Genomic DNA, 67,982 nt, shown 5'->3' with positions numbered 1-67,982 from the left:
CAAATTCTTATTTACATTGACGGACGACACTGGGCCAATTGTGCGCTGCCCGATAGGACTCCCAATCAGGGCTCAAAATTACACAACCTGAAATTACATTTGAAGAGAGATGAGTCAACTTTTGCATTTAGCAGCACATTTTCTTGTAACCTTACATGAGGCATTGTTGTTACAGGTTACGTAGGGCAAATGACTCATCGTTCCCTAATAAGCTGTACAATTTGTTCAAAGTAAGCAAAGCACAATTTTTTTCATGTCAGCCACTGATATAGTGTTATGAGCAAATGACAAGAGCATACGAGAAAAGATACAAGAAAAGATACAAGAGCATACAATTTGGTATTTTATTAGGATCCCCATTAGCTGTTGCAGAAGAAGCAGCTACTCTTCCTGGGGTCGGCACAAAACATGAACACATGACAAAATACATAACACCAATAGGCAAGATCAGCCACACAAATACTGTATATTAAATGTATATATAATACAAGAAAATAACAGAATAGACTAACAACAGCAGAGAGAATGGGTAGTCTGTTGATGAAAAGGACACTGAAATAGACAAATCAAAAGTGTTGTATGTACTGTATGTATGTTGCCCTGGAGACCAAGTGAGCAGACATTCTAAGTAAGGACCCTGGTCCAATTTGGATTTATTATGGATCCCCATTAGCTCTTCCTGAGGTCCAGCAAATTAAGGCAGTTATACAATTTAAAAAACATGACAATACATTTACAACAGATTTCACAACACACTAAGTGTGTGCCCTCAGGCCCCTACTCCACTATCACATATCTACAACACAAAATACATGTGACGTGTGTGTACATTGCGTATGTTATGTGTGTGTATGCATGCGTCTGTGCCCATTTTGTGTTGCTTCACAGTCCCCGCTGTTCCATAAAGTGTATTTTTATCTGTTTTTTAAATCTACTGCTTGCATGAGTTACTTGATGTGAAATAGAGTTCCATGTAGTCATGGCTCTATGTATTAATGTGCGCCTCCCATAGTCTGTTCTGGACTTGGGGACTGTGAAGAGACCTCTGGTGGCATGTCTTGTGGGGTATGCATGGGTGTCCGAGCTGTGTGCCAGAGGTTCAAACAACCAGCTCAGTGCATTCAACATGTCAATACCTCTCAAGTACAAGTGTAGTACACTGTAAAGGGAATAGGATGCAATTTAACCTTTCTTTAGAAACCTCTTTTGTGAGGGACTTGGCAGCCCCCCGTGCCGTAGTAGTACTTTGCTTTTACAGTTGAAGTCGGAAGTTTACATACACTTAGGTTGGAGTCATTAGAACTCGTTTTTTCAACCACTCCACAAATTTCTTGTTAACAAACTATAGTTTTGGCAAGTCGGTTAGGACATCTACTTTGTGCATGACACAAGTCATTTTTCCAACAATTGTTTACAGACAGATTATTTCACTTATAATTCACTGTATCACAATTCCAGTGGGTCAGAAGTTTACATACACTAAGTTGACTGTGCCTTTAAACAGCTTGGAAAATTCCAGAAAATGATGTCATGGCTTTAGAAGCTTCTGATAGGCTAATTGACATCATTTGAGTCAATTGGAGGTGTACCTGTGGATGTATTTCAAGGCCTACCTTCAAACTCAGTGCCTCTTTGCTTGACATCATTGGAAAATCACCATGGGACCACGCAGCCATCATACCGCTCAGGAAGGAGACGCGTTCTGTCTCCTAGAGATGAACGTACTTTGGTGCGAAAAGTGCAAATCAATCCCAGAACAACAGTAAAGGACCTTGTGAAGATGCTGGAGGAAACAGGTACAAAAGTATCTATATCCACAGTAAAAACGAGTCCTATATCGACATAACCTGAAAGGCCGCTCAGCAAGGAAGAAGCCACTGCTCCAAAACCGCCATAAAAAAGCCAGACTACAGTTTGCAACTGCACATGGGGACAAAGATTATACTTTTTGAGAAATGTCCTTTGGTCTGATGAAACAAAAATAGAACTGTTGGTCATAATGACCATCGTTATGTTTGGAGGAAAAAGGGGGAGGGTTGCAAGCCGAGGGGGGTGGCAGCATCATGTTGTGGGGGTGCTTTGCTGCAGGAGGGACTGGTGCACTTCATAAAATTGATGGCATCATGAGGGAGGAAAATTATGTGGATATATTGAAACAACATCTCAAGACATCAGTCAGGAAGTTAAATCTTGGTCGCAAATGGGTCTTCCAAATGGACAATGAACCCCAAGCATACTTCCAAAGTCGTGGCAAAATGGCTTAAGAACAACAAAGTCAAGGTATTGGAGTGGCCATCACAAAGCCATGACCTCAATCCTATAGAAAATTTGTGGGCAGCACTGAAAAATGTGTGCGAGCAAGGAGGCCTACAAATCTGACTCCGTTACATCAGCTGTGTCAGGAGGAATGGGACAAAATTCACCCAACTTATTGTGGGAAGCTTGTGGAAGGCTACCTGAAACGTTAGACTTATTTATTTCAGTTAGCTGAAATAAATAATTCTCTCTACTATTATTCTGACATTTCACATTCTTAAAATAAAGTGGTGATCCTAACTGACGTAAGACAGGGAATTTTTACTAGGATTACATGTCAGGAATTGTGAAAACTGAGTTTAAATGTATTTGGCTAAGGTGTATGTAAACTTCTGACTTCAACTGTATATAGAGCCTTGCAGCAGAGAATTTCAAGTTTGGTTGAATGTACCAGTAATGTAAATCCATTTCAGTTTTTCCTACAACTTGTTTAGTAATTATGTGACCAATTTTACAGTATCAGTTGATTTTATTCAACCATGCACAGGTTATTGGGGAGGGAAGAAAATGTGTTCTGATCCATGCATTTCTATACAGCTGTAGAGCTGGACTGATCAGAGAGACATGGCAAGGTGTAGGCATATCTATATGGAGTTATATTAGTGCCAACATAAATTCAATCTGGATTTAACCTTTTTGAATCTGTTGGCACTCATTTCACTCCAAGTTCCTGAGGGTATGTCTGTGGGTGGAGGACAGATTTCACTAATCATCTATGGCTACTGTACGGTGAGACAAGGAATGTTCTCAGATTTGGTCCAATTTACCCAAATGTCCAATGGAAATGTCTGCTTTATCAATTTCTGCCGTGTTCCTTCAAATAGGACCATCTCTGAGGCTTTTAGGGCTCTGTTCAGTCTGGAAAGCTGAAGCGTTACAGATTACACGATAGAAATGTAAAGGTGATTTTCGATTGAGCCGACATATGCAGCATTTACCGTGAATGCAGTCTCAGCTAAAACAGGAACATTGCCTTTTAAATTTCAATCACAGCGTAAAGCTGAAGTTAATTTTCGATTGAGCCGACATACGCAGCGTTTACCGTGAATGCAGTCTCCGCTAAAGTGAGAACATTGCCTTTTACATTTAAATCACACTGTCAAGCTGAACTTCCGCAATGTGCATTGAATAGAGCCTGGAACATCCCCGTCCAATCAGGAGGAAGCTGTCAGCCTAGGTCATGTTCAGGTCAGAGCAGAACAGAGTGCTATAGCTCAGCTATAAGATTGCTTTTCCCCATTCACTCTCCAACCTTAAACCTCCACCCCGTCTCACATAGAAGACACGCTGTAATGTAATATATGGAGACAAACAACCCTCCAGAGAGCTAGATAGGCGGCAACATCATTAGAGTTCAGCAGAGGCAGATTGGCACACCAAAAAAAATACATGTAATAAGCAGCTCCGGGCTGACTGACAATATATTCATTGTGCTGAACATGTATTTATGCTACAGCACTTGAAACCATATATTCAGATGAGAGAACACGTATCTTCCCTATGACACATCCATGATGCATGAAGCGTGACATTTGAGTTTGTTTTCATTTGATCTGGTCAGTGAAAGAGAACATGATGTTATAAAGGCTTTTATACAACATGAATACATGAAGGGACCAATATAGTGATATAAATTGCAGTTGGGTTTCCATGGCAATTTTGGCTCGAATGAACATTTCACACAGGTATATTATTTCAATGAATGGCTATTGATTGAACTAAAGCCTATATAGAGGATTAAAGGTTATATGGCGGTCGGCTTGTACGCTGTGCTGAAGAGTCAATCAAACTCCATACATCATCACATGTGATAATATCGTGCATGCACTCATCGTGAGTTTAATTGCTATTCAAGTAGGCAGCACACTTGTTTATTGATGATAGTAATACCAAGAGACTGTGACTAGATTTATGAGGAAATGCTGTACTTATCTCATAATCTGACTATACATAATGAATGAGCCATTCATTAACATTCATCACAACCTACACAATAGTTCTGAAATATATATTTTATTTTCATACTAATTTGTCCCTGTTTTCTAGTGCTTCAATTGGCTTCAATAGCCATGCTACTTTATAAGCTCATCACAGCAGGCTGGGGGTGTGTCCAGAGTTTGGGTGAAACAACACACCACTGATGTATGAATTGGCCGTAGCAGTTAAATGACGTGTAGACTGAGTCAAAGTATTTGCCTTCTGTTGTTAGAGAAATCTCTGACCATTTAGCTGTGAAAAGGTATTTTAGCTTGATGTTCTGTGCCAATCAACTGAGCTTTCATGACATAGCTCGGACTTCAGGAAACAGCAGAGGGAGCACCCCCCTATCCACATCGACAGGACAGTAGTGGAGAGGGTAGAAAGTTTTATGTTCCTCGGCGTACAAACTGAATTGGTCCACCCACACAGACAGCGTGGTGAAGAAGGCGCAGCAGCGCCTCTTCAACCTCAGGAGGCTGAAGAAATCCGGCTTGTCACCAAAAGCACTCACAAACATTTACAGATGCACAATCGAGAGCATCCTGTCGGGCTGTATCACCGCCTGGTACGGCAACTGCTCCGCCCACAACCGTAAGGCTCTCCAGAGGGTAGTGAGGTCTGCACTACGCATCACCGGGGGCAAACTACCTGCCCTCCAGGACACCTGCACCACCAGATGTCACAGGAAGGCCATAAAGATCATCAAGGACAACAACCACCTGAGCCACTGCCTGTTCACCCCGCTATCATCCAGAAGGCGAGGTCAGTACAGGTGCATCAAAGCAGGGACCGAGAGACTGAAAAACAGCTTCTATCTCTCAAGGCCATCAGACTGTTAAACAGCCACCACTAACATTGAGTGGCTGCTGCCATACATGTAAAAAATGTATCACTAGCCACTTTAAACAATGCCACTTAATATAATGTTTACATACCCTACATTACGCATCTCATATGTATATACTGTACTCTATACCACCTACTACATCTTGCCATCTTTATGTAATACATGTATCACTAGCCACTTTAAACAATGCCACTTAATATGTTTACATACCCTACATTACTCCTCTCATATGTACAGTGGGGAGAACAAGTATTTGATACACTGCCGATTTTGCAGGTTTTCCTACTTACAAAGCATGTAGAGGTCTGTAATTTTTATCATAGGTACACTTCAACTGTGAGAGGCGGAATCTAAAACAAAAATCCAGAAAATCACATTGTATGATTTTTAAGTAATTAATTTGCATTTTATTGCATGACATAAGTATTTGATCACCTACCGACCAGTAAGAATTCCGGCTCTCACAGACCTGTTAGTTTTACTTTAAGAAGCCCTCCTGTTCTCCACTCATTACCTGTATTAACTGCACCTGTTTGAACTCGTTACCTGTATAAAAGACACCTGTCCACACACTCAATCAAACAGACTCCAACCTCTCCACAATGGCCAAGACCAGAAAGCTGTGTAAGGACATCAGGGATAAAATTGTAGACCTGCACAAGGCTGGGATGGGCTACAGGACAATAGGCAAGCAGCTTGGTGAGAAGGCAACAACTGTTGGCGCAATTATTAGAAAATGGAAGAAGTTCAAGATGACGGTCAATCACCCTCGGTCTGGGGCTCCATGCAAGATCTCACCTCGTGGGGCATCAATGATCATGAGGAAGGTGAGGGATCAGCCCAGAACTACACGGCAGGACCTGGTCAATGACCTGAAGAGAGCTGGGACCACAGTCTCAAAGAAAACCATTAGTAACACATTACGCCGTCATGGATTAAAATACTGCAGCGCACGCAAGGTCCCCCTGCTCAAGCCAGCGCATGTCCAGGCCCGTCTGAAGTTTGCCAATGACCATCTGGATGATCCAGAGGAGGAATGGGTGAAGGTCATGTGGTCTGATGAGACAAAAATAGAGCTTTTTGGTCTAAACTCCACTCGCCGTGTTTGGAGGAAGAAGAAGCATGAGTACAGCCCCAAGAACACCATCCCAATCGTGAAGCATGGAGGTGGAAACATCATTCTTTGGGGATGCTTTTCTGCAAAGGGGACAGGACGACTGCACCGTATTGAGGGGAGGATGGATGGGGCCATGTATCGCGAGATCTTGGCCAACAACCTCCTTCCCTCAGTAAGAGCATTGAAGATGGGTCGTGGCTGGGTCTTCCAGCATGACAACGACCCGCAACACACAGCCAGGGCAACTAAGGAGTGGCTCCGTAAGAAGCATCTCAAGGTCCCGGAGTGGCCTAGCCAGTCTCCAGACCTGAACCCAATAGAAAATCTTTGGAGGGAGCTGAAAGTCCGTATTGCCCAGCGACAGCCCCGAAACCTGAAGGATCTGGAGAAGGTCTGTATGGAGGAGTGGGCCAAAATCCCTGCTGCAGTGTGTGCAAACCTGGTCAAGAACTACAGGAAACGTATGATCTCTGTAATTGCAAACAAAGGTTTCTGTACTAAATATTAAGTTCTGCTTTTCTGATGTATCAAATACTTATGTCATGCAATAAAATGCTAATTAATTACTTAAAAATCATACAATGTGATTTTCTGGATTTTTGTTTTAGATTCCGTCTCTCACAGTTGAAGTGTACCTATGATAAAAATGACAGACCTCTACATGCTTTGTAAGTAGGAAAACCTGCAAAATCGGCAGTGTATCAAATACTTGTTCTCCCCACTGTATATACTGTACTCGATACCATCTACTGCATCTTGCCTATGCCGTTCTGTACCATCACTCATTCATATATCTTTATGTACATATTCTTCATCCCTTTACACTTGTGTGTATAAGGTAGCTGTTGTGAAATTGTTAGGTTAGATTACTCGTTGGTTATTACTGCATTGTCGGAACTACAAGCATTTCGCTACACTCGCATTAACATCTGCTAACCATGTGTATGTGACAAATAAGATTTGATTTGATTTGCCAAGGCTGTCAAATGAATTATTTAGAGCGAGTTTGACCAATCCAGGACCAGAAATCAAACTGCAAGGAAAGAAAGCACTTCCTCCTCCCTCAACAAAACACATTCTTTGACGCGAGGAATAAGGAAAACAATGTCTGTCTTTATATGCCTTTTGTCAGCCCAAATGGACATCTGCTGAATCTGCAGAATGAATGAAAGAAATTCCTGAGGGATACTCTGAAACACATGGTCCTATGTTTCTATGGGACTTGAGCTGTAGTAGTAGTAGCTTTCTCAGAACGTATCATTACATTGTCATACATAAGGCCTATTGAAGAGACTGGAAGTAGAACTAATCAACCAAATAATTTGTGCAAAGTGAGGCACATCGTTTTTGGTTATTGGTCAGCCTCTCCCTTCACTGAGCTGGTAGCTGTCACTATGCTGAGGGGATGGGATTCATCAAAAGGCAGTTTACCTGACAGAATGACTTTCATTGCATGTGCCTCACGGTTACAAAGGTCAAAGGCATATAAAGACAGATGTGCATTGTTTTCGTTATTCCTCTCGTCAAAGAATGTGTTTTGTTGAGGGAGGAGGAAGTGCTTTCTTGCCTTGCTTTCCCTTCTCCTTTCATTTCCTTTCCTCTTGATTCATATTATTCCACACCATATTGGACATGTGCTGTCTATACATTGACTTTAGATACACAGGAGATACACATTGGGAGAAATTCTAAATCATTTTCTGCTGTACTATAATCCTGGTTTGACAGGTAATCCTGAGATTTATTCCTGTGGTGGATAATATATGTCTGGACACATTGCTCTAATGAGTATCTATCCACAATCAATGGATGTGGGACAAATAAGCATCATATTGCCTACTAGAGCCCTACGGGGCTGTATAGGGAATAGTGTGTCATTTGGGATGCAGACTCCTCTGTTTCAGTAGTACTGGATTGTCTAACAATTAGACAGGATGGTGTAACAAGGACTGGATGAGAAGATGTCAGCCCAGCTCTAGTCCCTAGGTCCCGTATATACAGGAGTTGATATTTCTATCACATTTTGTGCACAAATTTGTTTACATCCCTGTTAGTGAGCATTTCTCCTTTGCCAAGATAACCCATCAACCTGATAGGTGTGGCATATCAAGAATCTGATTAAACAGCATGATCATTACACAGGCGCACCTTGTTCTGGGGACAATAAAAGGCACTCTAAAATGTGCAGTTTTGTCACACAACACAATGCCACAGATGTTTTGAAGCAGCATGCAATTGGCATGCTGACAGCAGGAATGTCCCCCAAAGCTGAATCGAATGTTCGGTTCTCTACCATAAGCCGCCTCCAAAGTCGTTTTCGAGAATTTGGCAGTATGTCCAACCGGCCTCACAACACGCCAGCCCAGGACCTCCACATCTGGCATCTTCACCTGCGGGATCGTCTGAGACCAGTCACCCTGACAGCTGATGAAACTGAGGAGTATTTTTGTCTGTAATAAAGCCCTTCTGAGAGGTCAAAGTCATTTTGATTGGCTGGGCCTGGCTCCCAAGTGGGATTTCCAGTCATGTGAAATCCATAGATTAGGGCCTAATGAAGTTATGTCAATTGACTGATTTCCTTATATGAACTGTAACAGTAAAATCTTAGAAATTATTGCATGTTGCGTTTATATTTTTGTTCAGTATAAAATAAATACATTTTGTGGAATTACAAAGACAGGTTCTGTGAAAAGAAAAGTTAATTCATTCCACTTTGAGAGAGTAAAAATATACTGTGCGAGTACACTGTGAGAGAGTGAGTCCAAGTCATACAGGGAATATTATGCATGAGTTAGATCTATCATATATTGTACTAATATGCACCCTCCTGTTCTACTCCAGTTCTCCAGTTTTTATCTCAGGGCCTTTCTATCTCTATGGTAACGGCTGTGCATTCTAAGATACCTTTGACACCTTGAGTAATGAGCACTAACTGCACGAAACAAAGGCTATGTTTAATGTTCACATCGATGAAAGCCCACTGGTGATTTTACACAAAAGCTGCTTGCCCATATCACCCCCTGACACAATGTCTAACCAAACAACAAGGCAGTCATTCTCCAGTTAACATACTAACGCTTCCAAACTCAGCAATAAAAGAAACGTCCTCTCACTGTCAACTGCATTTATTTTCAGCAAATGTAACATGTGTAAATATTTGTATGAACATAAGATTCAACAACTGAGACATAAACTGAACAAGTTCCACAGACATGTGACTAACAGAAATGGAATAATGTGTCCCTGAACAAAGGGGGGGTCAAAATCAAAAGTAACAGTCAGTATCTGGTGTGGCCACCAGCTGCATTAAGTACTGCAGTGCATCTCCTCCTCATGGACTGCTCCAGATTTGTCAGTTCTTGCTGTGAGATGTTACCCCACTCTTCCACCAAGGCACTTGCAAATTCCCAGACATTTCTGGTTGGAATGGCAATTGCCCTCATCCTCCGATTCAACAGGTCCCAGACGTGCTCAATTGGATTGAGATCCGGGCTCTTCGCTGGCCAAGGCAGAACACTGATGTTCCTGTCTTGCAGGAAATCATGCACAGAACGAGCAGTATGGCTGGTGGCATTGTCATGTTGGAGGGTCATGTCAGGATGAGCCTGCAGGAAGGGTACCACATGAGGGGAGAGGATGTCTTCCCTGTAACGCACAGCGTTGAGATTGCCTGCAATGACAACAAGCTCAGTCCGATGATGCTGTGACACACCGCCCCAGACCATGACGGACCCTCCACCTCCAAATCGATCCCGCTCCAGAGTACAGGCCTCAGTGTAACGCTCATTCCTTCGGCGATAAACGCGAATCCGAACATCACCCCTGGTGAGACAAAACCGCGACTCGTCAGAGATGAACACTTTTTACTAGTCCTGTCTGGTCCAGCGACGGTGGGTTTGTGCTCTTAGTTGTTGCCGGTGATGTCTGGTGAGGACCTGCCTTACAACAGGCTTACAAGCCCTCAGTCCAGCCTCTCTCAGCCTATTGTGGACAGTCTGAGCACTGATGGAGGGATTGTGCGTTCCTGGTGTAACTTGGGCAGTTGTTGTTGCCATCCTGTACCTGTCCCGAAGGTATGATGTTCGGATGTACCGATCCTGTGCAGGTGTTTTTACACGTGGTCTGCCACTGCGAGGACGATCAGCTGTCCGTCCTGTCTCCCTGTTGCGCTGTCTTAAGCGTCTCACAGTACGGACATTGCCCTGACCACATCTGCAGTCCTCATGCCTCCTTGCAGCATGCCAAAGGCACGTTCACGCAGATGAGCAGGGATTCTGGGAATCTTTCTGTTGGTGTTTTTCAGAGTCAGTAGAAAGGCCTCTTTAGTGCCCTAAGTTTTAATAACTGTGACCTTTATTAGTGTTAGTGTTAAATAACTGTTAAATAACTGTTAGTGTCTTAATGACTGTTCCACCGGTGCATGTTTATTAATTGTTTATGGTTCATTGAACAAGCATGGGAAACAGTGTTTAAACCCTTTACAATGAAGATCTGTGAAGTTATTTGGATTTTTACGAATTATCTTTGAAAGACAGGGTCCGGAAAAAGGGACGTTTCTTTTTTTGCTGAGTTTATATTCTCGGGCTTCATTGATTATGGCGTACACGTGGGCACACATCTATGCACAAGAACTACAGCTGATTAGACAGACACCTGAAAACAGAACTACAACAATTACAGACAGACACCTGAAAATAGAACTACAACTGATTGGACAGACATCTGAAGACAGAACATCTCAAATCGCTGCATAGGAAAATGGTGTGCCACTGTCACATCTTTAGAGTTGTGCTGCATCTCGTTTACACTGAGTTAACACGGACTCTTCAACATATTACTGTTACTCAGTTTAGCAAAGTCCTGACTGTTGCTGTAAAGGGTGTGTGTTGGTGGCAGGGAAGTCAGGCGACGGAGAACGAACTTGGTATAAACAGAGTCGTTTAATAAGTGCTGACACAACTCCAAAAACCAAAATATACAAAATAACAAAAGTGGGCACAAAACCCGTCGCACACCAACGCATAACTAGCACATCACATACAATCAAACAATCTCTGACAAGGACATGAGGGGAAACAGAGGGTTAAATACACAACATGTAATTGATGGGATTGGAACCAGGTGTGAAGGAAGACAAGATAAAACCAATAGAAAATGAAAAATGGATCAGTGATGGCTAGAAGGTCGGTGACCTGAACAAGGAGAGAGGGACCAACTTCGGCGGAAGTCGAGACAGGACTTTAAATGGCCCCACAAACCGCGGACCCAGCTTCCGACAGGGCAGGCGGAGGGGCAGGTTTCGGGTTGAGAGCCAGACCCGGTCCACCGGTGCAAACATTGGGGCCTCACTGCGGTGACGGTCTGCGCCAACTTTCTGGCGGACATGGGTGGACATGGGCAGCCTCCCATGTTTCTTCCGCGTGCCGGAACCAGTTGTCCACCGCAGGAGCCTCGGTCTGACTCTGATGCCAAAGAGCCAGAACCGGCTGATACCCCAATACACACTGGAAGGGAGAACGGTTAGTTGAGGAGTGGCGGAGCGAGTTCTGGGCCATCTCTGCCCAGGGCACGAACGCTGCCCACTCCCCCGGCCGGTCCTGGCAATAAGACATAAGACCTCAGAAACCTACCCACATCCTGATTTACTCTCTCCGCCTGCCCGTTACTCTCGGGGTGAAAACCTGAGGTAAGGCTGACCGAGACCCCCAGACGTTCCATGAACGCCCTCCAGACCCTTGACGTGAACTGGGGACCCCGATCAGACACTATATCCTCAGGCACCCCGTAGTGCCGGAAGACGTGTGTAAATAGAGCCTCCGCAGTCTGTAGGGCCGTAGGGAGACCGGGCAACGGGAGGAGACGACAGGACTTAGAGAAACGATCCACAACGACCAGGATCGTGCTGTTACCCTGTGAAGAAGGAAGATCAGTCAGGAAATCCACCGACAGGTGCGACCATGGCCGTTGTGGAACGGGTAAGGGTTGTAACTTACCTCTGGGCATGTGTCTAGGAGTCTTGCACTGGGCGCACACCGAGCAGGAGGAAACATAAACCCTCACGTCCTTAGCTAAAGTGGGCCACCAGTACTTCCCACTAAGACAGCGCACCGTCCGACCGATACCAGGATGACCAGAGGAGGGTGACGTATGGGCCCAATAGATCAGCCGGTCGCAGACAGCAGACGGAACGTACAGACACCCAGCCGGACACTGAAGGGGAGCGGGCTCTGTATGCAACGCCTGCGTCAATGTCCACGTCTAGCTCCCACCCTACCGGCACCACCAGGCAAGAGGCCGGGAGTATGGGAGTGGGATCCATGGGCCGCTCCTCTGTGTCATACAGCCGGGACAATGCGCCTGCCTTAACGTTCTGAGAGCCTGGTCTGTAGGAAAGGGTAAACACAAAACGGGTGAAAAACATGGCCCACCTTGCCTGGCGAGGTTTCAGTCTCCTCGCTGCCCGGATGTACTCCAGATTGCGGTGGTCAGTCCAGATGAGAAAAGGGTGTTTAGCCCCCTCAAGCCAATGTCTCCACGCCTTCAAGGCCTTGCCGACAGCCAACAGCTCCCGGTCCCCCACATCATAGTTTCGCTCCGCTGGGCTGAGCTTCTTCCAGAAGAAGGCACAGGGGCGGAGCTTAGGTGGCGTATCCGAGCGCTGAGAGAGCACTGCTCCTATCCCAGCCTCGGATGCGTCCACCTCCACTATGAACGCCAAAGAGGGATCCGGATGGGCCAACACGGGAGGTAATGGGAGCCGCCACCTGACCAAAACCACGGATAAACCTCCGGTAGTAGTTTGCAAACCTTAAGAACCGCTACACCTCCTTTACCGTGGTGGGAGTCGGCCAATTACGCACGGCTGCAATGTGGTCACTCTTCATCTCCACCCCTGAGGTGGAAATGCGATACCCTAGGAAGGAGACAGACTGTTGGAAGAACAGGCATTTCTCAGCCTTGATGTACAGGTCATGCTCCAACAGGCGACCAAGCACTCTGCGCACCAGGGACACATGCTCAGCGCGTGTAGCGGAGTATATCAAATGTCATCAATATACACCACTACACCCTGCCCGTGCAGGTCCCTGAAAATCTTGTCTACAAAGGCTTGGAAGACTGATGGCACATTAATCAACCCGTACGGCATGACGAGGTACTCATAGTGCCCAGAGGTGGTACTGAAAGCTGTCTTCCACTCGTCTCCCTCTCGGATACGCACCAGGTTGTAAGCGCTCCTGAGATCTAGTTTAGTGAAGAAGCGCGCCCCGTGCATTGACTCTATCGCTGTGGCTATGAGCGGTAGCGGGTAGCTATACCTCACAGTTACCTGATTCAGACCCTGATAGTCAATACACGGCGTAGACCTCCCTCCTTCTTCACAAAAAAGAAACTCGAGGAGGCGGGTGAAGTGGAAGACCGAATGTACCCCTGGCGCAGGGATTCGGAGACATATGTCTCCATAGCCTCCGTCTCCGCCTGTGAGAGGGGATACACGTGACTCCTGGGAAGTGCAGCGTCTACCAGGAGATCTATCGCACAATCGCCCCGTTGATGAGGGGATAATTGAGTCGCCTTCTTTTTGGAGAAGGAGAGAGCCAAATCGGCATATTCAGGGGGAATGCGCACGGTGGAGACCTGGTCTGGACATTCCACTGTAGTAGCACCAACGGAAACCCCTAAACACCTACCTGAGCACTCTCGCGACCACCCCGTGAGAGCCCTCTGTGGCCAAGAAACAGTGGGGTTATGACAAGCAAACCAGCGTAGGCCCAGCACCACGGGAAACACAGGAGAGTCAATAAGGAAGAGACTAATTCTCTCCGTATGACCCACCTGCGTCACCATGCCCAAAGGCGCAGTGACCTCCCTAATTAACCCTGACCCTAATGGTCGACTATCTAAGGCGTGAACGGGGAAGGGCACATCCACGGGAACAATAGGGATCCCTAAACTAGAGGCTAAAGCACTATCAATAATATTCCCAGCCGCGCCTGAATCGACGATCGCCTTATGCTGGGAATGCGGGGGAAATTCAGGGAATGTAACAGACACAAACATATGTGCAACAGAGGGCTCTGGGTGAGAATGGTGCCGGCTCACCTGGGGTGACGCCAGAGCGCCCTGCCTGCTGCCGGCACCGACCGGCAGTGTGACCTCTGCGGCCACAGATGGTGCACGAGCGGGAACCCCCTCCGGGTATCCCTGCGCACCGCCCCTCCCAGCTCCATGGGTATCGGAGAGGGGGTGCGGGAGGATAGAACCACCAGACCCCGATCTGAATGTCTGCGAGTAGCCAGCAGGTTGTCCAGCCGGATGGACAGGTCCACCAGCTGGTCAAACGTGAGGGTGACAGTTGCCCGTCACCAGATCTGGGTTCCGATAATATTGGAAATCTTTCAGGTGTTGCATACTTCCTGGAACTAACAGGTTGTTCAACAATAAACAATCATTAGTAAGCTAATGTATTCACATTACCGGCATGTCATAGTGTTTGTATTTATGAATATGAATAGTCAAATGCATCATATTATTTACTTCAGCTCACCTCATCTAAATGTTTACAAGCATTTGCTCAACAGCCAATAATATAGTAATTACAGTGCTCATCTGAAACAAATCAAATCAAACTTTATACAACAAGTGTAGACCTTACCGTGAAATGCTTACTTACAAGCCCTTACCCAACAGTGCAGTTTAAGAAGAGTTAAGACAATATTTACCAAATTAACTAAAGTAAAAAATAACAGCAAATTAACTGATGATTGATGATAGTTTGTCATCGATAAACTTTCCACATTTACCTTCAGCACATATTGCAGTCATTCTCAGCATTACTAGCCAAACAGACATTATACCTGATTGTCTATTTAAGTGAAAATGTAGGAGAGGCCCGTGTTTGGAGGATTTATTGGCATGGGTGACAAAGTCGAGGGCCGGCGAACCATGCCAATATATCCTCCAAACACCGGCTTCGAGGGCATTATCACTTTTATACAACAGGTTACCAACATACTCAAATAAGGATTGACATATTTTCAGAAATTTTATTTTGATTAATTTATTCATACTATTTCATCCTTCCACGAGATATAGTCCCGACACACATCTAAGGTTGCTACCCAAGCCGGCTGGTCATTCGTTCTATCAGTTCGGTTGCCAGAGATGCGACCCAGTTGTTAAGTATTTTTCTTCTGTATCTATGGACAGTCATTCATTCTGAATGTTCCGTTGCCATACTGGCTGGCAAAGTTATTATCCTTTGCTTGCTAGCTAGCCAACTATGGCTAATTTACAGTGCAGCCAGAATAACAGCAAAGTAGCTGCATTTACGTTTGTTTAAGTTGTTTTCTATGGACATTTATCTGGATACATCCATAATAATGAGCTAATGATGCCTGGCATAGAAAATGTGTTCTCTCATCAGGACACGGTTGTCCCGAGGAGCTGGCCAACAACACAGCTAACACACTCACTTCAAACTGAAGCTGGAAAGACTGAAAACTAGCTGCACTTAATTTCCTTTTAGCTGTTTTCTATTGACATTTCTTAAAAATGATGCCAGCTGATTCATGATTTCGACTGGCTGAGAAAAGCTGTGTGCCTGTCTGTCTCATCCCGACTCCCTACATGTTCATTACTATGGGACAGCTGAATATCTCATTTCAGTATTGAAAGAATGTTGCAAATGTCAGAGACAGACAGCAAGGTTATACAAATCTCTGCTGTTAAAAAACAAAAAGCTAGTCTAAAAGAAATGGGAGATAATGTCTAAATCAAGTTGATGAGACAGTGGATTGTGCAGTCATATGGAACATAGTAAATCGGCATTTCAACCTCATAGCTTTAGCCGGTGGTAACTTGTGGAATAGACACCAATCAGAATCCAGGATTAGACCCACCCGTTGTATAATATGCTGTAATCACTGATGTGTTTTAATGTGGTCCTGCTTCGTTGTGTTTGATGATGATACCAAATGCTGTGTAAACTGACGTTGGGGTTGTCTTGATGGCTTCCATACAAAGACACCCCCCATCCTAACCTGATATGCATATAAAACTGTAATCACAATGCCTTTACATTCATCATTAGTAACAGGTACACTATGGGTGAATATGTATCCACACTAGTTACCCTGAGTACCTTTTACTTTAATATTTTATCTGCAATCGTCCTTTCATGCCAGCCTGTGAGCCAGCGAAATCACTGGCCCCTGAAGGACATTTATGATAAATAGTATGAGGTGCTTCAAATGGGAAACGCAGGCAGTAATAAAGCTTTATCAGAGCAAATGTGTCCTAAATAGACAATGAGGCCCGAGCTGATGATGCGATACATAGTGATGAATCTCTCTCTGCTGCCTGCCCAGCACTTTGGCTTCTGACTTTGCCTTCTGTCTGTCCTCTAGAATGAACTGGTACAGGTGGATGGTCGGCTGCTGCCACTGTAGTTTGTAGTCACTGAAACTTTGTGCCGAATAGCACCCTATTCCCTAATAGTGCACTACTTTTGACCGGAGCCCGATGGGAGCCTTACGGGAGCCCTATGGGCCCTGATCAAAAGTAGTGACTCAGGGCTGTGAAGTTAAAGATGCCTTCCGGTACCTTAAGCACGAATTGGATTTGTAACGTATCATACAAATTGCAAAAAACAAAACGTGCAGGGTCACTTTAATTGAGTATAACAGGGCACAGGTAGCCAGGTTAGATGGCAGCTGCATGCTGAGTCTGTCATCGTTAAGGCTGACCTTGGGCCACAGGACACAGGGGCGGCTGAGAGAGCTTTGACTGACTGAAAGAGGAGGAAGTACTGGGGAAGGCAGAGGTTGCATCCCAAATTGCTCCCTATTCCCAGGACCTGGTCAAAAGTAGCGCATTATATAGGGAATTAGTGAACTATAATAGGGAATAGGGTGCCATTTGGGTTAAAGCCATAGTGTGAGGGGAATAGACTATTCTTTAAATGCTTTATAATAGTATTTTCTGTACTTCTGGAGGAAAGGGTGATGAAGGCTATAATGAGTGTGAGGGGAATAGACTTCATGATAGACTTTAATTCTGGAGGAAAGGGTGACGACATAAGGGTGTTGTTCGTCATTGTGAGTATGAATAGCAATGATGTGAACTGAAAATATAATCGAGGCTATTTAGCAGATGCTTTTTCCAAAGTGATTACAGTGATGTGGGCATACATTTTACATATGGGAGGCCCCAGGAATCAAACCCACAACCCTGGCGGTGCAAGCACCTTGCTCTACCAACTGAGCTACAGAGTCCTCCACAGGTCCTGGAGTCCTCCAGGTGGGGATGTGCATTACCACCAACAGCAGCAGCATGACTCCTTCCTTCCTCTGTGGAATAATATGACCCATGGGTCTTGTTTTTGTTATTTGGATAAATGTTTTATATTATATGTGTATGAAATCCAAAACTTGAATTGCGTTATTTATTCATGTTGATAGCATCATTTTTTAAGTGCCTTTCTCCTTGACGTTACAACTGTTTTAGTGTTTGACAAGCGTTCATGTGCTTAGTGTGACACTGAATATGTGGGAGGTCGACCAGCCAACCAAAACTTCACACATGCCAACACTGATTTCAATCAAATGTGATTATGCCAATGAGTGTGACATTAATCCACGTAATAGTGAATTTTCTCTTGGAAGACAAGGACGTGTGCTTGTGTGTGAGAGAGAGAAAGATCATTCATCGTTCTTTCTGCTGTACTCTTTAACCCACATGTATGAGTTATACAGGAAGTAGGCATTCAGTGACTTTATTCATATGCTTTATACGGTATATAGCTATTGTGAAAAGTGATTTATTTCAGTGGAAGTATGAGGAGCAGGTGAGGACAGAATCATTCACTCTCAGAAAGATTTTTTACTTTCCTATGATTCACTCTCTGAGAGTGGATGATTCCGTCCTCATCTGCTCCTCATACTGAAAGAAATTACTTCAAATTGCGCCAAAATATGTAAATCAGGATCGTTATCAAGAAAACCCACAGAAATCAAACCCCAAACATGGTATGAAATACAATCCAACTCGGATGGTTTGTTGATTTCGTTTTTGACCCCCTTTCGAACACATTGCTCAATAAGACAGATATGCAATTAGGCTTTGATGCGAACCCAATTAGCCAGGGAACATTACTCTATGACTGTCAGTCGGTGCTGAACCATTACGCTCCAAATATAGTAGCAGGTTAATGGATTAAAGCCAGCACTACCAGCTAATGAACACTTTGGCCGTGTGTCCCAAAATTCACCATATTATTTATATAATGTACCATAGAGGGCCCATAGAGCTTTGGTCAAAAGTAGTGCACTACAAACAAGCAAAACAGACAAGAACCATCACAGTAACCAGGGTCACTATACTTGGGATTAAGTATGTCAGTTATATTTTGTATGCATTGTTACAAGCATATCAAACAGCCATGTCACTTTAGAAACATTATGCATAATGTACATTTCCAGTGAGCAGGCAAGCAACAGTACATTATTTTAAAAAACGAATTCTCTAGTGGGTAGTAATTTAAATGGAAATTTCACACATTTTCAACTTCATAGTCATCGTCTGTGCATCCCTTCATGGCAGCAATGTCTCCATCTGCGAATTGATTTTTTCAGCAGGCTAATGCCTCATGCTATAAGTCTAGGATTGTCCAGAAATGGTTCCACAAACATGACGGTGAATTTAGTTTACTGCAGTGGCTTGACCAGTCACCAAGATCTCAATCTAATTGATCATCTGTGGGATGAGATGGAACGAGCTATTTGGAGTAGAGATCCACTACCAGCCAACTTGACACAACTGTGGGAAGCATTGGATTCAACATGGGCCAGCATCCCTGTGGAACGCTTTTGACACCTTAGCAGAGTCCATGCCCCGACGAATTGAGCCTGTTCTGAGGTGGTGCAACTCAATATTAGGAAGGTGTTCTTAAACTCACAGCGTTTAAACTACTTTGCAGAAATGAAACAAACAGAATCATAATAACAGTCAAAAATATCAAATTCCCAGTTTATGCTACAAAACCAACTTTATAAAAGGTTTTAAAAATGGGTTCTAACTCAGCAAAAAAAGAAATGTCCTCAAATCAAAATCAAAATCAAATCAAATTTTATTTGTCACATACACATGGTTAGCAGATGTTAATGCGAGTGTAGCGAAATGCTTGTGCTTCTAGTTCCGACAATGCAGTAATCCTCTCACTGTCAACTGCGTTTATTTTCAGCAAACTTGTGTAAATATTTGTGTGAACATAACAAGATTCAACAACTGAGACATAAACTGAACAAGTTCCACAGACTTGTGACTAACAGAAATGGAATAATGTGTCCCTGAACAAAGGGGATGCACCAGATCTGCCAGTTCTTCCTGTGAGATGTTACCCCACTCTTCCACCAAGGCACCTACAAGTTCCCGGACATTTCTGGGGGGAATGACCCTAACCCTCACCCTCCGATCCAACAGGTCCCAGATGTGCTCAATTGGATTGAGATCCGGGCTCTTCGCTGGCCAAGGCAGAACACTAACATTCCTGTTTTGCAGGAAATCACGCACAGAGCGAGCAGTATGGCTGGTGGCATTGTCATGCTGGAGGGTCATGTCAGGATGAGCCTTCAGGAAGGGTACCACATGAGGGAGGAGGATGTCTTCCCTGCAACGCACAGCGTTGAGATTGTCTGCAATGACAACAAGCTCAGTCCGATGATGCTGTGACACACCGCCCCAGACCATGACGGACCCTCCACCTCTAAATCGATCCCGCTCCAGAGTACAGGCCTCAGTGTAACGCTCATTCCTTCGGCGATAAACGCGAATCCGAACATCACCCCTGGTGAGACAAAACCGCGACTCGTCAGAGATTAACACTTTTTGCTAGTCCTGTCTGGTCCAGCGACGGTGGGTTTGTGCTCTTAGTTGTTGCCGGTGATGTCTGGTGAGGACCTGCCTTACAACAGGCCTACAAGCCCTCAGTCCAGCCTCTCTCAGCCTATTGTGGACAGTCTGAGCACTAATGGAGGGATTGTGCGTTCGTTGTGTAACTCGGGCAGTTGTTGTTGCCATCCTGTACCTGTCCCGCAGGTATGATGTTCGGATGTACCAATCCTGTGCAGGTGTTGTTACACGTGGTCTGCCACTGCGAGGACAATCAGCTGTCCGTCCTGTCTCCCTGTAGCGCTGTCTTAGGCGTCTCACAGTACGGACATTGCAATTTATTGCCCTGGCCACATCTGCAGTCCTCATGCCTCCTTGCTGCATGCCAAAGGCACGTTCACGCAGATGAGCAGGGACCCTGGGCATCTTTCTTTTCGTGTTTTTCAGAATCAGTAGAAAGGCCTCTTTAGTGTCCTAAGTTTTAATAACTGTGACCTTAATTGCCTACTGTCTGTAAGCTGTTAGTGTCTTAACAACCATTCCACAGCTGCATGTTCATTAATTGTTTATGGTTCATTGAACAAGCATGGGAAACAGTGTTTAAACCCTTTACAATGAAGATCTGTGAAGTGATTAGGATTTTTACGAATTATCTTTGAAAGACAGGGTTCTGAAAAAGGAACGTTTCTTTTTTTGCTGAGTTTATTTGACTCAACATTCCATGATGTATACTAAGGCATTGTTGGCAGAATAGATGGATGCAGTTTAATGCATGATCTAATATAATTCACCAATACATTTCTTGGGAGTCCAAAAAATATTGCTATCAGATTGTAAATCACAGCTGGCCTGTTACATTGTTTGCTGCCTCCAATCGAAATGACTCAATATTTTTGACAAAAACAGACAAATGTAACTAAGGCTGGGAATGTCAATACAATCAAAAGTCAGTCATAACATGGCTAATACGCTAGCATGCCTATTTATGTAGCAAGCTAAAATCACAGAGCCTAACATTAGCTAGATAGCTAGCTTTTCATGTTTTTTTTTATCAATAGGACAGTAATGTTCCCAAATGTAAGAGGACTCCTGTGGTATTGACATATTTGCAGAAATCCAGGTGTATTTTGTGGCTTTTGGCGAATGCGTTCTAATGATCTAAAGTCGCGCTGTTGCAACTGCCTGTAAACACACAGTCCAGTTCAATGTGAATGATGGCAGGCCCAACTGCCTGTAAACACACAGTCCAGTTCAAAGTGAATGATGGCAGGCCTGTGTGGCAAATGCCTTGCTTGTATAAAGGCATACTGTAGCTCTGATTTGGCTATGGTGCACCGTTCTGGGTAAACTCTTGGACGGGACAGATGTTTTTATTAGGTTTTATTTACTGCAGTGTCTCTTAATTGTCCGGACCCATGGCGGCTTTCCCACTCTATATTGCTATAGAATTTTCAAAAATCCCTTAGTATACATACAGTGGATTCGGAAAGTATTCAGACCCCTTTTTCCACATTTTATTACGTTACAGCCTTATTCTAAAATTGATTTTTTTTTTATTCCCTCATCCATCTACAGACAATAATAATAAACCCCATAATAACAATGCCTAAACAGGTTTTTAGAAATGTTAACTAATTTATTAAAAATTAAAAACATAAAATACCTTATTTACATTTACATAAGTATTCAACGACAAAGCGAAAACAGTTTTTTTGAGATTTTTGCAAATGTAAAATAGAAAAGAAAAAATAATACCTTATTAACATAAGTATTCAGACCCTTTTTCTATGAGATTCAAAATTGAGCTCAGGTACATCCTGTTTCCATTGATCATCCTTGAGATGTTTCTACAACTTGATTGGAGTTCTCCTGGGGTAAATTCAATTGATTGGACATGATTTGGAAAGGCACACACCTGTCTATATAAGGTCCCACAGTTGACAGTGCATGTCAGAGCAAAAACCAAGCCATGAGATTGAAGGAATTGTCCGTAGAGCTCCAAGACAGGATTGTGTCGAGGCACAGATCTGGGGAAGGGTACCAAAACATTTCTGCAGCAGTGAAGGTCCCCAAGAACACCGTTGCCTCCATCATTCTAAAATGGAAGAAGTTTGGAACCATTAAGACTCTTCCTAGAGCTGGCCACCTGGCCAAACTGAGCAATGGGGGAGAAGGGCCTTGGTCAGGGAGATGACCAAGAACCTGATGGTCACTCTGACAGTGCTCCAGAGTTCCTCTGTGGAGATGGGAGAACCTTCCAGAAGGACAACCATCTCTCTGCAGCACTCCACCAATCAGGCCTTTATGGTAGAGTGGCCAGACGGAAGCCACTCCTCAGTAAAAGGCACATGACAGCCCGCTTGGAGTTTGCCAAAAGGCACCTAAAGGACTCTCAGACCATGAGAAACAAGACTGTCTGGTCTGATGAAACCAAGATTGAACTCTGTGGACTGAATGCCAAGCGTCACATCTGGAGGAAACCTGGCACCATCCCTACGGTGAAACGTGGTGGTGGCAGCATCATGCTGTGGGGATGTTTCTCAGTGGCAAGGACTCCGAGACTAGCCAGGAGCAAGGCTAAGATGTACAGAGAAAAGTACAGAGAGAGATCCTTGATGAAAACCATCTCCAGAGCACTCAGGACCTCAGACTGGGGTAAAGGTTCACCTTCCAACAGGACAACAACCATAAGCACACAGCCAAGACAATGCAGGAGTGGCTTCGGGACAAGTCTTCGGGACAAGTGAACCTGACGCTACCCATCCAACCTGACAGATCTTGAGAGGATCTGTAGAGAAGAATGAGAGAAACTCCCCAAATATAGGTGTGCCAAGCTTGTAGCGGCGTACCCAAGAAGACTCGAGGCTGTAATCGCTGCCAATTTTTCTTCAACAAAGTACTGAGTAAAGGGTCTGAATACTTATGTAAATGTAATATTTCAGTTTTTATATATATATATATATATATATATATATATATATATATATATATATATATATATATATATATATATATATATATATATATATATATATATATATATATATATACAGTGGGGAGAACAAGTATTTGATACACTGCCGATTTTGCAGGTTTTCCTACTTACAAAGCATGTAGAGGTCTGTAATTTTTATCATAGGTACACTTCAACTGTGAGAGACGGAATCTAAAACAAAAATCCAGAAAATCACATTGTATGATTTTTAAGTAATTCCTTTGCATTTTATTGCATGACATAAGTATTTGATACATCAGAAAAGCAGAACTTAATATTTGGTACAGAAACCTTTGTTTGCAATTACAGAGATCATACATTTCCTGTAGTTCTTGACCAGGTTTGCACACACTGCAGCAGGGATTTTGGCCCACTCCTCCATACAGACCTTCTCCAGATCCTTCAGGTTTCGGGGCTGTCGCTGGGCAATACGGAATTTCAGCTCCCTCCAAAGATTTTCTATTGGGTTCAGGTCTGGAGACCGGCTAGACCACTCCAGGACCTTGAGATGCTTCTTACGGAGCCACTCCTTAGTTGCCCTGGCTGTGTGTTTCGGGTCGTTGTCATGCTGGAAGACCCAGCCACGACCCATCTTCAATGCTCTTACTGAGGGAAGGAGGTTGTTGGCCAAGATCTCGCGATACATGGCCCCATCCATCCTCCCCTCAATACGGTGCAGTCGTCCTGTCCCCTTTGCAGAAAAGCAGCCCCAAAGAATGATGTTTCCACCTCCATGCTTCACGGTTGGGATGGGTTCTTGGGGTTGTACTCATCCTTCTTCTTCCTCCAAACACAGCGAGTGGAGTTTAGACCAAAAAGTTATATTCTTGTCTCATCAGACCACATGACCTTCTCCCATTCCTCCTCTGGATCATCCAGATGGTCATTGGCAAACTTCAGACGGGCCTGGACATGCGCTGGCTTGAGCAGGGGGACCTTGCATGCGCTGCAGGATTTTAATCCATGACGGCGTAGTGTGTTACTAATGGTTTTCTTTGAGACTGTGGTCCCAGCTCTCTTCAGGTCATTGACCAGGTCCTGCCGTGTAGTTCTGGGCTGATCCCTCACCTTCCTCATGATCATTGATGCCCCACGAGGTGATATCTTGCATGGAGCCCCAGTCCGAGGGTGATTGACCGTCATCTTGAACTTCTTCCATTTTCTAATAATTGCGCCAACAGTTGTTGCCTTCTCACCAAGCTGCTTGCCTATTGTCCTGTAGCCCATCCCAGCCTTGTGCAGGTCTACAATTTTATCCCTGATGTCCTTACACAGCTCTCTGGTCTTGGCCATTGTGGAGAGGTTGGAGTCTGTTTGATTGAGCGTGTGGACAGGTGTCTTTTATACAGGTAACGAGTTCAAACAGGTGCAGTTAATACAGGTAATGAGTGGAGAACAGGAGGGCTTCTTAAAGAAAAACTAACAGGTCTGTGAGAGCCGGAATTCTTACTGGTTGGTAGGTGATCAAATACTTATGTCATGCAATAAAATGCAAATTAATTACTTAAAAATCATACAATGTGATTTTCTGGATTTTTGTTTTAGATTCCGTCTCTCACAGTTGAAGTTTACCTATGATAAAAATTACAGACCTCTACATGCTTTGTAAGTAGGAAAACCTGCAAAATCGGCAGTGTATCAAATACTTGTTCTCCCCACTGTATATATATATATATACAGCAACGTTTGACCTCTGTCATTGCCAACAAAGGGTATATAACAAAGTATTGAGATAAACTTTTGTTATTGACCAAATACTTATTTTCCACCATAATTTGCAAATAAATTCATTAAAAATCCTACAATGTGATTGTCTGAATTTTTTTTTCTCATCTTGTCTGTCATAGTTGAAGTGTACCTATGATGAAAATTACAGGCCTCTCTCATCTTTTTAAGTGGGAGAATTGCACAATTGGTGGCTGACTAAATACTTTTTTTGCCCCACTGTATATACACTGCTCAAAAAAATAAAGGGAACACTTAAACAACACAATGTAACTCCAAGTCAATCACACTTCTGTGAAATCAAACTGTCCACTTAGGAAGCAACACTGATTGACAATAAATTTCACATGCTGTTGTGCAAATGGAATAGACAAAAGGTGGAAATTATAGGCAATTAGCAAGACACCCCCAATAAAGGAGTGGTTCTGCAGGTGGTGACCACAGACCACTTCTCAGTTCCTATGCTTCCTGGCTGATGTTTTGGTAACTTTTGAATGCTGGCGGTGCTTTCACTCTTGTGGTAGCATGAGACGCAGTCTACAACCCACACAAGTGGCTCAGGTAGTGCAGCTCATCCAGGATGGCACATCAATGCGAGCTGTGGCAAGAAGGTTTGCTGTGTCTGTCAGCGTAGTGTCCAGAGCATGGAGGCACTACCAGGAGACAGGCCAGTACATCAGGAGACGTGGAGGAGGCCGTAGGAGGGCAACAACCCAGCAGCAGGACCGCTACCTCCGCCTTTGTGCAAGGAGGAGCACTGCCAGAGCCCTGCAAAATGACCTCCTGCAGGCCACAAAAAAATCCTGTTTTTGCTTTGTCATTATGGGGTATTGTGTGTAGATTGATGAGGGTAAAATATTTTTTATCCATTTTAGAATAAGGGTGTAACATAACAAAACGTGGAAAAAGTCAAGGGGTCTGAATATTTTCTGAATGTATTGTAATTCCCAAACATTCTAAGAATGTATGAAAATGTGAAAATGACCATGTCTAAGTGCTCGCTTGTCAGAAATGTTATAAAAACGTGTCATTCTTCCTGGGGGTGTATATGAACAGATTTTAATAAGATTTTATGTTGCTAAAATGCTGTCAGTTCCACTTTAATGTTTTGTACTATCAGTATATGATGCTATTGTGTGGCCCTCAAATTTGTCCTATAACAGTTAATCTGCATGGTGCAATAGCTTTCTGGCAGATCAGAGAGAGAGATGCTTTGAATATGGGATAACATTTGGCTCGTCGGCCAACAAATCCCATATGCATTGTGCCAATAGCAATTAACACAAAACCTGGCAAGACCCACTCAATTAATCACATGGCTGGTGGGAGTCAAAAAGGCATGAATCCGATCCTGCTGGCTGCATTGTCTGATGACACAACATACCCTCCTCTCTTAGACAGTCAGACCTAGATTAAATCAGCATAGCTGACATCCACATGATACACGATTACATTTCTTGCCACTGCAAAAATGGACTGTATGGCATTCTGTCATGGATTACTGGCACAAAAGGGCCAAGAGTTTTATATATAAGGACATGGATAAATGGCAATGGAATAGTTTTTATGTCCTCAATGGCACCCTCGTCCCTATATAGTACAGGTAAGTTGACAAGAGCCCTATGGGTGCCATTGGGGATACCATTGGGGACACACAAGTGTCTTTCCTTGCCCCAGCAGGCTCTGAGAAGTGGTCACTAGCAAGGTCCATCATGGCAGCAACCCAAATAACACTCAATTCCCTATATAGTGCACTACTTTGGACAAGGGCCCAGGGTCTATAGGGCTCTGGTCAAAAGTAGTGCACTATATAGGGAATAGGGTGCCATTCGGGACAAAGGCATATTTACAAAGCATGTTCCCTTCCTCTTGGAACCTACAAGGTCTCATTCATAAATAGGCATAAATATTCATGGGATGTCATCTTTTGATTTAACGTCTGGCCACCAAAAAACTAGAAAACCAAATCAAGACAAAAAACAGACTCTGCCTTGCAAGGCAGCTTTGACACCTCAGACTGGATGTCAGGTGTGTTTTGAAGGGGCCATGTTGATAATGAGGCCAAGGAAGGGGTCAACCCCAATTAAACAGTGCAGGATGGAGAGTTACTGTTTGTCACTACACTGTGGTTTGATAAGACCAAGGGGACAAACCTAGCCTCGGAAGCGCAGGATGGTCCTGCAAGACTAATGCACATCCATAGCAATTTTGTGCTTCTCAAGAGAGACACTCTGTAACGGTCCTGACCTGTTTTATGTTGTTTTTGTATGTGTTTAGGTCAGGGCATGTGTTTTGGGTGGGCAGTCTATGTTATCTGTTTCTATGTTGGTTGTGGTTGCCTGGTATGGCTCTTAATTAGAGGCAGGTGTTTTGCGTTCTCCTCTAATTAAGAGTCATATTTAGGTAGGGTGTTCTCACTGTTTGTTTGTGGGTGATTGTCTTCCGTATCTGTGTTATGTTTGCACCATACGGGACTGTTTGGATGTTCGTTTCGTTTTGATGTAGTCTGTTCCTGTCCGTGAGTTTTACGTTTAGTATGTAAGTTTATGTTCAGGTTTTGTCAACGTCGCTTTCTTGTTTTGTAAATTTGTAAGTGTTTTGTTTCGTGTTGCCATCGTGTTCAAATAAAAGATGGCTTATTTCCCGAATGCTGCATATTGGTCAGATGATCCTTCTCTCCTCTCCTCGTCCGAGGATGAGGAGAGCGACAGCCCTTACAGAATCACCCACCACGCTAAGACCAAGCGGCAAGGGAATGCTCAACAGAGCAACAAGGACTCCTGGACTTGGGAGGAGATCCTGGACGGCAAAGGACCCTGGACTCAGCCAGGGGAATATCGCCGTCCCAAGGCGGAGCTGGAGGCAGCGAAGGCAGAGAGGCGCTGGTATGAGGAGGCAGCGCGGCGACGCGGTTGGGAGCCCGAGAGTCAGACCCAAAAATTTCTTGGGGGGGGGCACACGAGGAGTGTGGCAAAGCCGGGTAGGATACCCGAGCCAACTCCCCGTGCTTACCGTGGAGGAAGAAGGCGTCGTACTGGTAAGACACCGTGTTATGCGGTAAAGCGCACGGTGTCCCCAGTACGCGTGCTTAGCCCAGTGCGGGCTATTCCACCTTGCCGCACTGGGAGGGCTAGGTTGGGCATCGAGCCGAGTGCCATGAAGCCGGCCCAACGTATCTGGTCTCCAGTACGTCTCCTCGGGCCGGCGTACATGGCACCAGCCTTACAGGTGGTGTCCCCGGTTCGCCTGCATAGCCCAGTGCGGGCTATTCCACCTCGCCGCACTGGCAGGGCTACGGGGACCATTCAACCTGGTAAGGTTGGGGAGGCTCGGTGCTCAAGAGCACGTGTCCTCCTTCACGGTCCGGTATACCCGGTGCCACCTCCATGTACCAGTCCTCCGGTGGCAGCCCCCCGTACCAGGCTGTCTCTCCGGGTTCTCTCTCCAGCTGTTTCCTCCTCTCCAGCGCAGCCAGTGCCTATACCACGCACCAGGCTGTCTCTCCTTCTCCTCCCTACAGAGCCGTCCTGCCATGACCAGCCAGAGCTGTCCTGCCATGACCAGCCAGAGCCGTCCTGCCATGACCAGCCAGAGCCGTCCTGCCATGACCAGCCAGAGCCGTCCTGCCATGACCAGCCAGAGCCGTCCTGCCATGACCAGCCAGAGCCGTCCTGCCATGACCAGCCAGAGCCGACCAGCCAGAGCCGTCCTGCCATGACCAGCCAGAGCCGTCCTGCCATGACCTGCCAGAGCCGTCCTGCTATGACCTGCCAGAGCCGTCCAGCCAGGACCTGCCAGAGCCGTCCAGCCAGGACCTGCCAGAGCCGTCCAGCCAGGACCTGCCAGAGCCGTCCAGCCAGGACCTGCCAGAGCCGTCCAGCCAGGACCTGCCAGAGCCGTCCAGCCAGGACCTGCCAGAGCCGTCCAGCCAGGACCTGCCAGAGCCGTCCAGCCAGGACCTGCCAGAGCCGTCCAGCCAGGACCTGCCAGAGCCGTCCAGCCAGGACCTGCCGGAGCCGTCCAGCCAGGACCTGCCGGAGTCCCTCAGCCAGGACCTGCCGGAGTCCCTCAGCCAGGACCTGCCGGAGTCCCTCAGCCAGGACCTGCCGGGGTTCCTCAGCCAGGACCTGCCGGGGTTCCTCAGCCAGGACCTGCCAGAGTCCCTCAGCCAGGACCTGCCAGAGTCCCTCAGCCAGGACCTGCCAGAGTCCCTCAGCCAGGACCTGCCAGAGTCCCTCAGCCAGGACCTGCCAGAGTTCCTCAGCCAGGACCTGCCAGAGTTCCTCAGCCAGGACCTGCCAGAGTCCCTCAGCCAGGACCTGCCAGAGTCCCTCAGCCAGGACCTGCCAGAGTCCCTCAGCCAGGATCTGCCAGAGTCTCTCAGCCGGGACCTGCCGCCCCTTATCCCGGTGCTGCCCCTTGTCCCGGTGCTGCCCCTTATCCCGGTGCTGCCCCTTGTCCCGGTGCTGCCCCTTGTCCCGGTGCTGCCCCTTGTCCCGGTGCTGCCCCTTATCCCGGTGCTGCCCCTTATCCCGGGGCTGCCCCTTGTCCCGGGGCTGCCCCTTGTCCCGGTGCTGCCCCTTATCCCGGTGCTGCCCCTTATCCCGGTGCTGCCCCTTATCCCGGTGTTGGCTGTTCATTTAGGGGATGTTAGTTTGAGGGTGGTCATTGGGAGGGGAAGACAGAAGCGGGGAGTGACTATGGTGGTGTGGGGACAGCGTCCAGAGCCTGAGCCACCACCGTGGTCAACTGCCCACCCAGACCCTCCCCTGGACTTTGTGCTGGTGCGCCCGGCGTTCGCACCTTGAGGGGGGGGTTCTGTAACGGTCCTGACCTGTTTTATGTTGTTTTTGTATGCGTTTAGGTCAGGGCATGTGTTTTGGGTGGGCAGTCTATGTTATCTGTTTCTATGTTGGTTGTGGTTGCCTGGTATGGCTCTTAATTAGAGGCAGGTGTTTTGCGTTCTCCTCTAATTAAGAGTCATATTTAGGTAGGGTGTTCTCACTGTTTGTTTGTGGGTGATTGTCTTCCGTATCTGTGTTATGTTTGCACCATACGGGACTGTTTGGATGTTCGTTTCGTTTTGATGTAGTCTGTTCCTGTCCGTGAGTTTTACGTTTAGTATGTAAGTTTATGTTCAGGTTTCGTCAACGTCGCTTTCTTGTTTTGTAAATTTGTAAGTGTTTTGTTTCGTGTTGCCATCGTGTTCAAATAAAAGATGGCTTATTTCCCGAATGCTGCATATTGGTCAGATGATCCTTCTCTCCTCTCCTCGTCCGAGGATGAGGAGAGCGACAGCCCTTACACACTCCTATTGCTACGATGTATGTACTGTTGAAGTCGGAAGTTTACATACACCTTAGCCAAATACATTTAAACTCAGTTTTTCACAATTCCTGACATTTAATCCTAGTAAATATTCCCTGTCTTAGGTCAGTTAGAATCACCACGTTATTTTAAGAATGAGAATAATAGGAGAGAGAATGATTTATTTCAGTTTTATTTCTTTCATCACATTCCCAGTGGGTCAGAAGTTTACATACACTCAATTTGTATTTGGTAGCATTGCCTTTAAATTGTTAACTTGGGTCAAACATTTTGGGAAGCCTTCCACAAGCTTCCCACAATAAGTTGGGTGAATTTTGTCCCATTCCTTCTGACAGAGCTGGTGCAACTGAGTCAGGTTTGTAGGCCTCCATGCTCGCACACACTTTTTCAGTTCTGCGCACAAATTTTCTATAGGTTTGAGGTCAGGGCTTGTGATGGCAACTCTAAAACCTTGACTTTGTTGTCCTTAAGCCATTTTGCACAACATTGGAAGTATGCTTGGGGTCATTGTTCATTTGGAAGACCCATTTGCGACCAAGCTTTAACTTCCTGACTGATGTCTTGAGATGTTGCTTCAATATATCCACATAATTTTCCTCCCTCATAATGCCATCTATTTTGTGAAGTGCACCAGTCCCTCCTGCAGCAAAGCACCCCCACAACATGATGCTGCCACCCCCTTGATTCACGGTTGGGAGGGTGTTCTTCGGCTTGCAAGCCTCCCCCTTTTTCCTCCAAACATAACGATGGTCATTATGGCCAAGCAGTTCTATTTTTGTTTCATCAGACCAGAGGATATTTCTCCAAAAAGTATGATCTTTGTCCCTATGTGCATTTGCAAACTGTAGTCTGGCTTTTTTATGGCGGTTTTGGAGCAGGGGCTTCTTCCCTGCTGAGCGGCCTTTCAGGTTATGTCGATATAGAACTCGTTTTCCTGTGGATATAGATACTTTTGCACCTGTTTCTTCAAGCATCTTCACAAGGTCCACAAATTAACTTTTAACAAGGCACACCTGTTAATTGAAATGCATTCTAGGTGACTACCTCATGAAGCTGGTTGAGAGAATGCCAAGAGTGTACAAAGCTGTCATCAAGGCAAAGGGGGGCTACTTTGAAGAATCTGAAATATAAAATATATTTGGATTTGTTCAACACTTTTTTGTTTACTACCTGACCTGAATGAAGGGTGACCACTGGGTACATGGGGTTGAAAACAGAGTCCTGTATCTCCTGGATGCAATTAAAAGTGTAACCTTCTAATTGGACGAAACACTGACGGTTATGCAGCCTCTCAACACATGAATAAAATATGGTGACATTTAATGAATCAATACACAATGGCAATGATTCCTGTGGGTTAACAGATCTGCTAACATTGACTTAATGAGGAATGATGTTCAGAAGTGACTGCAACTCAACACAAGTGCTTACTGACAATGCATTTATATATATAATAGTGTTGTTCACTCATTAATATAGCTACTTTTGTTAGTTGACAGCTCTATAAACCAGTAAATGGCCTGCTATAATAGGTGTTTTAGTTTCAGAAGGCATCAGGTTATGTCGTTATAGGACTCATTTTCCTGTGGATATAGATACTTTCGCACCTGTTTCCTCCAGCATCTTCACGAGGTCCTTTGCTGTTGTTCTGGGATTGATTTGCACTTTTCGCACCAAAGTACGTTAATCTCTAGGAGACAGAACGCGTCTCCTTCCTGAGCGGTATGATGGCTGCGTGGTCCCATGGTGTTTGTACTTGCATACTATTGTTTGTACAAATGAACGTGGTACCTTCAGGCGTTTGGAAATTGCCCCCAAGAATGAACCAGACTTCTGGAGGTCTACAATTTCTTTTCTAAGGTCTTGGCTGATTTCTTTTGATTTTCTCATTATGTCAAGCAAAGAGGCACTGAGTTTGAAGGTAGGCCTTGAAATACATCCACAGGTACACCTACAATTGACTCAAATTATGTCAATTAGCTTATCAGAAGCTTCTAAAGCCATGACATCATTTTCTGGAATTTTCCAAGCTGTTTAAAGGCACAGTCAACTTAGTGTATGTAAACTTCTGACCCACTGGAATTGTGATACAGTGAATTATCAGTGAAATAATCTGTCTGTAAACAATTGTTGGAAAAATTACTTGTGTCATGCACAAAGTAGATGTCCTAACCGACTTGCCAAAACTATAGTTTGTTAACAAGAAATTCGTGGAGTGGTTGAAAAATGTGTTTTAATGACTCCAACCTAAGTGTATGTTGATTCACAATAGTGTAATGTTAAAAGCCTCAGAAGTGAGCATCAGAGGGCTGTCTAGTGGGACTGGTTGACAGAACAGCTATTACATTTTGTATTCTCTCACCCCCCCAGTAATACTGTTCTTTGTCAGTTGGACTTGGTGCACTGCTCTGTGTTTGTTTAAAATTGGTCTCTGGAGGCTACAGGGAAATGTGCGGCATTTAGCATGTAGTCGCAAACAGCACACCAGCAGAGGGAGAACATTATCAGAACTGAAGTGAAATCAGACCTGCTTTCATATACTTTATGTGCAGAATCTATTATTTGAAGATAACGTCCTTGAACCATCCCTTATACAGTAGTATTGATAAATCAACAAACACATCATGTCACGCCCTGATCTTTTTCACCTCTTCCTGTGATTGTGTCCACCCCCTTCAGGTTCGCTTATTTCCCCCAGTGTATTTATCCCTGTGTTTCCTGTCTCTTTGTGCCAGTTCGTCTTGTATGTTTAGTCAAGTCAACCAGCGTGTTTTTCCCATACTCCTTTTGATATTCTCCTTTTTCTAGTCCTCTTGGTTTTGACCCTTGCCTGTTTCTGGACTATGTACCCGCCTGCCTGACCATTCTGCCTGCCTTGACCACGAGCCTGTCTGCCGCTCTGTACCTCCTGGACTCTGAACTGGTTTTGACCTTTTGCCTGTCCACGACCATTCTCTTGCCTACCCCTTTGGATTAATAAACATTGTAAGACTCCAACCATCTGCCTCCTGTGTCTGCATCTGGGTCTCGCCTTGTGCCTTGATATATCATCAATAGTTAAATCATAAATATTGGACATTTCTGCTGTAGCCTTGTATTGATGCCTTAATAAGGAATATTCATCAGGTCCTCCTGATTAAAGCAACAGGTTCTTTCAGCTACTTTTGTTCATACCACTACTAAGACCGCTGCACTTAGCTTTGCTCAACATGTGGTTCTGCTATCTTCATCTAGACAAAGAAGATACCAAGAAAGATAATATGCTGTTGGATTCAATGCTTTTTGAGTTGTTTACAAAAAAAAAAACACTTTGGAAGGGCCACCAAGGACATTAGCGGTGACAGATCAATATGTTTTCTGAGTAGGCCTACAGATAGAAGCTGACAAGGTAAAAATCTGTCGTTCTGCCTCTGAGCAAGGCAGTTAACCCACTGTTCCCCGGTAGGCCATCATTGTAAATAAGAATTTGTTCTTAACTGACTTGCCTAGTTAAATAAAAATATATTTTTTAAATAAATACAGGATGTTAATTTGATCACCCCGTTGCAGGAGAACTTTCCTGCGATGCAGGAAATGTAAAATGTGTGGTGTATTTGAGGTTTAAAAGGGTTTCTGAAGGTTGTAATTTCCATTTTGAAATGTCAGACTTAATTTTCCCTGACGAAAAAAGGAATCAACCCTTACAAAAACGTCCATTAATTACATTCCACATAATAATTAAAAATGTCCAATTGCTGCAGGATAATTTTCCTGCTGTAGCAAACTGGCTGAAATTAAGATCCTACTTCTATATAGGGACAATTACAACTACTTTGGTACTTTTAGAAGACCATAGTTGTCACGCCCTGACCGTAGAGATCCTTTATTCTCTGTGTTTGTTTTTGGCCGGGTATGATTCTCAATCAGGGACAGCTGTCTATCGTTGTCTCTGATTGGGAATCAGACTTAGGCAGCCTTTTTTCCTTTTCTCGTTTGTGGGTTGTTGTCTTTGTTAGTGGCATGTATAGCCTTACAGAGCTTCACATTCGTTTTGTTGTTTATTGTTTTTGTTGGCGACATTTAAAATAAAAGAATGTACGCTTACAACGCTGCACCTTGGTCTGGTCATTTCCTTGACGACGATCGTGACAATAGTGAACTATTATGGAACAGATTGTTAGATTGACTGTTGACAGTAGAACATTATTTTCAATCGTTGAGATAACTGTGCACAGATTTCCAACAGTATTCAGGTTCAAGGAAAAATATAGAAAATAATGTACCAGTCAACAATTTGGAGTGTAACAATCACAGGAGGTTGGGGAGAACGGGCTCGTGGCAATGACTGGAATTGATGGGATGATATCTAATACATCAAACAGTTTTACCCGTCGCAAGACCCACTGGTTGATGCTTATTTATTAAACCCTCTTAGGCCTCACACTCCCCTATCTGAGATATCTACTGCAGCCCTCATTCTCCACATACAACACCCGTTCTGCCAGTCACATTCTGTTAAAGGTCCCCAAAGCACACACATCCCTGGGTCGCTCCTCTTTTCAGTTCGCTGCAGCTAGCGACTGGAACGAGCTGCAGCAAACACTCAAACTGGATAGTTTTATCTCAATCTCTTCATTCAAAGACTCAATCATGGACACTCTTACTGACAGTTGTGGCTGCTTTGCGTGATGTGTTGTTGTCTCTCTACCGTCTTGCCCTTTGTGCTGTTGTCTGTGCCCAATAATGTTTGTACCATGTTATGTTGCTACCATGTTGTTGTCATGTTGTGTTGCTGCCTTTCTATGTTGTTATCTTAGGTCTCTCTTTATGTAGTGTTGTGTTGTCTATCTTGCCGTGATGTGTGTTTGTCCTATATTTTTATTTAATTTATTTTTAATCCCAGCCCCTGTCCCCGCAGGAGGCGTTTTGCCTTTTGGTAGGCCGTCATTGTAAATAATAATTTGTTCTTAACTGACTTGCCTAGTTAAAGGTTAATACATTTTTTTTAAAGTATGTGTTTGATGTCATTCCTTTTGTGTCGTTCCAGCCATTATTATGAGCCATTCTCCCCTCAGCAGCCTCCTGTGACAACAATATAACAGCATAACAATTTCTCCTGTAGGGTGTTTTTCCTCTTGTTATCTACCATTTTGTAAATCCAGGAAAAAATGATTTGTTGAAAACACTTCCAGTCAAGGATCAAATTAATTTTGCTGAAAAGCACCAGAGGACATCAGAAAGAGAGTCATTTTTCCACATGTATCAACTCTCAATGAAAACCACCTGACTGCCTTAAGCTTTCTACAAATGAAACTATTGCTCATTATGGCTCATTCAAACCTGCATTCCTTTGAAATGCATAGTCACTAACAACGGGCAAGTGGTGAAATGTCTTTGACACAAGTTGTATCATATAATTTGTGTAGATTTATTGTCTTGCCGTGCTACGCTGTGTCAACCCATAATGTCATTAACGGTATAGGCAGAGGAGGTCTACTAGTGCCCGAGCACCTGCCCCTTTGGCCAGTGGTATAAATGACAAATTAACAATTTTGTATACTATGTTTTTTTGTTGTTGTCATTGTTGTTCAGAACGCACAGCCCACAAATGTTGCACCTACCCCTGTCTGTGCACAGCACTGGGTATAGGGAGCAAAGCACCAACATCTTCTCTGCTGCTGATGGGGATTGGGATTTCTCAGTGTTGATATTGACCTACAAAGAAATTATTGTTTGAGTGGTATCCAAGATGTATCAGATCTGGGATTTAAATTAAATTCAACCCCTTTTCAAGATGATAGGGGGGAAAACCAGGTGACGTCAAACTCCATCATAGTCTATGAAATGACCTTGATTAATGTGTACCTGTCATTTACCTGTTATTTACGTCATCCAGTCCGCTGTGCTGTCAAATCTCACTAGCTTTGGTTTACACAATTGTGCGACTGTATACCAGAGAAACGGTTACACATGGGGACTAAAAAAGGCTTCTCTACAAATGTAGTACATTTTACATATCACTTTTGAAGCCCTGTAATGCTGTATGGCTATGCATCCTTGCCTTTCTTTGGTTTTTCAACTCCTTTCCTGCTGATCACCATCTTTTTTTGTGTTTTCCATGTACCCTTTCAGAGCTCTAGTGTTTGTCTGGCTGTTCACCCACATACAGTATTGATATTGAATCACTGGAGAATTCCACGTCTGATAGTAATCTTCACTTTGGCGATGATCCAGCAAAACCGCTTAGGCAGAATACTCTCCAGGACAGTGGTCCTGGAAGCCCACAGGAGGTGCTGGCTTTTGTTCTTGCGTAGCACTAATACATGATTTTTGGTTAGTTGAATCAGGTGTGTTAGTACAAAGTTTCCAGGACCAGAATTGAAGAACATATGTTCTTAGAGCTAACATTATACAGGTCTTTAACCTCTCTAAATACCTTACTTTCATACGCAAGTAATTAGCATATGCCTGTCAAATGAGAGGGGAAGCGAATAACTCAAGTTTATTCTCAGCAGCGTATTCAATATTGCGTCTCTGACATTCATTTCCCGTTTGAATGGTTTCCAAAAGAGGAAATAAAAATATATTTTCCTCTTGGATAAATTGCTCCCTCTTGGGATTTGGAAGGGGGGATGTTAATCAAAGTAAATATCAGGATCCTCTGTGCTGATGATAATGGTTTATAGTTCTGCCTCTCTTTCTCCCCCCGCCCTCTCTCTCACCTTCTCCTCTCTCTCTCTTGCTCTCTCTGTCTCTCGCTATCTCAGACTCCTTTCTCTCTATCCCTCTCTCTCTCTCTCTCTCTTTTCTCGCTCTCTCTCTTTTCTCTTACTGCCCCACAACTCACATAGCAGCTAGTGAGTAAGAGGACAACAGGGTGAGGCTGTAAACTGTAAAGAAATATCCAGGGCTAATCCGTATGGGATTGATGTGCTACACCTATAACTAGTCCTCCTGCCGGCCTAGAAATGATGGTCAACTTTTGCTGTCGCCTGAGCGGGGGATGGCCAGGGTTTGACAGGCTGTGGTCTGTGTTAATAGTAATGGTATTAACACAGACCACAGCCTGTCAAACCCTGGCCATCCCCCATCCTTCCCCCTCGGGGACCAGCCCAGGGAGACTCCTGGGACAATATGAAACATTTCCTCTTCTCCCAAAAATGTAATGATGTGGCTTTATTGAGAGAGGAGCAGAGAGAGGAGTCCTGTTGTCATTTCCTTTACAATTACAGACATGATGAAAAGAGGGCCAAGTGGCTATGATCAAACCCTATATCCCAACCCGATTACTCCATTCTGCCACCTCTGGTCTCTGGGCCCTCCCATCCGCTCAGGCCAGTCAAAACTCTTCTCTGTACTGGCACCCCAATGGTGGAACTAGCTTCCCCTTAAAATCAAGACAGCGGAGTCCCTGCCCATCTTTCAATAACGTCTGAAACCCTACCTCTTTGAAAAGTATCTTAAATAACTCTCATGGCACTCAGACTTAGAAAGTTGGCTGTCAGAAGTTTAACAATGAAAGTTTACTTTAATTAGTCTATCTGCATATTCAAGACATGGCATACAAGAGTGCGCTGAGATACCCAATGTGACCATACTTTTCTCATCAATCATTTTGAAAAAACGTTTACTTAACTGGAAATCAAATGATCCTCCATTGTTAACACAGTGGATGAATCAAATGCTTTATTATTAAAATATTGAACAACCTTGTGCTAAAGAGAGAAACAAAAAAGTGCAATTTGAAGCCTTATGGCATAAAGTGTTCCAATCACTGGAGCTAGCCACAAGATGAAAAATGGGAAGGGATATTATTGTGAGACGATGGGTATGAATACGGTGGGAGCATGTGGGTCTGAGCAAGTGTGATGGCATTAATGTTTGTTGAAATGTATGTATGTCTGAGTTGGTGTTTTTGTCTTTTTTTGTCTTTTGAGGTTGGGCATTAAGTCCCAGCCAACGTCATGTCTAGTTTAGATGTCTGTAGAATGTTAAGTTGTCTATTGTATACGTATATTTGTGTATTGTCTAAAAATCTAAATGTAATAATAATAATAACAATAAAAAAGTAAGTGGCTCTGGATAAGAGTGTCAACTAAATTACTAAAATGTGAATGTAAAATGTAGAGAAAAGAAAAAGGAGTTTCAAACGGCCTTCTGGTCTGGCCTTCGGGTCTGTCTGACTACCAGCTGCAGCCGGTCTCAGTTCATTTCCTGCACATTGTATTCGCCAAGAATCACTCCGTTCAAGTACTCTGTCGAGAACAAAGGGTAAATCTGCGCCTCAGCTTGAAAGCATTTCCCACAGCACTTACCTGTATTGGATACATGTGGTTGGACAGAGCTCGCAGGTCATCCCCAGGTCAGAGGCAAAAGCAAAGCACTGTGTTCTAACAAACAGAATACTGTTTGTACTACATGGATATGAATAGTCATTCAGCAGTAAGGTAATTTGGTAATTTGTCATATCCAGTTAAATTGAAAGAGGTTACTTTTTTAAAGTTATGCCAATTTTCTTGTCGATATCTGAGGTCATCCTCGGGTCATATTGTGTATAATACAGTGAGATTTCTTTTTTAAGCGTTCTGATGCACTGAATACTGTTTGCGCAGTTCCTACGGATACATGGGAATGACATTCATTGTAAAGTACGAGGAAAACGTTCTACTGCCTTCTGAAACTAAAACACCTATAATAGCAGGCCATTTACTGGTTTATAGAGCTGTCAACTAACAAAAGTAGCTATATTAATGAGTGAACAACACTATTATATATATAAATGCATTGTCAGTAAGCACTTGTGTTGAGTTGCAGTCACTTCTGAACATCATTCCTCATTAAGTCAATGTTAGCAGATCTGTTAACCCACAGGAATCATTGCCATTGTGTATTGATTCATTAAATGTCACCATATTTTATTCATGTGTTGAGAGGCTGCATAACTGTCAGTGTTTCGTCCAATTAGAAGGTTACACTTTTAATTGCATCCAGGAGATACAGGACTCTGTTTTCAACCCCATGTACCCAGTGGTCACCCTTCATTCAGGTCAGGTAGTAACCAAAAAAGTGTTGAACAAATCCAAATATATTTTATATTTCAGATTCTTCAAAGTAGCCCCCCTTTGCCTTGATGACAGCTTTGTACACTCTTGGCATTCTCTCAACCAGCTTCATGAGGTAGTCACCTAGAATGCATTTCAATTAACAGGTGTGCCTTGTTAAAAGTTAATTTGTGGACCTTGTGAAGATGCTTGAGGAAACAGGTGCAAAAGTATCTATATCCACAGGAAAACGAGTTCTATATCAACATAACCTGAAAGGCCTCTCAGCAGAGAAGAAGCCCCTGCTCCAAAACCGCCATAAAAAAAGCCAGACTACAGTTTGCAACTGCACATGGGGACAAAGATCGTACTTTTTGGAGAAAGTCCTCTGGTCTGATGAAACACAAATAGAACTGCTTGGCCATAATGACCATCGTTATGTCTGGAGGAAAAAGGGGGAGGCTTGCAAGCCGAAGAACACCATCCCAACCGTGATGCACGGGGGTGGCAGCATCATGTTGTGGTGGTGCTTTGCTGCAGGAGGGACTGGTGCACTTCACAAAATAGATGGCATCATGAGGCAGGGAAATGTATGTGGATATAGTGAAGCAACATCTCAAGACATCAGTCAGGAAGTTAAAGCTTGGTCGCAAATGGGTCTTCCAAATGGACAATGACCCCATGCATACTTCCAAAGTTGTGGCAAAATGGCTTAAGGACAAAGTCAAGGTATTAGAGTGGCCATCACAAAGCCCTGACCTTAATCCTATAGACAATGTGTGGGTAGAACTGAAAAAGCGTGTGTGAGCAAGGAGGCCTACAAAACTGACTCAGTTACACCAGCTCTGTCAGGAGGAATGGGCCAAAATTCACCCAACTTATTGTGGGAAGCTTGTGGAAGGCTACCCGAAACGTTTGACCCAAGTGAAACAATTTAAAGGCAATGCTACCAAATACAAATTGAGTGTATGTAAACTTCTGACCCACTGGGAATGTGATGAAAGAAATTTAAGCTGAAATAAATAATTCTCTCTCCTATTATTCTGACATTTCACATTCTTAAAATAAAGTGCTGATCCTAACTGACCTAAGACAGGGAATTTTTACTAGGATTAAATGTCAGGAATTGTGAAAAACTGAGTTAAAATGTAGTTGGCTAAGTTGTATGTAAACTTCCGACTTCAACTTTACATTCTAAAATCACCAGTGCATGTACCAATAGACAGCCCTCTTCTCAGCTTACACACACTCACACACGTACACACATGTACGCACGTATGCGTGAAAGCACGCACGTACATGTAACCGATGTGAAATGGCTAGCTAGTTAGCGGTGGTGCGCGCTAATAGCGTTTCAATCGGTGACGTCACTCGCTCTGAGACCTTGAAGTAGTTGTTCCCCTTGCTCTGCAAGGGCCGAGGCTTTTGTGGAGCGATGGGTAACGATGCTTCGAGGGTGACTGTTGTCTGTGTGCAGAGGGTCCCTGGTTCGGGGCGAGGAGAAGGACAGAAGCTATACTGTTACATACACATGTCATGGCTGTTGAAAGAGGAGGACCAAGGTGCAGCGTGGTGAGCGTACACTTTCGTTATTGAATAAAAATGAGGCCGGAAAAAACAACAAACACTACAAAAACAAACCGTGAGGCTACAGGCTATGTGCCCTAAACAAAAGTCAACTTCCCACAAAGACAGGTGGAAAAAAGAGCTACCTAAGTATGGTTCCCAATCAGAGACAACGATAGACAGCTGTTCCTGATTGAGAACCATACCCGGCCAAAATATAGAAATAGAAAATCATAGAAACACAAAACATAGAATGCCCACCCCAACTCACGCCCTGACCAAACCAAAATAGAGACATAAAAAGGATCTCTAAGGTCAGGGCGTGACAGTACCCCCACCCAAAGGTGCGGACTCCGGCCACAAAACCTAAACCTATAGGGGAGGGTCTGGGTGGGCATCTATCCACGGCGGCGGCTCAGGTGCGGGACGTAGACCCCGCTCCACCGCTGGCTCACCCCATTTTGGTGGCACCTCTGGTGCGGGGACCCTCGCCGCCGACCCTGGACTGGGGACCCTCGTAATGGGCCCCGGACTGGGCACCCTCGCTACGGGCCCCGGACTGGGCACCCTCGCTGCGGGCCCCGGATAGGGCACCCTCGCTGAGGGCTCTGGACTGGAGGCCGTCGCTGGAGGCTCCGGACTGGAGAACGTCGCTGGAGGCTCCGGACTGGAGGCCGTCATTGGAGGCTCCGTACTGGAGGCCGTCGCTGGAGGCTCCGGACTGGAGTCCGTCTCTAGAGGCTCCGGGCTGGAGAATGTCTCTGGATGCGGACTGGAGACCGTCTCTGGAGTGGAGAGACAGGCCGAACAAAAACAAACACTACAAAAACAAACCGTGAAGCTACAGGCTATGTGCCCTAAACAAAAGTCAACTTCCCACAAAGACAGGTGGAAAAAAGAGCTACCTAAGTATGGTTCCCAATCAGAGACAACGATAGACAGCTGTCCCTGATTGAGAACCATACCCGGCCAAAATATAGAAATAGAAAATCATAGAAACACAAAACATAGAATGCCCACCCCAACTCACGCCCTGACCAAACCAAAATAGAGAAATAAAAATGATCTCTAAGGTCAGGGCGTGACAACACACACATCGAACCATGTCATCATGTTCAGAAAGAGTACATTATTTCTCTCTTCCATTTGTATGGAATATTTCATATTTGTAGTGACTTATTGAGAGTAAATATCAGGGACTTATTGGGAGTAAATGTCAGGGACTTATTGAGAGTAAATGTCAGGAACTTATTGAGAGTAAATGTCAGGGACTTATTGAGAGTAAATGTCAGGGACTTATTGAGAGTAAATGTCAGGGACTTATTAAGAGTAAATGTCAGGGACTTATTAAGAGTAAATGTCAGGGACTTATTAAGAGTAAATGTCAGGGACTTATTGAGAGTAAATGTCAGGGACTTATTGAGAGTAAATGTCAGGGACTTATTGAGAGTAAATGTCAGGGACTTATTAAGAGTAAATGTCAGGGACTTATTAAGAGTAAATGTCAGGGACTTATTGAGAGTAAATGTCAGGGACTTATTGAGAGTAAATGTCAGGGATCTTGGGACCACAAGGTATTGATGGGCTCAGTGTGAATTCATCTCTACAGTGCCTTCAGAAAGTATTCATACCTTTGACTTATTCTACATTTTGTTGTGTTACAGCCTGAATTCAAAATGGATTAAAACCTCAAAGTGTAAGATAATATACGGAATTGGTTTAAGATGGTCATACCATGGATCTTTTAGCTATTTGATTTGGAATTTTAGGACCCCTTTAGGTATCCCCCAAAAATATACAAATATATTTTGATAAAATATTGAATTTGGCCTTTACTACTATAGCCTATTGAAACACATTGAATAACACATTCATAAAAAATAAATCATCAGGAATAACGTTTTGAAGTGTCTGTCCGAAAATCTAGGAGATGTAAGAAAGCTAAGGAAATATTTGTGTTTTTTTGGACACATATTTAACCCCTTACCTTATTTTTGTTGGCACAAAACTCCCGTTCCTCCAAACTTCCATTAATTTGAATGGGTTACCTTCAGACGAGTCCCGTGACACTTCTGTAGATCGTAGAGAAAAATGGGGAACAACATGGTGTTTGTGAGAGTCTCCCCTTTCCACATATTAGTTTGTAGCCCAAACGGTTCAGACACTAGAGACAGAAGTTGGCACATCAGCGTTATCGATTTTCGGGATGTCTCTAGCTGAAACTGATTTTGATGGGGATTTTTTCATTATTTTACTCAGATTAACACAAGGGTTGACCAACTTGTTTTCAGGTTGTTTATGCTTCTTTATTTTTACCCATCTACCAACAGGTGCCCTTCTTTGCGAGGCATTGGAAAACCTCCCTGGTCTTTGTGGTTGAATCTGTGTTTTTGAAATTCACTGCTCGACTGAGGGACCTTAGATAATTGTATGTGTGGGGTACAGAGATGAGGTAGTCATAAAAAAATCATGTTAAGCACTATTATCGCACACAGAGTCAATGCAACTTATTATGTGACTTGTTAAGCACATTTTTACTCCTGAACGTATTTAGGCTTGCTATAACAAAGGGAATAATTATTGTCTCAAGACATTTGAGCTTTTCATTTTTAATTCATTTGTAAAAATGTCTAAAACATAATTCCACTTTCACATTATGGGGTATTGTGTTTAGGCCAGTGACCAAAAATCTAAGTTTAATTCATTTTAAATTCAGGCTATAACACAACAAGATGTGGAAAAAGTAAAGGGGTGTGAATACTTTCTGAAGGCTCTGTATGTATAATGACTGGGCTGCCTCCCACCCTCCCACACAATATATCCATCCTCATGTATCACTGGAGATCTATTCATACTTAGAGAGACCCTGCAGGACCTCACCACAATCAGCCTTCACACAGCCGACTGTCAGGCTGTCCTACTATAGACTCTATAGATAGTGTTGGAAGAAAAATATACTATTTTTCCTATAAAATCTTATTTGAAAGGTTCAGTTGGCCGTGAAATTCATTCATTGCTGTATGTTTGGCAGATGGCATAATACTTCCTATTCATTCTGAATAGAAAGCTGTTTTTGATGGACATTGACATTAAAAGCTTATGGTCCGTCAAAATAATGTTATATATTCGTTTTTCGACAGGTAGCTTAGAATCACTGAATAAATATTTGTTTTGTCATTTCACAACCCGTTTGTATCAGTCAGGGCGGTTTGTGGGAGAGATGCATAAAGCCTCCATGTTGGTACACACCACCCACCCAGCACATCACAGCAAAGTTTCACTGTGTTACATAAGGAGAGTTATGCCTGACTAACTGACTGACTGAGCAAAACACTTAATTTACAATTCAGGACATGCAGAGGGGTAATTCAAATTGAAAAAGGCACCGTGGCAACAATGTTATAAGACTGTCATCAGGTCCTAATATATCATTAGAAATCATAGCAAAGGAAAATGGATGACAGGGTAGAGGAAATAAGTTAGTGCATCGAGAACGGTTGTGTTTACATTGATGAGGTACGACAGGAAACTGAAGGGAGGCACAGTAGTTTAAGAACAAACTAAACTGAGGAGGAAAACAAGCAGACTAAATCTTTAACAGTGTTCATGGGGGGTACTAAAAAATAGGTGGACAGTTTGGAGCAACCATCAAGTGTACTGTATGTTTTCTTGAATAAACATTGAAAAATTAAACAACCTGAAAACAAATTGGTACTGTGGTACTGAATAATTCAACCACTCAGTCAGGGTTTTCATACTTCTTGCGAAGTGAGTTTGTGTTTATAGAGGACCTCCCGCCCCCACCTACCGTCAACCAATCATGCAAATGCAAGGCTTTAAGGAGCCCTCTGCATTGTTGGAAAATTTGAGAGGTGCACAGCGATGCGGTAAGGAGCTTGATTTGGCCTCTGCATGCCTCTGGAGGCTCCGCAATTGCGTCACACTCTCCATACGAAGCCTCCGACCACATTTCCAGATCAAGCATGAATTGGCTTTTAGGATGATAAGATGAAGCACATTGCACTGACACTCAATACTCCAAAGGTTGTTATTGGTATTGTACAAAAGCGCTCAGTGGTGCAGCATACTGCTGAGAAGGAACTTGTTGACTCTCTCAATGGCACAAACTTGTCACTAATTATCAGGACTGCCCAGATAGTCTCATTCACACCTTTTGTATTTAAATCCTGGCAAGCAATTCCTACATTTCCAGTTGTGTGCGTTCAAGTTAAGAGTAAGTTTGTTTCCTATTTTCCATGTTTATTGTATGTTATGGACCTTTTATGTTATGGACCTGACATGATGCCTCTCCTTTGTTGCAGAATCACACACCTTTACCATATCCAACCACCGGTCCTCTCTGTCGTCTGCTTGCTCTCTGACATGAGCAGAGTACACCTGGTGACATCTATCCAACCAGTTAAATATCTTGGGTTCCTTTTTCATGGTCCTTCGACCGGATTATGTTTAGTAGGGGTACCGTGGCAAATTTCCATCCACCACGGCAGAGACAGTTGCCTCCTCACCTGAAGGACTGTGTGGTTGGTCACTGTAGGGAGTGGGAATGCAAATGATGATACAAATCCTCTACCCACAATCCTTTGCAATCACACTGAAACCATACAGTCTGGGGTACAATACAGGGTTGTTTATTTCTTCTGTCTTAAATGGAAAGCATTCATTAAAACATGAGTGGAGTTCACATACATTTTCACAGTAAGTAGACAAAAGGAAGTGTGACTTCACTCCCTTGTTCCTTTGTTCTCTGATGGCTTTTGGGGGGGACTTCTTTTCCTGTGCACTTAGAATTCCATTTCCTTTGGTTCCCCGACCCCGGACCCTTCCCTCTGTGTCCCTTGGATTGCTCCTGTCTGAGATGTGCTGTGGACAAGGTCCTTTCCTGTCTGAGATGTGCTGTGGACAAGGTCCTCACCTGTCTGAGATGTGCTGTGGACAAGGTCCTCTCCTGTCTGAGATGTGCTGTGGACAAGGTCCTCTCCTGTCTGAGTTGTGCTGTGGACAAGGTCCTCTCCTGTCTGAGTTGTGCTGTGGACAAGGTCCTCTCCTGTCTGAGATGTGCTGTGGACAAGGTCCTCTCCTGTCTGAGTTGTAGAAATGCACTCCACCTCAGCCTCTCTTCCTGCCATTCTCTGGCACTTCCCCAGGAAGCATCTGCTTTTCTCTGACAAAGAAACACTGCCGCAGAACCTAAATAATAGTAATTTACTTAGTAGACAATGAATACTCTGTATATCCCAAATGGGGTCCCCACTGAATGCCTCACTAAGTCAAGTTGCTATACAATGACACAATGACTTTCTGAGTTTCGTGTTTTAGGGTTGATAAAAATCAAAGCACACATTAGCGAGGGTCTATTCCCTGAGGGAATTAATCATAAGTCTGCTTTTTATCATCACATCCTGATACCAGGACAGTATCAGCAGGCTGGCATATCCTCTCACAAGTTTCAAGTTGGATCTCAGCACCTATTTGTGACACTGGTTCTTTTCTTTATTTTGCAAGCCTTTTCTGTGAAGGAAACTTCCTGCATCTCCCACAACAAAAAGTGAAGCTCGCCTGGTGATCTCATGGGGAAATATTATCAAAGCGCTAAATCATTTAAATTACTGGAGTTATTATGCTGATATGACTAGAGTACATTAGTGTATTTTTCTCACAACTCATCTGCCAGTCCTTGAATCTTAGGCTGCTGTATACTTTTATGACAACGATAATGTGTTTAAAAGTTGCTCATGTTTGGATGTGCCACCACCCCCTCTGCAGAGGAAGTGGATGGCTGTATCAAGTCTAAGCACGCTTCCTGTGCTTGTTGTCTTGGGAGGACCTCTCAGGGTAAGCTAAGAAAGTAGCAGGAAAATTTGCATCGTCAGCCAGTCCATTACAGGGGAGGCTAGCAGGAGGACCATCATCAGTCTGACTGAGCACCACTGTCATCAGATCGATTGGTGCAAGCGGGGAGAATGGAGTACTACTGGATATGCCTGTGGAGCGTCTTGGGGGTGGGTCTGTGTGTTCCTGATGATGAACACTATACTCTTCATATGAATCCTCTCAACTTCGACAAAGCTTTAGAAGCCTGTCTGCCTGCCAGTTTCCTAACTAAAGTAACCAGTATGGAGGAAGCCACGAAGATTTTGAAAGTCATCGCGAACATGCCATCCACAGAAGGTACATTTGAGTTCTGGGTGGGTTTGAGGAAAGAAAAGTTGGATTGTGTGAAAAATGACACACCTCTGAAAGGTTTTAAATGGACAGTGGATAGCAGCAGTGACACAAAACTGGATCAGTGGAAGTCTTTGCCCATACCAACCTGCACGGTTATACACTGTGTATTTCTCTCAGGTGAGTTTAATGGAACTGAGATAGTGAACTGGGGGTTTGTTCCCAGTACCTGTAAGACAAATCGTCCATTCATTTGTAAACAACGTGATGAAAATATGCCTTTCATGGACCAGTGTCTTACCCCACACATACTGGAGGCCCGACCACTCAGGCCAGACCCAAATAATCCTCATAAACTGGATCTAGAATGTTTGTCTGGGCAATTGTTTAAACTGACTTGCTCTGCAACAACTCTGAAATGGAAACGTGATGATGGATCGGCTATAGATGGCATTTGTGCTTCGTGCAAAGCAGGTTATGTGAGAGATGGGTCTGGAAACTGTGTGGACAATGATGAATGCAGAGATCAGCCCTGCAAAGGCCAGTGTGTCAACACTGAGGGTTCTTACCTCTGTAAATGCCGTGATAAAAATGGAAATCTTCAAGACGAGGGCTCAGTGTCATGCAATGAACTACCAGTAGCTACCTTTACTCCTGAAGGAAGTGACACCTATTTGGTCCAAGACCACACTCCCACTCCCAAGCCAACAATTCAGGAGGGGTCTATTATCATCTTTCTGCCAGACCAACCTACTCCCACTTCCCCTACAGATGACATTGAGATAGTGGACAAGAGTGGAGAACAAGCCAAAATCTTCATAACTGTGCTGATAGCAGTGATGACCTTGGTCGTTCTGGTGGTCGTGGTGTTGGCTACTGTGAAGTGCTGTCTCAGGAGGCGATCGCAGAAACTGGCCATGAACACTGCAGAGAAAATGGCAGTAAAGAGGGCAGAGGCCTCGAAGGAAAAATACTCCCTGGAAAACACAAATGAGAAGGAGGCAACTTAAGCAGAAGTGTGAACGGAGGTCACAGCAGACTCAGACAACCTGAAGATTTAAACTGACAATATATAAGACTTATTTCAGTTCATACTCATCACTACCTTACAGTTAGTTGTCAATAAGCACTTGAATAAAATTTCTTAATAGAAAGGATTGACCACTACTTAGACAATACAATGTTAATTTTCACTGCAGTAGTGAAAATGAAAGCTTTGGATATTATTTTATTTTGAGGATGTGTATGTGGGCTCACATTTCTTCATAGTATTTGCTAGGCCTTTATGTTTATTTAGTTGTTGTTTAGTTGTATATACTGTATGTGGTTTGTGTGTATATATAAGGCATCATGTAACATATGAAGATGAATTTGATGCTTCAGTATTTTGGAAGTTTCTAGTCCTGATATAAAGGATCACAGTCTCTGCCCATGGCTTAAAATGTTGAGCCCATATTAACCTAGCTAGTTCTTTCTCAGTTCAAAAGAAAGACCCTATCTTGTCAATAGATCAACTGATTTTAAAAGCAATGATTTTATTATAATCGAAAATAAAGGTTGAATGAATTATGAGCAAACAGACACTATGGGTAGGTTTATCTTCTAGCCTACAGAAGCCCGAGTAAATATGCACCAAAGAGAGGACTGCTGATAAGAGATGACTTGGCTGCTCTATCCGGACCAGGATGTGGTCGTTTTGCCAATGGTAAACAAGTTTTCCTGTTGCTGTCTGCCTGAGAGATGTAAAAGCAAAAATCACTGCTGCTGTTTTAACTTGAACTTACACAATGAATAATGAATCATAGAGACTGAGCATAAATCTGAACTTAAACTCTGCATCAATCTCCTTTTACTCTTCAAGAAATCTGGAATAAATTAATCATAGGCAGCAGGGTTCAACACTTTTTTTGTATGTGCTCACACCAGAGGTGGGACCAAGTCACTATTATTCAAGTCACAAGCAAGTCTCAAGTCACAATGTCCGAGTTTCAAATAGAATGGGTCAAGTCTTGAATCAAGTCCAAGTCATACATTTTAAGAGCAAGTCACAAGTTCAAGTCAAGTGAAAAAAATCGATACATGCAACTACAAATCGAGACCGTGGGACTATACGTTCTATCTGATATTTTTGTCAAAAATGAGTTAGTCAGATATAATACATCTTTAAATGGTTCTTCATATGTCTGTGAAATTAGAAGTACATTTTAAGTGAAAGAAATGAAAAACTAGATAGTTCTATCGGCATTAACCCATTAGAACTTGGCACTATAAAGTTATATCTGCAATACAATCACAAGCCTGAACAAATCTAGACGAACCAATCACAAGACGTCTTTGCCATCTCACTCTAAGTATGGTCTAGGCCAGTGGTTCCCAACCTTTTTCACTTACTGTACCGCCAACTAAATTTTGCTCTGCCGGAGTACCCCAGAAGTACCCCCTCATGTGTCTTTTACCAGTTGGCCTACTGTAGGGGTACTTGAGTCTTCTCAAGTACCCCCTGTGGATAGACAAAGTACATACAGAGGTCCTAGTACCCCTGGTTCGGAACCACTGGTCTAGGCTAATCTAGCCAGCAATAATGGCACACAAGGAACAAAAAAACACTGTCATAAATCATAAAGTAATGATGTTGTCACCATCATCAACTAAGTAAAATACATATGCCTAAAGCCAACAAATAAAAACAGTTGAAAGTATCCTGATAAATGCCAGTTCGTTCAATCACATTAATCTCTCTTCTCCGCCTATCTGCCTGCCTTTCTATCTGTCTTGACTTGAGCTATTGCTAGTGAAGTTCAACATCTTACTAAATCTTCACAGGGTCCGCCCCAAAGCTGTCCCTAACGAACTTGTCACATTGTATCAACTAGCCCAGTGATTGCTTACCAGGGATATAGGAGAGACTAAACCCTCTTGCTTCGCCTCTTCCTCTCTGCTGAAACTATATCACTGGAGAAAGAATTCGAGCGAACGAAACAGAGCCCTTCTATGCGTGCCCATGTAACTGATGCTGTCAGTACAGAAATAGTATGACATGCTATCAGTGGCGATTTTAGCATGTAAATGTTGGTGGGGCAAACAAAAATATTTTTTTAGATGCATGCCAGCAAAGCCACTACACAATACTAAACAATAATTCCACTATAATGGTTACAAATGGTGCCTACAAACTAATAGGGCTTACATAAAGCTGTCCTTACCACTGCTACACCTGGCTATCAGTGGAGCCTTGTCTGGCAGCGAAACAGTTAATTCAGCCTCATTTACTGCCTTTAAAAAAAACATAGCTGATATGCCTGACTTGCTAAACAAATATGGTTTCTACTGACAGCTGAGATGTACAAACTATGGCATAAGGGGAAGAGGAGCGGATAAGAGGCGATCCGTATTTTTGATTAAGACATTAACGTAGTCAATATAACTATTTGTTCAGCACTTTTGAAATGTATGGTGATAGAATTCAGAACATGGGCTGTTCTTACAGTATTCTCCCTGTACACCAAGTCAGAACTGTTACAATATTTGATGATGACATTTCTCTACAATTGGCTATTGGCTACATGTGCCCCACCAAGTTAGAACAGTAGGCTAATTATGAGGGGAAAAGGGACCAAATTATTTAGGTAAGGCACATGGTCTACTAACAGCTTACTACACAACATTCTGTAGCTAAGAAGGTAATACTATCTTCCTAGCATATTACATAATTTATGCAGCAGCATACAAAACATTTTTGGACTTGTCGTGCTGTGCTCACTTGAACAAGAAGGTGGCCCTCTTGTGGGCTCTAGAAAGTTGGATGACAGTTCAAAATTATTTTCCGTATTTTCACAATTGGAGTTCGTTTTTTCAGAGTTTCCAGTTGTCTTGAACTCACTGAAGTCTGAGATTTCCCAGGTCCGAATTTCCAGTTTTGAACTCGGCAGAAGTCATGCCAGATTAATAGCATGGCCAATGTATTCAAACTTTTCTGGCCCATGGTGTTACCCCCTTTTTCAGGGGTAGTTACAATCTTGTCTCATCACTGCAATTCCCCTATTGACTCGGCGAAGGTCGAGAACCAAGCCGCACTGCTTCTTGACACACCGAAGTCGACCGACTGGCCCACCACAAGGAGTCGCTAGACCATGATGAGACAAGGACATCCCAGCCGGCCAAACCCCCCCCTAACCCGGATGACGCTGGGACAATTGTGCACCGTCCCATGGGTCTCCCGGGCGCAGCCGGTTATGATACAGCCTGGGATCGAACCCGGGGCTGCAGTGGCGCCTTAGCACTCATTGTTGAATTTGCGATTTCCAACTTGTTGTGTAATGTTTATGTCAAATGGCTGATGAGCACCGTTACGTTTTATCTATAATTTCTATTCATATGACAAGGATTGAAAGGATTTGCCAGTAGATTGTTGACTTGATGCATGATGATGATTGCTTGTCTAGCCTGCTAGCTAAGATGTTGAAAGTATGACGTTGACATGATAAATCCAATCAAAGCTAAGGTAGATATGACATGATTTGACGTCATTTTATCTGTGGCCAATGATCTTGAGCCTTCTTGGATGGGCACTTCTAATGTAAGTCTATGGCAGCACCTAGGGGGCTTGAATTTTCGAGCTCCAGCCGTAGATTTTGTGGTGAGGTAGTGTCCCCATGAATGACAGAATACTGAGCCAATCATGGCGCAACTAGAGAACATTACCAACCCCTACTCTCCATATTTTCTGCTGGCTGACCCACTACCACAAAAAGCACTGAGCTAGGCTGAAACACGTGCATTTTGGAGCTGCCTTACTCAAGAAAGCAAAAAAAGAGACCATGTTTGTATGCAGCTTTATTAACGCAAATTTTTTTTTACATTGTTTGCAAACGGATATGTCACACCTATTGATGCCAAAATAACATGCAAAACTGAAAATATATATTTTTTCTAAACAGGTGGGGCTCAAAACAGATGGAGCTCTGCCCCACCTGCCATGAATGACGCATCTCCACTGGATAATATTAACTTAGGCAGGCTACTCTATTTTTGCCTAGCAAAACCGGAGAAAATTAAACAAACGATTTCTGGTCACTAATCTGGATGTGTGAGCCCATCTTTGCGCGCCAATGGTAATGACTGGTCAACAGTCAAGATGCACAACTTTTTGGTTCTGAAGCATAGTTTAGAATGTTTTAGAAACAACCATTTGTTGCAATGCTGTAGGCCTATCATGTTAGTGACCAGATCAAATAAGCAAAGGTATTGTTATAAAATTAAAATGGCAGGCTACATGTAGCCTATTAAAATATGTATTAAAAAAATATACATATTTTCCCATTCAGCTTTCGCACTAGCGACCCCCGAAAATATTCTCACTGCGCTAGCTCATCCGACCTGTGTTGATTGACAGTTGGTCCAATCAGAGAGAGTGCCGAGTGTGCGTTTCAAGTCTCAAGTTATTTTATTTTCTATCAAGTCGAGTCTCAGGTGATCAAATGTGTGACTCAAGTCAGACTCGAGTCCAAGTCTTGTGACTCGAGTCCACACTCTGGCTCACACAGTGGAAATAGTATAACTACACTGCACACCGGCAGCCTCTAGTAGTGCCAGTCTGTTTCTGCTCTGTAGGCTACTTGTCATAATTGGAGGACTTTTACGCACAGTGCCACCTGGATCCATATTGCAATGATTCAAACAATAATAAGACATTCTGATTAGTCAACCTTTTAATTCAGTTCATATAAATAGTTGCAAGTAAACCAAACTAATAAATACCGAAGTAACAGCCTAGTAGGCCTAATGAGCAAAACACTCAGTGGTCAAATTTATGATTTTGTTCATATCGTTTCATCACTTTATGTCCATATGCTAGGTTACAGTGTCGTTGTCCTCGAAGTGCAGATTCCATTTCTATAAGTGCTGTCACATTCCATGTTGTCTGGTTGAAATTCATCCGCACTGTAACCACGACTTTTCAGAGCCGTGGCATAGTAATCTATTGGTTCCTCCGTTGCATTGTCCATCCACCGCAGGCACCAAATTCTTTGGAACGAACGTTTGAAATTGTCTGATAAAAATCCATACAGTATAGGGTTGGCGCAGCTGTTTGCGTACCCCAAAATCACTGCGAGTTGCATGAATGTCGCGTTATGGTGCTTCACAAAGACATTAACGAGCTGTACAATGTGAAAGGGCATCCAACAGATGACAAACACGGTCACCACCATCAACACCATCAGAGTGATCTTTCTCTCCGATTTCTTACGCTGCTGCCAGCCTGCCTTCATTGCCACCACTCTCATCTTGGCGATGATGAGGATGTAACACATACAGATAGCAATGACTGGGAACAGAAAGCCCATGAGAAAGGCATAAATCACAAACACAGCCATCCACTGGTTCACTGGCTCTGGCATCTGAATGTTGCAAGCGAGCGAACCGTCCAAGTTTGGAACGGTCGTGGAAAATATAATAATGGGTAAAATTACCAGGATAGAAAACATCCAAACCCCAAAGTTGACTATTTTAGCTATTGTGGGCCTCCGGTACCGGGAGGCTTTGATGGGGTGTACAACCGCAATATATCGGTCTATGCTAAGTACAGTTAGGCAGTAAATACTCGTAAACATATTAATAGCATCAACACTCAGAACAAGTCGGCAGAGAAGGGAGCCGAAAGGCCAGTGATGAAGGAGTGAAGATGTCACCAAGAAGGGGACACTCAGCATAAGTAACTCGTCCGCGATGGCCAAATTCAGAATGTAAATATTTGTTGCCGTTTTCATTTTGGCATATCTAAAAATGACATAGATAACCATAGAGTTCCCGCACAGTCCGACCAAACAGACAACCGAGTAAATGAAGGAGATGAGGATAGCGCTGCCGTGAGACTCGTTGTACGTTCCGTTCCCAGACGAGTTGTTAATTAGGGAAAAAACGTCCTCCAGTGTTAGATTCCTGATAGAGCTGTTGATGAGCATTTTGGCAGTTTTTTCTCCAAAAAAAAGTATGTCTTAAATAACCCTTCTCAAACAGTACTGTCCAGAGAACCCATCTCCTCACGGCAGTTGATCGATGGTACAGCGCGCAGACGTTGCGTTTCAGGACCATGGATAGCTACGAATGTTGTAGTCATTTGAGAGACGCAGCTTCAGACGTTGTAAAATGACGTTGCGGTGGGGCCTAGGCTAGGTCCTAATCGATATACACCACTGTAATCTGAAATAGAAATGTCGTTGAACGTCAAAACACACATTCAATTTCAACTGATTGATTGGTAAATTGCTGCAGAGCCGACGCACAATAGTTTTCGTCGTATCAGCAATTTTACAATTTCATTAAAACACACAGTCAACACAATTGGACATTTATGAGACTAATACAACTGCATAAATTGTGTTTTGTCATATTGTGATATTTATCATCTTTAATTTAATAATCTTCCTTGGATTTTCATCTTAAAATGACAATCAAAAAGCATACCTGGCATGTGTAGGCAACAGAGCACAAAGATCGTCTTTATTTTGAAATAAGTGAGCTGTCATACCAACTATAATTATTACAGACGACACAATCACAAATAATATCCACATCAGGGGGGAATGTCACTGAGAATTTCAAATAAGTCCCAGTGTTATTTTTTAATTTATGTTTAATTAGTAAAGTCAATCGTCATATTCAAATCACAGTATGGTACAAAAACATATTAGAGATTCACTCTAGAGCCGGGGTAGGAAACCCTGATCCTGTAGTGCTGCATGCGCTTCATGTTTTTGATTAAAACCGACCTGGAAGACCAGGTGTGTTGAAATTAGTCAATCACTGAGCTGATTAATTATCTCAGTGGGTCGGGTATGGTGCAAAATCGTGCAGTACTTGCGACACTCCCTGCTCTAGAGACTGAAAATCTAAGTAAGTAAATACAGTTTCATGAGGAAAGCCAAATGCAATATCTGTGTTGACAAAGTTGGATAGGCGAGCAGTTTCTGGGTCTTATGTGACAACTTTTAATCTATCAGAACTGGCCAAATGACATTAGATTCTACCCACTGGGCACAAACTGGTATGCTTTTTTTCACTGAACTTTTAATCTAAATCCAATGACATGGTTCAATTGTTGTTGATTTCACGTTGAATTCAAGTTTAACTCAATCAGAAGTAAATCAAAACGAGGAACTGAGGTCTGTGCCCAGTGGGCAGTAAACAGACTAAATTAAACATAAGTAGTGTTTGGTGAGCAATAACTAAAACATTTTAGATTTCCTCAGCTCAAGAGAGAAAGGTCTTTGACTTAATTGTATAATTCTAAGGGCTCATGAAGTTGAAGTTGATTGAAGTAAAATAAACATGTTCCATTAGAATGCAACAAACAATGTTGGATTGGAAAACAGAAGAATCGCCTCAATAAGAAACACTGCATTCAGCTGGGTCAGCCATATCATTTTTGCTAGAATTGTTTTGAGAGAATGATTGTCCTTGAAATGCAACAAGCCCCCCCCCCCCACACACACACACACACACACACAGTCTCAGTATGTGAGTGGAACAGATGGTTGTGTTCACACTCCTATCTCCCTCCTGGATGCACGCCGCTTCATTTGGCAGGTGTTTTTCATACTCCATAGGTCTCCCACTCATCTCTCTAGCTCCTGTTTTATAAAGACTGACTCAACTGATTTGGATGGGCAAGAAATAAACCAGTTATTTCACTGGGAAAGAGCTCCAAAGCCAAAGAAATACAATCTTTGTTTGTTGGGAACTGCAAACTGTTTCCAATGACTCAATGGGGATTCATGAAGGTAGATCTTGAACTTGGCACAAAAATATTTTTTTCAAAACAACCACAGCAAATGCACCAGCACTTAAGATATGATTGCACATCACATGACTCTTGAAACACTCAAATGCAATGTCATGAAAGTTACATTAAACACATGACAAAAAAAAAGATTCCTATGCACAATGTATCAATTTTGATTGACAGTATCTTTACTGTCAACCATTATGTCAGGTTCAGACCTACTGGTTGAGTGATTTAACAGGCCTAAACACATCAAGTACTTAATACAAACACTTTGATTTGAGTAGCATCATATGAAGACAGACTGTACAGTACCACTACTATGGGGATGGCTCATCTCAGCCCTCGGGTGCCTCTGAGTTCAACTTCTGTTCTGTAGTCCTCCACCGCTTGTAGACCAGGGCATCGTTGGGCCGGAGGAGAAGAAACATACACACACAGAGTAAAACCAAGACCAGACAGTTTGAGGCTGTCTATTCATAGCTAACTATAGTTTTTAAAGTCATAACACTTTAATTCTCCACATACACCTTATGAATGGGCTTGGTCTATGCTAAAACAATCAAATTAAATATGATTCAGTTCCATGCAATCCCACTATCAACAATACAATCAAGTCTGAAAAAGCACCTAAACACATTCATTCATTAAATTAGTGGAACTGAATTACAATAAATGTACAAAATATTGGTATCAGACAGAGACCCAACAGCAGTGTATGAAACATAGCAGCCCTGCTGACAGAACAACAGGATGGCTGTCATAGCACCTGGCCTGCCGGGTCACACATTCATCACCCATGTTTAATTAAAATCCTTGGCCACAATTGGTGAATCTAATCTGGCAGACCAATCACAAGTCATTAGGGAAATAAGGCTCATTGGCTGGAGCATGGAGCCTGCAATGGCAGAGTTCTGGGTTTGGAGCATGGAGCCTGCAATGGCAGAGTTCTGGGTTTGGAGCATGGAGCCTTCAATGGCAGAGTTCTGGGTTTGGAGCACGGAGCCTGGAATGGCAGAGTTCTGGGTTTGTAGCACGGAGCCTGCAATGGCAGAGTTCTGGGTTTGAAGCACGGAGCCTGCAATGGCAGAGTTCTGGGTTTGATTCATTACCACATTGCCTACAACGCAACAATACAATGCACTGAACCACATATCCTTAAGACAGATTGATTTAACAGGCCTTACACAAACTACTTATTACAAAAAAGTTTACAATACAACCATCTGACCTTGTAACTTATGACAAATCTCTGTACAATACCTGGTGCACAGTGGACTGAGAAACTACTGAACAGTGAACACATTGAGTAGCAGCTCGCATGCCCCGCCCACCTGAGGATCTCTCCTTTTCAGCCATTTATTTGGGTGCAAAATCCACTTGTCACTTAAATCTCGCTGGATTGATTGCTTTCATTTTACTCTTGACTGTTTCACACTCATGCATGTGCACTTTTTTCCCCCTCTAACGTAAACGTTTGTAGTGACACTCCTGCGAGGGGACTGTGGTTCGTATGTTAGTCACATGTGATATCTCAAACAGTGCTGGCCAGATTTTGACAAAACTTCAGTGAATGATGCTTCTTGCCAAAATAAGTGCCTTTGAACGGGGTATGGTAATAAGTGCCAGGCAAACTGGGTTGTGTCAAGAACTGCAACGCTGCTGAGTTTTTCATGCTCAAAAGTTTCCTGTGTATATCAAGAATGGCCAACCACCTACTTCCGGTGACGATCAGCAGCTAACTAAAGCGTCTGTGTAGCTCCAACCCCATTTTAACTCATTATTCAACCCCTAGTAACACATTTGAACTAATTGTCCAAGATATCGGTTACACGGAAAATGACTTCCAAATGCACAAAAGCAGACACTTTTGACGAAAACACAAATGTCGTCTCTACCTGCACCTGCTGCTAGCAAGGAAAATGGCAGAGAAGAACAGCCTGATGACCCAGTTCTAAAGGAGATTTGCAAAATGAACAAAAATCTTGAAGAGAAAATTGCCAAAGTGGGCGAAGATGTGGCTGAAATAAAACATACAGTGGGCGCACTGAAAACAAAAGTGGACACTCGACAACCAAGTTAAACGCAGAAGAGAGGATATGATAGAAAAATCAATTTACATTTTGGTCTTTTAGCAGACGCTCTTATCCAGGCAACTTACAGTTAGTGCATTCATATTAATATAGCTAGGTGGGACAACCACATCTCAGTCATATAGTAAGTACATTTTTTCTTCAATAAAGTAGCTGTCGGCAAAGTCGCCGCTAGTAGAAAAAAAGTTAAGTGTGACTGTTAGATAATGGGGGCCTCCCTGGGTGCACCTTTTTGTTTTTGCCCTAGCACTACACAGCTGACTCAAATAACCAACTCATCATCAAGCTTTGATTATTTGAATCAGTTGTGTAGTGCTAGGGCCAAAACCAAAACGTGCACCTAGGCCCGAGTTTGGGAAACCCTGAGTTAATGGATGAAACATGTCAAGGTATGGTAACCCATAACATAGCAACAACATAGCAACAGCAACCTGCTTGCCTTCATCTGAGTCTTGCCCAGCAGAATGAAGATGGGATGTGAGGGTCGGTTGTTGGTGGCTGCCTCTAGACAGGCAATGGCTTTGGCATCATTCCGCAGGAAAGACTGGACTGCAGCCTGCTGGATAGGAAATGACCCCAGAGCTGGTGGTGGGGAAGGGCCAATATAAATATCACAGTCTGTTTGGTCCGTATAAGACAGTTGTTGAGTCCTAAACGGCCCCCTATTCACTATATACTGTAGTGCATTACTTTTGACTTGAGCCCTATGGGCTCTGATCATAAGTAGTGCACTATGTAGGGATTAGGATATCATTTTGGACACACACAGTGAGTTCTGCCATATAGCGTCTGTCTGAGAGATAGCAATGGCTTGTCAGTCAGGGAGCTCATATTGTGCTTCCTTTATGCATAGAATATTTGTACCTTCGTTCATCTTAGTGTATTTGATACAAAATGTGGTCAGGTCAAACTGTTCCATGTCAAACATATACTGTCCTCTGGAACAGAGAGAGCATGTACTCTAAAATAATGGTTGAAGTCACTTCTATAGACTTACAGTAAACTCAAGCCTGGTACAGTATCTTACTTGAGAAATAATATAACATTTATACAACAAAAAGACACCTGTAAGTCAAGGACAATCGTTTTTATGTATGTGACAGAAAGGTCCTTTACCTCATGATATAGAAGTGTTGTGCACCTGGTTTCATGTGAGTGACTTGTAAGATTTTCTCTCTTCAGATCATTGACCTGTTTAGATACAAATAAGATGCAGTACATGAACCACAAATGTAAAATATTTTTATAAATCAAAAAACATGGTGACGTGATCGTGTTTACATTGCGATGGGCTTGGGTCCGGCAGATGTATTTTTTATTTTTTATTGAACCTTTATTTAACTAGGCAAGCCAGTTAAGAACAAATTCTTATTTACAATGACGGCCTAGAAACAGTGGGTTAACTGCCTTGTTCAGTCGCAGAACGACAGATTTTTACCTTGTCAGCTCGGGGATTCGATCCACCAACCTTTCGTTACTGGCCCAACGCTCTAACCACTAGGCTACCTGTATCCTCTGATGTAGGTGGGGTCCACCCTTAAGGCATTGCTGAACATTTAGATGGCTACATAATTCTGACCCATCTTCAGCAGGGTGGGAAATGAACACAAGCCACTAGCCAAATGCTGGTAGATTTTGGCATTGGCTGGTACATGAATATTTATTTTAGTGTGTGTTTCAGCTCTAGAAGAAACAATCTGAACGCTACAGAGGTGAAAGCGGGACGGGGTACAGCATAGAAGAAAAAATGGGCCTGGAATAAAATTGGAGGGGCTGGTGAAATGTGGGTATCCACCAACCACTGCAGATATTTTCCCACCCTGATCTTCAGCAAGCCAGGTTCACGTGGGCCAGTGCTACAGACATGAGAGAAACAAGAAATCATCATAAAGAGAGAAAAACATTGAACAAAATGTAATTTCTCAATCTCCATCTCCAAGGTATTCTACAACATTCTCATTACCAGTCATTACACTTCGAGCAAGATTCTAGTTCTAAACATTAAACATTCTTATACATCGTGGAACTCTTATTCGCTCCAACACCCTCTCCCTCTCTTTCTCTTCCTGTCTCTCTCCCCTCTCTCTTACTCAAAGCCCCGTTGCTCTTTTCAGAAGAAAGGATCCAGACTCTGTCACAGCGAGAGGCCCAGTGGTATTACCTGTCGAGTTTGATCCCGCTTCAAAGTCGGACATGGCTTGTTGCCACTGCCGTTTCTCAGTGTAGAGCAGGCCCCAGAAAGACACTCAGGTTCCCATGGCTGTCATTGTTGAGCACTGGTGGCACACAATTAAATAGAACACTGTATCTCTGTAGTGCTCACAGTACTGTATAACATAACACTTCAGTTCAGCACACAAAGGAACATATAATAATAGCCTAAAAAGCTCAGATTGTGGGGGTTACTGTAAGATAATATCGCTACTACTTTTCAAGTCAGCATATATTTTAATTAAAGATATTTATAGTCTGAAATGGGGGGTGAGCGTTGGGAATTACATAACATTTACATTTGGGTAGGGGGGGGGGGGTACTGAACACCACACTGACCAATGAGTTGGTTGGCTCCATCTCTGTCAGGTCACAGGCTGATTCCTTCAGGTCCTGCAGATCACCATAGAGCTCCTCACTGGTCATTCCGGATTGCCTAAGTAACAAACACCATAGAAACACAGCAGTAGGATATATAGGGTGAGATCACATTGGTGAGGTATGGTTAACTGGTTAAATTGCAATTTGCCATTTTTAGGACTCAAAGCTATATTCCAGATATATCAAAGATATTTGATATTCAAAAATATTCTATTTCACCAGGTTAAAACGGCATGATCAATTTGTCCTTGTAAATGTCATCTAACTGTCAGAGTAGTAAGGCATAATGTAATGTAATGATCAAAGAGCATCTCCAATGTTCCCCATCACGTCTCAACTAAAACACTGAACAGATGGAGATTTCTGCAGTTAAGTCTGCCTGTAACTGTTCCAGTGGACTGACTGTGTCTGGCAGGGAAGTAGCCTGTCCATCTGTAAACATCAGAGGCTCAGTACTACACTACCTGGTACTTGGCTCAGTACTACACTACCTGGTACTTGGCTCAGTACTACACTACCTGGTACTTGGCTCAGTACTACACTACCTGGTACTTGGCTCAGTACTACACTACCTGGTACTTGGCTCAGTACTACACTACCTGGTACTTGGCTCAGTACTACACTACCTAGTACTTGGCTCAGTACTACACTACCTAGTACTTGGCTCAGTACTACACTACCTGGTACTTGGCTCAGTACTACACTACCTGGTACTTGGCTCAGTACTACACTACCTGGTACTTGGCTCAGTACTACACTACCTGGTACTTGGCTCAGTACTACACTACCTGGTACTTGGCTCAGTACTACACTACCTGGTACTTGGCTCAGTACTACACTACCTGGTACTTGGCTCAGTACTACACTACCTGGTACTTGGCTCAGTACTACACTACCTGGTACTTGGCTCAGTACTACACTACCTGGTACTTGGCTCAGTACTACACTACCTGGTACTTGGCTCAGTAATACACTACCTGGTACTTGGCTCAGTACTACACTACCTGGTACTTGGCTCAGTACTACACTACCTGGTACTTGGCTCAGTACTACACTACCTGGTACTTGGCTCAGTAATACACTACCTGGTACTTGGCTCAGTACTACACTACCTGGTACTTGGCTCAGTAATACACTACCTGGTACTTGGCTCAGTAATACACTACCTGGTACTTGGCTCAGTAATACACTACCTGGTACTTGGCTCAGTACTACACTACCTAGTACTTGGCTCAGTAATACACTACCTGGTACTTGGCTCAGTACTACACTACCTGGTACTTGGCTCAGTACTACACTACCTAGTACTTGGCTCAGTACTACACTACCTGGTACTTGGCTCAGTACTACACTACCTGGTACTTGGCTCAGTACTACACTACCTAGTACTTGGCTCAGTACTACACTACCTGGAACTTGGCTCAGTACTACACTACCTGGAACTTGGCTCAGTACTACACTACCTGGAACTTGGCTCAGTACTACACTACCTGGAACTTGGCTCAGTACTACACTACCTGGTACTTGGCTCAGTACTACACTACCTGGTACTTGGCTCAGTACTACACTACCTGGAAAGAGTTTGTGTTTGATGAAGGCATGAAAGCAGCTGAATTTGGGAGGCACTGGGTGCCTGAATATCTTCAGCTCGTTGGAACACAGATGAGAAACACACTTTAGGACAGGGAAGTTGAGGGAACTAATTTAAACCAATTAAATGACTCCTTTAAAACAAGCAAAACAATATATTGAGAGATTCAACACTGTTGAGTAGTTCGTGTTCAGTGAATGTATAATTGTGCCTTACGTTAGAGCAACATCTTTCAAGCAACCTGCTGAATCTAATGAGTTGCAAATGTGTTTGGTGCCACCTAGTGGATAATTGTTTTGGGAAAAAAGTTGTATTAATTTAGTTGCATTAACATTCTCCTCCCCCGCCTGTCCATGAAGGATCATCCTGGGCTTCTCTACGTAATATCCAGTGATCCTTTGCCAGTCAGCCAGGCTGGCTGAGTCCTAGGGAGGGGTCACACAGTCCTTTACATCAGACTCAGTCACATCCACACAGGGCACGCCTTCATTTACTATACTGCAAAGAGATTAAAGCTATATTTTTTTTACATGTTGTAATGATACTCCTGACATGCAAAGTTTGTATATATGAAGTCAAGTGCAGAAGGTAGTGGGAGAGAAAGTGGAGAGGATGACCAAATCTTTAAAAATATAAATATACACACACACAGTTGAAGTCGGAAGTTTAAATACACCTTAACCAAATACATTTAAACTCAGTTTCACAATTCCTGACATTTAATCCTAGTAAAAAAATGTGTGAAGTGCACTAGTCCCTCCTGCAGCAAAGCACCCCCACAACATGATGCTGCCACCCCCTTGCTTCACGATTGGTATGGTGTCCGGCTTGCAAGCCTCCCCCTTTTTCCTCCAAACATAATGATGGTCAGTATGACCAACAGTTCTATTTTGATTCATCAGACCAGAAGACATTTCTCCAAAAAGTACGATCTTTGTCCCCATGTGCAGTTGCAAACCGTAGTCTGGCTTTTTTATGGCGGTTTTGGAGCAGTGGCTTCTTCCTTGCTGAGCGGCGTTTCAGGTTATGTCGATATAGAACTCGTTTTACTGTGGATATAGATACTTTTGTACCTGTTTCGTCCAGCATCTTCACAAGGTCCTTTGCTGTTGTTCTGGGATTGATTTGCACTTTTCGCACCAAAGTATGTTCATCTCTAGGAGACAGAACGCGCCTCCTTCCTGAGCGGTATGACGGCTGCGTGGTCCAATGGTGTTTATACTTGCGTACTATTGTTTTGTACAGATGAACGTGGTAACTTCAGGCGTTTGGAAATTGCTCCCAAGGATGAACCAGACTTGTGGAGGTCTACAAAAATTTTTTTCTGAGGTCTTGGCTGATTTCTTTGGATTTTCCCATGATGTCAAGCAAAGAGGCACTGAGTTTGAAGGTAGGCCTTGAAATACATCCACAGGTACACCTCCAACTGACTCAAATGATGTCAATTAGCCTATCAGAAGCTTCTAAAGTCATGCCATTTTCTGGAATGTTCCAAGCTGTTTAAAGGCACAGTCAACTTAGTGTATGTAAACTTCCGACTTCAACTATAGATATATATATATATATATCACTTAAATTTCACATTTAGCTATAACATCCAAGTTTTGGACAGAAAACATCCTATGAAGCAGAGCCTGGGAGAGATTTAATTGTACCTGTGTCTGTCAGGCTGGGTAGCAATGTGTTGTAGTGCTACCCTCTGTTGGTGAAACAGTGGTGGTGCAGTGAGTTGACTGGAGGTGTGACAGACCAGGGAAGTCAGCTCCAGAGGCAGGGCCTGGCTGACTGCGGTTGTACAAAGATGGTGAATGGTATTGTATTAATCTGCACTGTGGGAGAGCAATACAACAGTAATGAGTAAAATGTTGTGATATATTTACTTAGCCAGTCTGTTCATGTCATCATCCAACTCCTTGTCACTGGCTTGACAATGATAACAATTGAGTTGGCAATAGCATAAATACATCTAGGACCAAGCTAATGCTTACTTGCCTGTATATCTAAATTGAACATAATTTCTGACATCTGTACCTAGTCTGTAATGACACAGGTCATATAACACACCATTTTATCATGTAAGGTAAAGGGATTATGTAAATGTAGCTTTGAACCAAAACCCCACTGGTTTGTTACATTGAATAATGTCAATGATTCAACAACAATCCACATATTTGAAACCTCTACAATCCATACAGTGGTCGTGTGACTTGTCCCAACAGATGAAACATTCTCTGTTGCGTAAGCAGATGAGCTGGAGGTGTATTTGCTCAGATCATCCCTGCCATAACTTCTCATCACTCTTTGAACTTGCGACTCTATGTGTGGCCGTTTAGTGCTGGGAGGGAAAGGTCTGGCCTCCATCCACCACTTGACTAGGGCTTCTAACCTGACAGACACTGGACAATTTATTGGAGGATAGCATGTTCACTACGGCCTGCCACTCCTGAGATGAATCATCTCTCTGGAACTCTGGGGTAGGTAGGTATGCCTCAGCTCAGTGAGCGGAGCAAAAAACCTGTAAGGTCAACCAGAGTCATTCGCCTTGTTTTCAATGAAATGAGAATTCTATAACTGTGGATTGGAGCCAACCTGAGCGCTGCCTGTCTTTAGACTTGCTGTCGATCTAACTCTAATCCATCTACCATTGGCAGACAGGCAGGCTGGCAGCCTGGCCCCCTTATAAAGCCTCCCATCCATATCCATCAGAAACCTTTCAGTGAACCAAAGCTCTGAAACCCCTACCTAATTAAATGGCACTTGTTTTGGTAAAAAAAAAAATCATGAATGGGGAAAGGAGGGAGTGGAAAGGGAGTGAGTGGCACAATTCCAACTCTGCGCTTGCAATAGGAGGCAGTAAATCTGGTATCTTTGGGTGAGTAAGCAGTCAGTGATAAGGAAGTGTGTGGGTGCACTAGGCACCAGACAGACTGAGAGCAGTCGTAAGAGAGTGTTAGGCCGGGAGCATAATAATTAATCTCTTTGTCAATGGGTCTCTGAGAATAGGGTGGAGGAGTTTTGATGATAGCCTAGTCACTTCGCTTATAGACTCCCTGGAACTGAGTTTACCTTCGTCCAAGACCATCCCCGCCCCAGCCATTAAAGTCAAGGTTGCAGATGGTTACCATGATAGTGAGTTGAAGAGGTCGTTGGGAAACGACTTCCTACAAAACATGTAGCAGTCACGGCTACCTATAACTAGCCTATGACAGGGTTACAAGCAACCTGATTTTATTTTTTTACTACAGTTCTGTGTTGGTGGAAGCTAACACAGGCTAGGTCTGTGTTGCATCATTTTATGTTGTATCCCATGTGTTACACACACTTGTAATAGTAGTAGTTTAACTTCAATGATCACACTCAAAATCTGTTTGTAACAACAACTCACAACTCTCATGATCAACCAGACAGACAGGGAATACAAGAGTATTATGGTGCTTTGGGGCCCATGTTGCTACAAGTGAAAGGCCTTGATTGGTTTTATTTTGTAAATACACCCTTGTTGGTCTCTGAGAAGGAGCTATGGCATCTCTTCGAGCTGTCATTACATCTGCATAAGTCACCTTTGACAGAAGAAAATACTAAACTGATAGTACAGTTGAAGTGTTGATCAGGGTAGAACACCTACTGAACTAAAAACAATGACAACCAAATAAATCCAAGTAGTACCTTCTGTGGGAGAGCAGAGGCCAAAGAGCAGTTGTTGTCGGTCTGTCACTCAGACAGTGAGTCGGCCATCTTGTAGACCCCTGATTCTCTCAGTGAGTCGGCCATCTTGTAGACCCCTGATTCTCTCAGACAGTGAGCCGGCCATCTTGTAGACCCGATGTGACTTTAGGGAACTCAACAGGTCTTGGAGGGGTTGGTGTCTCCCTCTTAACCCACAACATCCTCTGTGGAACCGGGGACATCTGAGGAGTACTCTGGAAAATCAGCATAAGATGTCTGTTAACTATCATACAAACATTATACAACCTTAATAACAGAAAGCTCAACACTTAAAATGTTCTCAAATGCTCTGAGAGGCTATTTTTCAATGTCACAAGCCAAGGCAAGTCAAATGCGATAAATCTAAATACACTGCCTGTAGTCTCTCCATGACCTGTTTGTACAGGGCTAATATTATCTTCTATCTCCTGTTCTGAATCCCCCGATTTTGATTGCGCTGTTTTCGCTTCCTTTAAGAAATTATTGAAAACAAAAACTGATCATTAAATAATAAAGTGCAATTGTTATGAGCATTTTAGACCTTTTTAAAATAACTAATACAATTATTATTATTATGTAACTATCACTGGGCTTATTTAATATCTCTACCAAAAGTATAAAGGTCACCTTTAGTTTTTGTGACAATTCAGCATATTCTCAATTGTTAACCTATTGTTATCCTATTGTCACCTAATTGTCTGCATTGTAGCTGTCCCCCACATAGAAATGGAATGAATTCATTCTATGGTCCCCCAGCACTCTCCCCTTCAGCCCCTTGATCATCTGGTCTGAGGCGGACGACATATCACTGCCTTCTCTCTGTAGGGAAGCAATAATCTCATCCACCATCCTCTCTCTGCCTCTGCCAAGCCCCATAGCCGTGGCCACTGACTCCTCTGGGTCTTCTGCTGGGAGTCTGTGTCCTCCTGGCTCTCTTCCTCAGCCACTATGATCCCCCGGGCCTCATGAAGCTGCTCTGTTGTGAACTTGACAGTACAGATGCTGTTGTCAGTAGAAGTCCTTGGTGTAGGTGTAGACCTATCTTTCGGTTTCCTAATTTTCTTTTTTTTGATCTTCCGCAGAGGAGCTCCCGTGGGATTGGTCGGAACCCGAGTCCTCACTGTTCCTTCTCTCATCCGTGCTGTCCAAGCTCAGAGCCTGACATCTGCTGAGGAAGTTTGATCTCCGGACGCGCCTCTCAGCCGCATCCTTCTCCAAGATAGACACCTGCTCTGACTCCTTCTTGCTCTTGTATATACACATCCTGGTCCCTGTTGCTGGCCTCTGGTCCTGGGCTTTTAAGGAGACTGTGGCCTCATGGACATGGACACCACTTTGGTAGTGCCTGCTAGCTGAGGTATGGCCGGCTTCGAGGCAGGTTTGTGCTCTGGAGGACACAGTACCAAATGAACTGAATCAATAGCATTGCTGACATCTCTCTCTCTCCACTGATTCCTTACATATGTGTTATCCCTTGACTCTTGCTCACCTCTGACTTCCTTTAAGGGATGTCTGGTAGTAGTGCGCTCTGTGGTAAGGTTGCAGGTGGGGATTGTAGCAGATCTGCATGGAACTCCAACGGGCTGTCTGACCCTGCAGACATTGTTGAGGTCTTGTTTTGGGGTGCGTCCGACGTCCCTCTAGCCTCTTCCATCAGTCCTCATGACTCCAGTGTGTGGGGAGAGTCTGCTGGCTGGGGTATTGTGCTGTCGTTGCGTGGGAGTTGAAAAACAGCTGATTCATTTTTAGGAAGTCACACTGGGACTCTTCCTTCAGCTTCAGCTCCTCTGTGGCTCCGATCTTCTTATTTCTCAGTATGTTGCCCTGTGTCTATCAACATGACCAAGTGTTGGAAAGTGAAACATGTAAAAAAAAAAAAAAGTACAGTACTGAAGATGAAATATTTTTCAATGGGTGATAATGAAACATCAATTAAAATGAGTTAAAAAAACAGCAATAATAAAATAATTGGTAAATCTGTCACTAATTATGCTTCTTCTCTATGGGATTACTCAATAATTGATGATCAAGCTGTTGATGTTAAGATTGTTGTTACTGTGCTACAAAGTAGGAGCACTGTCAGCCTAACCAACAACAGCTTCATAGTGTATATTTAGTTGGTAATGAAGTTTGAAAGATGTCAAATGCCCAGTTAGCTATAATGTTGCCAGTGAACCACTTTAAAAAGGTAGGAAGCATACGTTTTTACTGACCAAAGTAACAACACAGTGTGGTCAAATACTTTAACTTAGTTG

At 43.5% G+C, this 67,982-nt stretch overlaps 2 protein-coding genes and 1 long non-coding RNA gene across 3 annotated transcripts; 2 read left to right on the top strand and 1 right to left on the bottom strand.

Annotated features, from left to right (window-relative positions):
* Nucleotides 1-46,638: 46,638 nt before the first annotated feature.
* LOC139563563 (complement component C1q receptor-like) lies at nucleotides 46,639-48,541 on the top strand. Its single transcript, XM_071382337.1, has one exon. It carries the CDS (start codon nucleotides 46,763-46,765, stop codon nucleotides 47,972-47,974), a length of 1,212 nt encoding a protein of 403 aa, XP_071238438.1. The 5' UTR covers nucleotides 46,639-46,762; the 3' UTR covers nucleotides 47,975-48,541.
* A 4,119-nt stretch (nucleotides 48,542-52,660) lies between these two features.
* Nucleotides 52,661-54,096, bottom strand: LOC139563745 (somatostatin receptor type 1-like). Its single transcript, XM_071382655.1, has one exon. It carries the CDS (start codon nucleotides 53,924-53,926, stop codon nucleotides 52,820-52,822), a length of 1,107 nt encoding a protein of 368 aa, XP_071238756.1. The 5' UTR covers nucleotides 53,927-54,096; the 3' UTR covers nucleotides 52,661-52,819.
* A 653-nt stretch (nucleotides 54,097-54,749) lies between these two features.
* On the top strand, nucleotides 54,750-67,714 carry LOC139563808 (uncharacterized). Its single transcript, XR_011672646.1, has 2 exons — nucleotides 54,750-54,857; nucleotides 66,810-67,714. It is a non-coding gene; the product is annotated as an uncharacterized lncRNA (long non-coding RNA).
* The last annotated feature ends 268 nt before the right edge of the window (nucleotides 67,715-67,982 follow it).

This window comes from Salvelinus alpinus, chromosome 34 (assembly GCF_045679555.1).
Source record: "Salvelinus alpinus chromosome 34, SLU_Salpinus.1, whole genome shotgun sequence".
Taxonomy (NCBI): Eukaryota; Metazoa; Chordata; class Actinopteri; order Salmoniformes; family Salmonidae; genus Salvelinus; species Salvelinus alpinus.
This window is presented reverse-complemented; position numbering and strand designations above follow the sequence as displayed.

What these genes read in the sequence shown, in the direction of transcription:
- LOC139563563 (XM_071382337.1), top strand. Translation starts at nt 46,763, where the DNA reads ATGGAGTACTACTGGATATGCCTGTGGAGCGTCTTGGGGGTGGGTCTG.
- LOC139563745 (XM_071382655.1), bottom strand. Translation starts at nt 53,926, where the DNA reads ATGCTCATCAACAGCTCTATCAGGAATCTAACACTGGAGGACGTTTTT.